A 72,089-nucleotide genomic window follows, 5' to 3' on the forward strand; every position below is an offset into this window, starting at 1 on the left:
TACAAAGCCAAGGTCATACAAGCTGCATGATATGAGGTAACAGAAGTTGTAAGATTAAGAAGATTTCGACCACAGGTCATGATATGAGCAAAAAGACTAAAGGGGGGAATACCCTAGACTTTGGATTTATTCACACAACAACTCCTTAAATGGCAAGAAGTGTATTAAGGTATTCACAAGAGCCATAAGTTACGAAAATGATAAGAGCATCAGTCAACATTCAAGGACGAATGTTCCAAAGGGGGGAATGATATTATGCCCCGCAATATTACGTCCTGTAGTATTATATTACGACGATGTTATGCTCTACAGTAATATGTTATGATGGTGTTACCCTCTGTAGTAATATATTACGATTGATGTTACGTCTTTCAGTATTAAGTTACGACAGTGTTGTACCCGACAGTATTACATTACTGTGATATTACGCTTCGTAGTAATAAGTTACGACTTGCACCCTGTAGTATTTTACATGGAGTTTGTCGTAAGGTAATTGACATCAGTCCAAGGAAAATATTATTTAGGGATTATAAGGATTATGTTATTTCACAAGTGATTAGTAAATTCATGAAGGTGAAAGGGGGAGCAAGTCTAAGAAAACGAATTTTGTCAAAGTTTGGCATTTTGGGACAAAATACGGCCCGAGCTAAAATAGTTGGTATTTATGGACTAGTGCCATACAAGGTACTACATGGATATGATAGAAAGTAAGTGGGAATAATTCTTAATTTTTCGGGTAATTGGTTAATTACCGAGTAGCGGGATATTACCTAGTTAATTAATTTATTATTTATTGGATAAGATTAAAAATACCCCAACCCACCTCCACGTGGCAACTTTTGCCTTAAACATATTGTGCCTATTACATTTAATAATAAGTGGCATGAATCCAAAATGAATCTTGAGAAGAAAGGGACGGTGGCAGTATCTAAGTCAAGGTAATATAAGAGTTATTTTTCTTTCCTTTCATTCACTTTTAGAATGATAAATCATCTACTAAGTAGGCCACTCCAAATTCATGCTCTTAATTTGTTTTCCACCTCTTTGGAATTTCTAATACATCTGCAAAAACTTATGAATGATTTTATCAAGTGAAAAGTTATTGGCATTAATGGACGCTGCTCAATTTTGGGGTCATTTTGTTTCTATGCATATCAACAGATTGACTATCTTACTAGTAGTATTCTCAAGACTAAAGCACTTATGGGTGAATATTTTTAAAAAACTCCAATTCCACCTTGTTTAGTATTAGTAGTCTCGAGTACCTAGGAGACATACTAGTTGGGTCTGGTAAAGGCAATGCAGTACAACGCAAACCTAATTTCCTTTCCCCAGATATGTTAAGGCTATCCCTTCTTTCTTTTGGCATGATCCATATGATACGAACGAAACGTGCAAATGCACAAATTCCATTAATGACTCTATTCATAGAAGTATTAGAGATATCTATGTTCTTGAATTTTCACGTGCCATAATATTTTATCATATGTTCATGGGTCTCAGAAAAATACGAAAGTTGAAAGGAGTTTACTTTATGATATCACTTAGAGGAAAAATGGTCTTACGACATTTTGAATGATTTTATTGACGTGCTTTTCATGCATTTCACTCATGTGCATTGACCCATGACAAGCTGGCATTATATACGTGTATATATGTAAATATATGTATATGGGATATGGAAAAAGGTTACGGCGTTATATACGCACCACCACCTAATCAGCTGGTATATGATGATGATGTTGCCCACAGTGGCGCTGAAATATGATTCAAATGGCGTTATATACGCATATATATATATATATATATATACTCAAACGGCGTTATATATGCATATATATGTATGTATATATATGTATATGGGATATGGGAAAGGTTATGGCGTTATATACGCACAACCACCTGATCAGCTAGTATACGATGATGATTTTGCCCATAGTGGCCGATATGATATGATGGGATGCCCTCAGAGATTGGTGATGTTATGAAACATGTACCTATGCACGACATGACATTCATACACATATACATGATGCTAAAAGTAATTTATGATTTACAAAGTCATTCAGACTTGCAGGTTGAGTCATGTACTCTATATTTCTTCCATGTTTCTTATGTACTTATTTATGTGCCTTATATGCTCGGTACATTATTTGTACTGACGTCCCTTTTTCCTGGGGATGTTGTGTTTCATGCCCATAGGTCCCAATAGAAAGGTCGAGAGCCCTCCAAGTAGGCTATCAGCTCAGTGGAAGATGTTAGTGCGCTCCATTTGCTTCGGAGTTGCTCATTTGGTTAGTATGATTTAAATGTGTATTGTTGGTATGGCGGGACTCTGTCCCGACTTTATGGAATTTATGTATTCTTAGATGCTTGTAGACATATATCGTGTACGTAAAAGATTGTACGGCCTTGTCGGCCTATGTTTTGACTTTATAAAGGATTATGTTGGCCTATTAGGCCTGAATGTCATGTGTATGTGATGATGTAATAAGGAAGATAGGTTACATTGGTACTCGGTCGAGTAAGGTACCGGGTGCCCGTCGCGGCCCATCAGTTTGGGTCGTGACAATGATGACCCTAATTTTCTTGTACAAGGTTCAGCACAGTGATGCCAGAGATGTGACTATTGGTGATGATGGGGTATTGATGATGTAGGGTCAGATTTGTGTACCCAATGTTGATGGGCTTCGAGATTTTATTCTAGAGGAGGCCCATAGCTAGCGGTATTCCATTCATCCGGGTGCCGCGAAGATGTATTAGTATTTGAGGCAGCACTACTGGTGGAGACGGATGAAGAAAGATATAGTTGGATTTGTAGCTCGGCGCCTCAACTGTCAGCAGGTGAAGTATGAGCACCAGAGACCGGGTGGGTTGCTTCAGTAGATAGAGATTCCGGAGTGGAAATGGGAGTGGATCACCATGGACTTTGTAGTTGGGATCCTACGGACTTTGACAAAGTTTGATGCTATTTGGGTGATTGTGGATCGGGTGACCAAGTCCGCTCATTTCATTCCTGTGTGTACTACTTATTCTTCGGAGCGGTTGGCGGAGATTTATATTCGGGAGATTGTTCGTCTACATGGTATTCTAGTGTCCATCATTTCAGATAGAGGTACTCAGTGCACATTATGGTTCTGGAGGGCCGTTCAGCATGAGTTGGGTAATCAAGTGGAGTTGAGTACAACATTTCACCTTCAGATGGACGGACAGTCTGAGCGCACTTTTCAGATTCTTGAGGATATGCTCCGTCCATGTGTTTTTGAGTTTGGAAGGTCTTGGGATTAGTTCTTGCCATTGGCGGAGTTTGCTTACAACAACAGCTATCAGTTCAGCATTCAGATGGCACTGTGTGAGGCTTTATATGGTAGGCGATGTAGATCCCCGGTGGTTTGGTTTGAGCCGGGTAAGGCTAGATTATTAGGCACAGACTTAGTTCAGGATGCTTTGTAGAAGATTAAGGTAATTCAGGATAGACCAGATAGAAGAGTTACGCAGACCGGAAGGTTCGTGATGTTTCCTATATGGTTGGAGAGCGGGTTCTGCTTTGGGTTTCGCCTATAAAGAGTATGAGATTTTGAAAGGAGGGAAAGTTGACTCCGAGATTTATTGGACCTTTTGAGATATTGAGGTGTGTTGGTAAGGTTGCTAATGAGCTTGCCTTACCTCCCTGCTTGGCCGGAGTTCATCCGATATTTCATATTTCGATGCTCCGTAGGTATCACGGTGATCCGTCGCACGTATTGGATTTCAGTTCAGTCCAGTTGGACAAGGATCTATCCTATGTTGAGGAGCCAGTGGCAATATTGGACATGCAGGTTAGAAAGCTGAGGTAAAAGAACATTGCATCCGTAAAGGTTCAGTGGCGGGGCCAGCCGGTCGAGGAGGCGACCTGGGAGACTGAGCAGGATATGCACAGCCGTTACCCTCATTTTTTCACTACTTCAGGTATGTCTCTATGCCCGTTCAAGGATGAACAAATGTTTAAGTGTAGGAGGATGTGACGACCTGACCGATCGTCTTAAGAATTAATACCCCGATCCCCTATTAACTGCTTTCCCCAAGTTTATTTCTGCAATTTTGATTTGCCGGGATGTTCGATTTTAAGTTTCGGAGAGTTTTGGGACACTTAGTTCCTAAATGAGAGCCTTAGTTTAGAAATTTGACCATAGTCGGAACAGTATGAAGATGGACTCGTAATGGAATTCTGATGTTTACGTTAGCTTCATTGGGTGATTTCGGGTTTAGGAGCGTGTTCGGATTGTGTTTTGGAGGTCCGCAGCTAATTTAGGTTTGAAATGCCGAACGATAAATTTTTGAAGTTTCTGGTTCGATAGTTAGATTTTGATCCGAGGGTCGGAATGGAATTTCGGATGTTGGAGTAGCTCTATAGTGTTGAATGTGATGTGTGTGCAAAATTTTAGGTCATTCGGATGAGGTTTGATAGACTTTTTGATCGAAAGCATATTTTTAGAGCTTTTGGAATTCATAGGCTTAAATCCGATGAAAAATAGGTGTTTTGATGTTTTTTTTAGCGTTCCAAAGGCTGGAACAAGTTTGAATGATGTTTTAAGATTTGTTGGCAGGGTTAGTTGAGGTCCCAGGGGCCTCGGGTGTGTTTCAGATGCTCAACGGGTCATTTAGGAACTTAGAGAAATTGCAGAAAAAAATTGCAGCAGCCCAGTTCTAGTTTTCTTCTTCGAGTTCGCGAGTGGGGTCTCGCGTTTGCAAAGAGGAGCTGGGGCTGGGGGAGGTTTAATGCTTCACGTTCACGAAGTTCCTCCCGCATTTGCGAAGCTGAGAGGTCTTATACCTACGCGTTCGCGATGTTGTTCCCACGTTTGCGACTAGGGTATCACATTTGCAATGAAGGAAAGCTGGACCAAGCAAAGTTGTGTTGCGCGAACGCGAGAGTCCTTCCGCGTTCGCGAAGAAGGAAATACCTGGGCAGAATATAAAATTTCAAAATTGAGAGTTTAGCCATTTTTATCAAAACTTAAGCTTGGGAGCTCGGATTTGAGCGAGATTTTGTGGGAGTTTTAGAGACATCAATTGGGTAACTATTCTTAGCTCCTTTTTGTTTGTAACCCATTAATCCAAACATGAATTCTTCGTTAAATTTTGGAATTTGTATGAAAATTTGGGGAAAGTTCATAGACCAAAAATTTAGTTTTGATTGGGGATTTGACATCAGATTTGGATAATTTTGGTATGGTTAGACTCGTGAGAGTATGAGGATTTTGAAAATATAAATTTTACCCGATTCCGAGATGTGGGCCCGAGGGGCATTTTGGTTATTTTACCTAATTTCGCGTTTTAGCTTAGAATTTGTTTGTAGAATCAGTTACTTGAAGTGTTATTTATGTTATGAAATTGAATTGAATAGATTTGGGCCATTTGTAGTCAAGTACTCATGGCAAGAGCGTGGTTTCAGGTTGATTTTGAGTCGGTTCGAGGTTAGTGGCTTGTCTAACCTTGTGTGGGGGACCATCCCCTTAGGATTCGGTATATTTGATATTTGAAATTCCTTTTACGTGAGGTGACGAGTGCGTACTTGAGCTAATTGTTGAAAATTCGGTTTTCTTTAAGTAATTTCAATTGTGTTCCTTTCCGTTTCATTTCACTTGCCATTTTAAACCTGCTGTTAGCTTAGAAAAAGCATGTCTAATTGACTTAACTATTTGTTTGCTTAAACTGCCATAATTGAATTATGTGAATCATGTTAGACTATAATTACCTATTTACTTGATACGGAATTGAGCTTAATTGAGTATTCTTATGCTGCTGCTGTGTGTTTTACTTTGAGACTACGGAACGACATTTTCCGGGAGATCCCCTGTACGTGTTTATGATTTGTACTGAGGTGCGGGATACTGAGAGATCCCTGGCACATATATTGAGGATACCAAGAGATCCCTAGCACATATTGAGGATACCGAGAGATCCTCGGGATCTCTAGCATATATTGAGGATACCGAGAGATCCTCGGGATACCAAGAGATCCCTAGCATATATTGAGGATACTGAGAGATCCTCGGGATACCAAGAGATCCCTAGAATATATTGAGGATACCGAGAGGTCCTCGGGATACCAAGAGATCCTTGGCATATATATTGAGGGTACTAAGAGATCCTCGTGATACTAAGAGATCCCCGGTTATTTCCTTGTGATTGTTTTTGCCTATGTTTTCAGTTATTGAATTCCTTGTTTTCCTGTATTAAATTCTTATCGTTAGTTTTCAACTATACTGCTTATCTTATACTGTCATGTCTTATATTCTTTATTTTATCTCAGTAGGTCCCTGACCTTTCTCGTCACTACCTGACCGAGGTTAGGCTTGACACTTACTAAGTACCGATGTGGTGTACTCATGCCCCTTCTGCGCATGTTTTCATGTGTCGATTCAGGTACTGCGACTCAGTCTTACCAATCGTGAGGCGAGGCGACTGCTCTAGAGACCTCGAGGTACAATTGCCGCTTCCGCAGACCGAGGAGTCTCTTTCTATTATATTTTTTAAACATTTACCCTTCTGTATTTCTTTCCCTTGTTAGATATTCTGGAGTTAGACATTGTAGATATCTAAACGCTTGTGGTTCCGTGACTTTCCGAGTTTTGGGATAATGTACTTGATTCTATGAATGTTGTGTTGTTTATGTCGAGCGACATTTTAACTATTGTTTTCATTCGGTTATTTTGGCTTTTGATTATTTCTTCCGCTAGTTTCGTTTATGTTTCGTATTTGTTAGGCTTACCTAGTCGTAGAGATTATGTGCCGTCACGACAGTTCACGGAGGGCGAACTGGGGTCGTGACAGAGTGTGTCTTTCTTCCTTGAACTGTAGGTTATTTCTTTTTATCTTTTTCCATGTATTCTTTTTCCTGCAAGAATTGTTAGAAAATTGCGAGAATAGGATATAAATTGGTCATGTTTAATATCTAACATATTATATTTTTTTATTAAAATATAAGAATAATTTATATCCATCATATTTTATCGCAACATGCCAAATTTGGACGAAAATTTATTTTATTTGACTTGCTTCCCCTCTCACCTTCACGAATGTGCCCATCACTTGTTTGAAATAGCATAATCCTTATAATCTCCAAATAATCTTTTCCTTGGACTGATGTCCATTACCTTATGACAAATTCAACGTATAATACTACAGGGTGCAACATCGTTGTAATTTAATACTGCGAAGCATAACATCATCACAATATAATACTGCAGGACGTAACATCATCATAATTTAATATTGAAGGATGTAATATTGACGTAATATTGCGGGGCGTAACATCATTCCCCCCTTTGGAGCATTCATCCTCGAATGTTGACTGATGATCTTATAATTTTTATAACTTATAGCTCTTGTGAATACCATAATCCTCTCCTTGCCATTTAGGCATTTGTTCTGTGAATAAATCCAAAGGTCAGGGCATTCCCTCTTTAGGCCCACGCTATGACTTGTGATTCAATTCCTTCCAATCTCGTAACTGTTGCTACTTTTTATCATGCCGCCTCTACGATACTAACCTTGTAAGTGTGCCTATGCGACTCTTCTCTCCTTTTTTCTCTAGCTTTTAGCCAATCTTTAGGCCTTACTTTGTAAGCATATATAAGGCTTAATAGGATGCCTTTCTGGGCATCTACAAGTTTACTGAAGTTCTTCGCTCGGTACTTTGTTGAACTTACGAATATTGCTATACTTTATTTCATAGACTCGATTATCCATTCGTATGACTTGACTACATCAAGGCAGGTCATACTCTACCATAATTCGTACATCAATTTATCGTTACTGAGGTATACCACAAAACTCCAGGTTATTTGTGTTGCTTATCATATAGGTATAAATCTCAGTCCTTTAATTCTTCTTCGTTATTTTTCATCTTAAGAATGATGGCCTAATCTCATATCATGCTTTGTAACTTGTATCTCTTCATTTTTGATTCACCTCAATATTGATCTACACTCTACCACTGATAACTTGAAACCTCTTACGTAGTCACTAGGGCTCATGTTGCATCGAGGATCATTTGATATGATTAGACTGATCCACCTGGGGCGATACCATGCTTCCATAACCGTATCTCACAGCATCCCAATGTGATTAACCTTGTGTGGGTATTTTCACCTTGTACAATTCATGAAATCCTCTTCAATTCATTACTCAATCGAAAGCCCAAACGTCATCCTTTATCTATCACAATCACACCCTCATTCTACTACCAGGGTAGCATTCCATCTCTTCTAAATGCTACTAGTCTTAGACTCCTTTGAGCTCATTCTGGCTATACAAAGCCTTCTATAACTTAAAGAACCCACCAGCTCTCTTATTTTCATGAGCTTAATCCCAAGGACTTATCCATTCTTGTCACCTTTTCCATTCACCTTTTCTTATTCTTACTTCTACTTTCCTAAACCCTTGTCTCTATACCATACTTTAGCTTGCAACCTTTCTTCAACTTTCTTGTACCATAGATTTTCTTGTGTTATTTTGGAACATCAAGCGAGACATCACATCGTCTCTAACTCCTCTTTACTTTCTTAACTAGATCTCTCGATATTTGAAAACCATAGGTTGGAAGATATGCCACTGAGGACACTGCTATCATTTCTGGACACTAAATCCCAGCGTTTCTAGCCTTTGTCCGAAGTATGGACAATTTACAACCTTCTGCATTTGAGTATCGCATACGTTGTTCACTTTTACGTTACTTAACTTAAAATCTTGCATCACATCTTGTATCCCTTTCATGACCTTCCTCCCCCATATGTATAATTCACATCCATAAGTTGAAGCTTTATTATAATACTTGCACCTCTAATGTATACATAATCCGGTGAGAGCTTCATAGTGACTTCTTATGAGGCTTGTATTCTTCTAATGCCCCTTTAGAATATGGCTATTGAACTATCTCTCTTGTACCTCAAAATTTAAGAGTTATCGTGCAATGTTCTCAATCACGAGGTCTATAATTTTCTGGGTCGAATAATCAGAATCCAGATTTACTTAGTTGATGTAACTCTTTAGTTTCCTTTTGCCTCTGACCAACCTTTATGTAGGCTTAAGCTATCTTCCGATCTGCGGCTCCTGATATTAGTTATTACTTTTGCGTTTCATGGACACTATGGAATATTCGGGAAAAAATCTTCTAACAATTCAATCCTTTGTCTAAGACCTGGACTCAATTCTTTCTTTTACTTATACCAGAGTCTTCTACGAATGTATGGTTGTCAATATATATGCTGCATGGTTAATATTCCGAAATCTTAAGTGCATTCATAATGTAACTTACTCTGGATCATTTATCGAATAATTCCTTTTGTTCCTTCTCAACTTTGCTTAAATGAGAGCAATTGCCTTTCTTGTTCATCCTGCCACTTGTTGCATGAATACTTGGCTTATCTTAGTGCCCACACATGCCGGAGTTTTTTTTCTTTTATGCAACTCATATGATTTTGATCATTACTTTTAGTTTCACTTCCCGCTCATTAGCCACGATAGGTGCCAGACCACTTTCTTATAGAGTGCGTACAATATTGTTGTGAGACTACTATTAGAAGACCATTTCTTCTTTGAGTTTCTATGTTTAGGTTGAAGCCTTCTTCCTTATTTCCTCAACTAGTCTTTCATTGTAGTACTTAGGGAGGACCCTCTGACTCTTGTAAAGTTGTGAGCTTGTTACGAACCTTTTGATGTCCTTCATTACCTATAATTATCCGTAGTTACTTACTTCTATGCTCTTGTGCTTGTAAGGTTGCTTCTGAACTGATATTTTGACTGTCTTCCCAGTGGTACTTTTTTTATCCCTATAACACTCATACGGTACCTTTAACTACCCCGAGTCCTATTTAAATATATCTCAAGTATTATAATAAAATTACTGTGAGGCTAAATTCTCCATGTTGGGGTTTACTACATTTATCTTGCATGAGCTACTGATTTGTCTGTAACTTCTTGTCTAGCCATGACTAGGATGTTCTTGAATCAACTACTAACTACTCGTCGATCCATTCTCATATCCATATTCCGCATAATCTCTCTTGGGTTATTTCCTTTGTCTAACTTACCTCTTGCACTGGCTCCTTATTTGTCAATAACCTTCCGGGCAGGAACCCTTACGTCCTTTTTCTGACATCGTGCTTACATAACGTTCTGGAATCATAGCAAATTTATATGATTCTGATAAGTGCAATCTCATCCTTTTCTAATTTTTATCGCATTCCTCCTTTATCATTCCATATTACTCCCCTTTAGGGGAGTACTAAGACTTGGAGCTACGATGACCTGCCTATAGATGTTTTTCCTCTCCATATTTGGTGTCCTTTTGCATCATCAATGACCCTTACTCGCCTTGCAGTAATCCTTATATACCAAGGATAACAAAATTCCTCACTCGCAATAGTGGCACTTAGTGTAACTAGCACATATAGTCCCTTATGCTTAACTTTTCTCACATTGCTTGCCTTAGGAAAGCATTTTCCTGGTTGACCATCCTCTGAATTCGTCATGGATCTTCTTCTATTGTCCATTCTATTAATGTCGGAACGCAATCTGAAATTCTCATGATCCTAACTATTATCAAATCAGTCAGTTCCAAATTCATGTTTAGTTTATCTTGTTCACCAGTCCATATTGATTTCCATTACTCAGGGGTTAGAGTCACGAACTTATTTCTTGAAATGAGGGTGTGACTGTATGGCCTATATTCTTTTGTTGTCTTAAGGTCCATCACCCCTCGTCTCTTTCTTCATTTGACAGATTTTGTAATACTGTCATCTTTTGATATACCATTATCTTCCTTGTATCATATCTTACACATAATACTTCATTAACTCTTTTCTTATTTTCCGCTAACATTTATGCCTTTCACCTTATTCTGAAACTTTCAACAAGATATTATTTCACTTTTATCTCTCCTTGCTTCATACATCGGCTCTTCGGGTTGCTCAACCCCCTCGCTCTACTAATGACGAGAGTTACACTAAGGTAATATTTCCGTTCCAGGCTTTCAGTCCCTATCTTCGGAATTTTTTTGATCACGCTAGTATTCTCATCTAATTGGAATATTCTAGAGTGCACCACTTGAGTGTCTCACCAAGAGATCTATTAGCACCTTTGTAATATCTTTCAGAAATGTCAGCTAATGCAAACCATCCATTCCTCATTTTTGGTTACTCTAACCCCAGCCGAATCCTGATATCCTGTCATTTTCTTAAAACATATCCGTTAGCTCTCATATAGCATGACTAAGATAGGTGTGGACGATTGTACGTACATCTATTACTGTTGAAGGTAATTAAAAATGCATATATATCTCTTCCTGAATGGTAAATAATGATAATCTTTATTAATTGCATACCTTGTACCCTTCTTCACCTTGCTTCCTTTACTTGCTGCAACATGTGTCTAACTTTCGATTCTGTTATTCCTTTTTACCGTAAGAGTGGATAAGTATTCTTTCGTAAAAGCTCCTTATCAAGAACCGTGCACCTTTTAGTACATGCATGATCTGCTAAGGACCTCGCATTTACTCATCATAAGCAAGATGCAAAATCGAGTTCCTCAAATTTAACACTTCCACAACTATATCTCTTATCAATCATCTTTCTGAACGTAGGCATCGTCTTATTACGAATAAAATAGAAGTTCAAAATTTGAATTCTTATAGGTGAGATCTACCACATGATCTAGAGTAAGAAGAAAGAGTGACAGTCCTAAATGCCATATAGCCTCCTGCTTATAAGTGTGGTGCATGACACACCCATAAACAAGACTCTACTAGACACGGCTTGTAGACTCCCTAGGACAGAACTGCTTTGATACCACTTTTATCACGACCCAAACTGATGGGCCGCGACCGACAATCGGTACCTTACTCAACCGAGTACCAACATAACATATCTTTTCGTATCATACTATCATAGATAACTAAGCCGGAGAGGCTACCGTGAAATAGGTGGAATACAACGTGTTATACAACCTTATACATAAGACATATGGGTCTCTAAGACCAAAATAACCACTTGTACATTGAACGTAGGCCGACAAAGCCATACAATCTTTTACGTACATGACATTTGTCTACAAGCCTCTAAGGATAAATAATTGTCATAAAGGTCGGGACAGAGCCCCGCCATACCAAACAATACAAATCTAAATCATACTGACCAAACAAGCAATTCAGGAGCAAATGGAGAGCACCAACATCTTCCGCTGAGCTTATCGCCTACTTGGAGGACTCTTGACTTGTCTATCGAGACTTGCAGGCATGAAACGCAACATACCCAGGCAAAAGGGACGTCAATACGAACAATGTACCGAGTATGTAAAGCACATAAATAAGTACGTAAATAACATGGAAGAAATATAGAGTAAATGACTCAACCTGTAAGTTTGGATAACTCTTTACATCCGAAAATACATTTAGTGTCATGCATATACATATGAATGTCATGAAATGCATAGGTACATGTGTTTATAATATCATCAAGCCTCTGAGGGCATCCCACCATATCATCTCGGCCATTGTGGGCAAAATCATCAACGTATACCAGCTGATCAGGTGGTGGTGCGTATATAATGCCATAACCTTTTCCATATCCCATATACATATATATACATATATATATTTACATATATAACGACATCTAGTCATGGGTCAATGTGAATGTATAAATGCATGAAATGCATATGCAATATGTTAATAAATCTCTCGATACGTCATAAGACCATTATGCCTCTAAATAACATCATGAAATAAACTTTATCAACTTATTGAGACCCATGAACAGATGATAGTATAATATGACACATGGGGAATCAACAAAATAAGCATATATATATATGTCACACCTCCTTTTTACCTACACCCCCGAGAATGGATGTATAAGGGAGTTTTTCCAATTAAAGGAGAATCAAAACGGGATTTATTGTTAAAAGATTTAGAGTCGCCACTTGGGAGTTTTATAGTTCCCCAAGTCACCGGTTTTAATCCCGAATCGAGCAAAAATTTGACTCTGTTTAACAGTCCGTGAACCAGAAATCCGAGTAAGGAATTCTGTTAACTCGGGAGAAGGTGTTAGGCATTCCCGAGTTTCGTGGTTCTAGCACGGCCGCTCAGCTGTTATAATCGGCTTAATTACCTGATTTCAAACAATTATGAACCTATGTGCAAATTTTAGCTTTTAACTGCTTTTATTCAATTTTTAATGAAGATTAAACGTCGTTTAAAACACGTCTTTGGATTGTGCCACATGAAATGCACCCGCAATCCTAAACATATTTTATTCAATGTTTTAAAATTTGATTTGGGTCACATGAAATGCACACCCGAGTTTAAGGAATGTAATTTTATATAGTGCGCCTAAAGCAACTACGCGTTTTTAAGTTTACGAGGGCCATGGAAAATTCATTAAATGGCTCACCTCGATTTCTAATGGATTAAAGTTAATTAAGTGAGGGCCATAATTGTTGGCTTGGCTAATATGGCACATCTCAAACCAATTGTAAGAGTCTAATTAATTAAGGAGAGCTTAAAGGAATTCTATTTATTCTAGGCTAATGTTCAAGCTAACTTAATAACTATTGGGCTTGTCTTAAATTGAAGCTAGGCGTTCAGCTGAAATGGCATTGGGCTGGCAGCTGGCCCGAATGAGTTGCAAGGCTTTGGAGAATCGGATATGGACTAAGGCCGGACTCGAGATTGAGTCTCCCAGCATGCGAAGGCATCAAAGTACTTGTGCACAATTCCTTTAATGCGGGGAAGGTCACTAGCAATCTCAAATGGCCTTGATTTCATTAAATGGGCCAATGCTGGGCCTAAGTTTTTTGAACCCGTCCTTATGCACAACGAATTAATTATAAATCCATCAAGACATTACATGAAGCATGAGATGGAATCAACACTTTACTTATGAATTCAAGTTATTCAAGTATAGGATAACTAATTAGCCATTCAGAAATTCCAACACCATTTCTAATCGAAATTGCCCATACATAACTGATTATAAAAAACCACCTGCCACTTATATCTCCAATTAATTAATGAACTCAAATTAAAATAGGCATGTTCCCAATACTATCAAAGTACCTGAACCTAACATACAGATCACTTGGGTCTCCCCAAGATACCCAATCACGGATTCATACTATTAATAAATGAATACAAAGAGGTCAATATTATTTGTGGAAAACAAGTTTGATCTAACACTATTAGGCGAACATATTTACTTAACAGACCCTAAGACTACTCCATATAGTCCCTAACAGGTAGCTCTAGCACAGATTGAATAAATGAACACCAAACAGAGTCCAATTACAAGTCCCAAAATAAATCTCAAAGGTTAATGGCATAACATTATTTTACACCTACTAGAACAGAAGACATGGCCTAACAAATCAAATGAAATGAACAACAGAGAAAGACATCTAGCAAGTAATAAGAATCCTCATTTCTTCATAACACTTGAAACCTCTTTACATGTCTAGAATCAAGATGTGTACCTGGAATTGAAGAAAGAAATAAGGAGAATAAGAAGTTAATCAACAACAGCAGTAGAGTCAGTCCAGAAATAACCAATGACACCAGCTTTTAGCCAAACTTTGAATCAACAGAAATATCAACTGATGCCCAGCAAATAAAAAAACAACCAAAATTTGAACCAAACTTTTGAAAACTAACCAAGTTCAAACCATTCTATCCCCTGATTGTTCAGAGAATTTTTTCAGAAGTGAGAGCCTTAAGAATTACAGAAACTTTCAATGGAACAGTAATTTTTGTTTTTCCAGTGTTTTTTTATTTTCTGTATTTTTCTATTTATTTGGGTCTGTATTTTTTAAAATCTTCCAATTCTTCCTTGAAAGGAAAGATAGAGATGCCTTTATAGGCAAGTAAAGTAGGGCAGACTTCAGATTGTGATTTTGCACTTTAGCCCTCTTTTAATTTTCATTTTTGCTCAGGAAACCTTAGTTCAAAAATCAGATTTACCAACTAGCCCCCACCCCAGCTTCCTAGAAGTTTCCTTGGGTTGTTACAAAAGATTCCCTCAACCAATTACCCCAAATTACCCCTCAGACCTCTGATATTTACTTCAAAAATCCAAACGGGTCAAATTGACCCAAGGATATAGATTTGCGATTTGCGAGATGGGTCAACAACAGACCAAAGCCCAATTCGTAAACAACCCTAAACTCTATGAGCTTCTGAGAGACAGAACCATCCAAGTACTTGAACAATTTTAAAACTAAGACCCTAAACTAAATTACTACTAACTGAAACAAAATAGAGGGAATTAACTGAACTGTTAGACGATTAACTAATTAAGAAAGGACCCTGAACTAATCATGCATGCATGACAAAACTTCGGAACAACTAAACAAAAACCCAGAAGAGGAAATGAAGCAGAAACACAAAAGGAAAGATAAACAACTAAACAAAACGGACAAAGAAGATACCTAACGCCAGCCAGAAGCCGATTTGACAAACTTTGCAGGGCTTTTCAAATTCCTGACCGGAATAGCCCTTAATCGTGTATTTTTATGTGAAAATACACGAATAAAGTCTGTTTCAGTCTTAAACCTTCAACACACCCGTTGATTTGGACTTTGGGATATTAGGGTTCTTCTTTTTAGACAAGATCCGAGACGTTTTGGGCAGATTTGAAGGAAATCGGTCCTGGATTTAGAAAGAGGGGAGTGGGGGGGGTCATGGGGTGTTATTTTGGTGGCGTTTGGAGGTGACGCCGCTGGTGGACGGTGGCGGAAATTGGGGCGGCTCCATTAGGGTTAGGCTTGGGTATTCTGGTGGGGTGTTGAGCAGAAGGGTTTTGAGGGGCGGTGGGACAGATTTGGACATATAAATACTCCCCAAGATTTAGTTCCGAGCCGTTCGATCAAGTGAAGATCAACGTCTCAGATCGACACTGATCGAAACCACGTCGTTTCGTTTGAGGGGGGATCCGGACCGGGTCAAGCGTGGGTTAGGCCGAGTATTGGGTGGCTTCATTTGGGCTCGGACGGTTGGACCGGATTTGAGCCCAAATTTGAACCTTCTTTACTTCCTTCCTTTTTCCAATTGATTTTTTCTTTCTTTTTCTTTTTTAACAAAAATCTTTTTCTTTTCCAAATTGAAATTAAAACTTAAATTGAATCCTAAACAAAATTATCCTACCATATTAAATTAATTAACCCTAATAATTGTTACTACCAATAAATAAAAATCAAATTAACGTGAAAAATTACCAAAATTCGACATTAAAATTAAAAGTGCAAAATAAACTATTTTTGTGATTTTTCCCATTTTTTATAAAATAATTGATTTGTCTATTAATCCTAGAAATGTAAAATTAAATCCTAAATGAAAATGCAACATATTTTTTGTATTTTATCATCAATTAAAATGCACAAACAAAATGCAAACAATTAACAGAAAATGCCACAAAATCCGACGAAATTGCAAACACTGACAGAAATTATTTTGTTTTGAATTTGTTGGAATAATACATATAGGGAAAAAATCATGTGCTCACAGCTGCCCCTCTTTGCCCGGAAACACGAAGAGTTTTCGTGCAAAGATAAGTGAGCGGATACGAGCGATTTTTTCCCGCTTGAATATTCCGTGGGAAGCATTTTGGAAAGATTTGGCCGCACCCTACTTTCGAGGTTTCCTACATATCCTTGGCTAAAAAGAAATCAGGTCAGTGTAGTTCGGAAAATTTTGGTAGATGGGACTACCACGAAACTGTGATTTCACTATTGTTGTTGCTGCTGCTACTGCTTGCTGAACCTCCTTATTACACCATGTCAAAATAAAACAAGAAGCTAGACTAGACTATGATCTATGGATTACACAAAGTACTATCTATATCTTCAAACTTGATCTTGTTCTTCTTGTTGCCTTGTTGTTCTCCATTCTTTCGGAGACGTCCGTTTGTTGCCACCTTGATTTGTAAACTGAGATGTTTTCCCCTTCTTCAGGTTGGCGCCTAACTGCTACACTTGATATGTATTCTCTGCTCTTAAGGCGGGCTCCTTACTTCAAAATGTGAATGTATTCCTATGCTATCCAGACGGGCTCCTGACTGCTGACTTGAAATGTATTCCCTGCTCTTCAGGCGGGCTCCTAACTGCTGCATTTGAAAGTATTGTATGCTCTTCAAGCGGGCTCCTGACTTTAATTTGAAATGTATTCCCTGCTCTCCAAGTGGGTTCCTGACTTCAAAATAAACAAAGCAAAGAATTTGAAAGCTAAACTTAAATTATACTCTCTTGTTCTCTAGGCGGGCTCCTGACTGCTGCATTTGAAATGTATTCCTTGCTCTCCAGGCGGGCTCCTGATTGCTAAACTTGAACTCCCTATTCTCCAGGCGGGCTCCTGACTGCTGCACTTGAAAGTATTCCTTGCTCTCCAGGCGGGCTCCTAACTTCTGACTTGAAATGTATTCCCTGCTCTCTAGGCGGGCTCCTGACTTCAACTTGAAATGTATTCCTTGCTCTCTAGGCGGGATCCTAACTTCAACAAAACAGACAAAAACAAAGAAAATTTTCTGCCCTAGTTTGGTGGTTGGGGACAGATGTGATTGCAAAATTAAATCATATTAACAAGTATGACTAATGATTTGAAAGCTAGGTCCTATTATTCAGGGGGGTCCTGACAACTCTTAACTAAACGACAATTTAAAATCTAAGTTATATCTTCTACATGTGTGACCTCTGCTAAATCTTGCTATCTAAGAGGATCTTTAAACTACTTCCCATTATCAGGAGGGTCCTGAAAATCAGAAGTCCAATTTTATCTTAAGAGGGACAACTTTTATGACTGAATTATACTACCCTACAACAGACTTTACGCTAAATGTTGTTATCTAATCAAAATCTTAAAGCTAAGTCCCATTATTCAGAAGGGTCCTGAAAACTCTTAATTGATTCTTATCTCAAGCATGCAAAGTTCTAAACCAACTTATGTTCCTTTGGGATACATTTATGCTAGATTATGCTATTTCTGAACATTAAACTAGGTCCCATTTTCCAGGAGGGTCCTGAAAATGAAAAAATCAAACTTGTTTGGTGATTGCCTTTCTCCACGGAGAATTCCTCTAAAACAAACGAACTTTTCTGCCCCTGCTTCAATCAAAGAAAATTTGTCAGTTTAAAATGGTGGCTAGCTGATGGCATTCTTGCTGAAGATCTTTCCGCTGCATTGTTTTGTTTTGACTGACTTCCCCAAACTGGCCTGGAACTGCTTTGACTTTCTGACTGACTTTCACACCCTATGACCTTCGACAAATCAAGTGTTCTATACCCATGCTGTTGTTTTGCCTCTGACCCCTTTATCTGAACCTTTCACCGATGAGACTTCCGGTGATTCCTTGTACCCTCCCCTTACATCGTGTTATCCTTAGTATGCTTCGACCACGATGTGCTTTGAAATTTGGAAGTTGGTATTGAATTTGACTTGCTTTGAACAAGACTGACATTGAAACATCTGACATTGAAACATCTTAGATAGATAAACCCAAAAGAAATGAAATGCGATGACTTTGCAGGTTAAGGATAAGAAGAATCCAAAACCAGATGGCTGCTACAAAAGGGAAAAAGCAAAAGAAACTTATCTAAGTAGAACAACTGGTACCATTGATCATGAAATGCATTTCGGATTAATCGGCCTAATCTGTCCAACCAATCAACTTTCAGTTGCCATACTTTGTTACCTCGAAATTTCCATGACCTGATTACTTCACCCAAACCTTGACATTGTTCGTCATGCGGTGCCTTGGAATAGCTTTCCCACCAACAGACCTTTCTCACTTGTTGACTTGTCAACTCACTTTCGCCTCAAGGTGCCCGTGAGTGTTTTCACCAATAAGACTCTCTCGTTTTAATTTCTCTCAACCCCCATCACCCTACGGTGCCTGTGAAGGTTTTCACCAATAAGACTCTCTCATTTTATTTCTCTCAACTCCCGTCGCCTTACGGTACCTGTGAAGATTTTCACCAATAAGACTCTCTCATTTTTATTTTTTCTGCTTGAACCAGAGTGTTGCGCCTGACATGAATTACATTTGCCTGCTTGACTTGGCATTTCTCAAAGACTGATCAGAAGGTCTTTCTTTGGACCATAATGTGGACTTTTGGACAGGGTTAAAAAGAAAGGGTAGAAAAGGCTCAAAACAATTCAAATGGGTTAGACTTACAATTATCGGAATCAGGTTTCTCACAACATCCAGAACTTCTACCCCAGTTCCTTGCTGGGGGACTTTTGGACTTTTATTTTGATGAGACCGAACCGTGAGGCTGCCTACGTATCCTTAAAAGGAATAAGGTCGAACGTAGTTCATGTCATAGAAATTACTTTGTTGTTGTAATTTTTCTTTTCTCTCTTTCTTTTCTTTCTCTCTCTTTTTTCTTCTGTTATTCTTCTTTCTTTTCTCTCTTTTTCTTTTCTTTCTTTTATCCTTTCTTTTCTTTTCTTTATCTTTCTTCTCTCTTTTCATTTTTCTTCTCCTTTTCCTTTCTTGTTTATTCTTTCTTTTTCTTTTTACTTACTTATCCTCCGCACTTACATTTCTGAATTGTGTCGTTGATCCCGAAAGAGGGGTATGAAAGAAAATAAATAAGGCTCAAAAGAGGTGACAAGGAATAAAGTGTTTAGATAGCAGAACAAAACGCCTTCGTCATTTCAATCTTCAAAATATTCCAAATACAAACAAGTACAATCAAAGAAAGAAATCATACATAGTATCTCTTGACTACATCAGAATTGATAGCCATTTCTACACATTTCCCTTCTATATCTGTCAAATATAACGTGCCATTGGACAACACTCTAGTTACAACAAATGGCCCCTGCCAGTTTGGGGCGAGCTTCCTTTTGCTTCAGCCTGATGAGGAAAGATACGTTTCAACACTAGTTGACCTACTTCGAACTTCCGTTGACGTACCTTTTTGTTATATGCTCTTGCCATTCTCTGTTGATACAATTGGCCATGACATACTGCTGCCAATCTTTTTTCATAAATCAGACTTAACTGCTCCAAGCGGGTTTTGACCCATTCAACATCATCAATTTCTGCCTCAGCAACAATTCGAAGGGATGAGATTTCAATTTCTGCAGGTATTACTGCCTCCGTGCCATACACCAACAAATAAGGAGTAGCCCCTACTGAAGTGCGAACAGTAGTGCGATAACCCAGCAACGCAAACAATAACTTTTCATGCCACTGCCTAGAACCTTCCACCATTTTTCGAAGTATCTTCTTTATATTCTTGTTGGATGCCTCGACTGCTCCATTCGCCTTAGGGCAATATGGAGTGGAATTGCGATGTATAATCTTAAACTGCTAACATGTCTCTGTCATCAAATGACTGTTGAGGTTAGTGCCATTATCCGTGATGATTACCTTCGGAATCCCAAACAAACAGATGATATTTGAATGCACAAAATCGACCACTGCTTTCTTGGTCACAGATTTGAAAGTTTTTGCTTCAACCCACTTGGTGAAATAATCAATGGCTACCAGAATAAACCTGTGTCCGTTTGATGCTGCTGGTTCGATTGGCCCAATGACATCCATGCCCCAAGCAACAAAAGGCCATGGTGCAGACATTGTATGTAATTCAGATGGTGGAGAATGAATCAAAACTCCATGCACTTGGCATTGATGACATTTATGCACAAAACTAATGCAATCCCGCTCCATAGTGAGCCAGTAATAACCTACTCGGAGAATCTTCTTTGCTAGAATGTACCCACTCATATATGGTCCACAAACTCCGGAGTGTACCTTAGTCATGATGACTGTGGCTTGGCTGACATCTATGCATCTTAGCAATCCAAGATCTAGAGTTCTTTTGTATAATACCCCTCCACTAAAGAAAAATCCAATTGCCAATCGTCGAATTGTTCTTTTCTGATCACCTGTGGCCTGTATCGGATACACCCCCATCCTGATGTATTCTTTGATATCATGGAACTATGGCACCCCATCAAGTTCATCTTGCATCATATTACAGTAAGCGTGTTGATCACGGACCTGAATCTGCAAAGGGTCCACATAAGCCTTATTTGGACGATGTAGCATTGACGCTAGAGTAGCCAAAGCATCAGCAACTTCATTATGGATCCCTGGGATATGCTTAAATTCTATCGACTGGAACCGTTGACAAAGGTCATGCAAACATTGTCTATACGGTATGAGTTTCAAATCCCGTGTTTCCCATTCTCCCTGAATTTGGTGCACTAGGAGGTCTGCGTTACCCAAGACCAAGACTTCCTAGACACCATATCCACAGCTAACCTCAAACCCAGAATGCAGGCCTCGTATTCAGCCATGTTGTGGGTACAGTAAAAACAAAGCTGAGCCGTAACAGGATAGTGCTGCCCTGTTTCATAAATAAGTACTGCTCTTATCCCCACACCCTTCATGTTTGCAGCCCCATCAAAGAAAAGTTTCCACCCCAGCTTCTCAACTTGCTCCAACTAATCTATGTGCATCACTTCTTTATCAAGGAAATAAGTTTTCAAAGGTTCGTAATCTTCATCAACCGAATTCTCGGCCAGGTGGTCCGCTAAGGCTTGTGCTTTCATTGCAGTTTGAGTTATGTAGACAATGTCAAACTCTGTGAGCAGGATCTGCCACTTTGAAAGCCTCCCTATGAGTATAGGCTTCTGAAATATATACTTCAATGGATCCAAGCGAGATATGAGGTTAGTAGTGTAAGATGACAAATAATGTTTCAACTTCTGCGCCACCCAAGTTAGGGTGCAACATGTCCTCTCAAGCTGAGTGTACTTAACCTCGTTCGGTGTGAATTTCTTGCTAAGATAATATATGGCTGCTCCTTCCTGCCAGTGATATCATGTTGACCTAGTACACAGCCGAATGAATTGTCCAATATCGTCAAATATAGAATCAAAGGTCGCCCTGGATCTGGCGGTAACAACACATGTGGATTTGACAAATACCCCTTTATCTTATCAAACACCTCCTGACATTCATCTGTCCACTTGACCGCAGCGTCTTTCTTTAATAGCTTGAAAATAGGCTTACAAGTTGTCGTGAGCTGAGAGATGAACCTACTGATATAATTCAATCTCCCCAGCAAACTCATCACCTCGGTCTTTTTCTTCGGAGGTGGTAATTCCTGGATGGCCTTGATTTTTGATGGGTCCAATTCAATACCCCGACAGCTGACTACGAACCCCAACAACTTTCCAGACGGCACCCCAAAAGCACACTTTGTAGGATTAAGCTTGAGATTGTACCTGCGAAGCCTTCGGAAGAACTTCTTCAGATCCCTGACATGGTCAGACTACTTTCTAGACTTCACGATCACATGATCCACGTACACCTCGATTTCTTGGTGTATCATATCATGGAATATTGTTGTCATTGCCCTCGTGTAGGTTGCCCCAGCATTTTTCAAACCGAATGGCATGACCCGATAGCAGTACGTTCCCCATGGTGTGATGAATGCCATCTTTTCAGCATCTTCCTCGTCCATTAAGACCTGATGATAACCCGCGTAACAATCCACAAAAGGACCAATCTCATGTTTGGCGCAATTGTCAATCAAGATATGGATGTTCGGCAATAGGAAATTGTCCTTTGGACTTGCCTTGTTGAGATCCCGTTAGTCAACACACACCCTGGTCTTGCCATCCTTCTTCGGTACATGCACAACATTGGCTAACCAGGTGGGATACCGGGTGACCTGAATGACTTTCGCATCGAACTGCTTGGTGACCTCTTTTATCTTTACACTCATATCTGTTTTGAACTTTCTCAGCTTCTATTTGATAGGAAGGAATGCCGGGTCAGTGGGCAATTTGTGAACCACTAAATCAGTGCTCAAACCCGGCATGTCGTCATAGGACCATGCAAAAAAGTCTTTGTATTCGAACAGTGCTTTAATTATCTCCTCCCTGAGTTGAGGTTCCAGATGGACACTTATTTTAGTTTTACGGACATTTTCTTGGTCCCCTAGATTAACTGCTTCTGTGTCATTCAAATTAGGTTTGGGCTTTTCCTCAAAATGACTTAGTTCCTTACTAATTTCTTTATAGGCCTCATCATCCTCAAATTCCAACTCGTCATCACACTCGATTTTTTGTATTATTATTTCAGAGTTAGATTGGATTTTAAAACTAGATCGAAAATTCCTCACGCATGTCATATCATTGATATCAGCATAAAAAGAACTGTACAAAAGAAGAAAACAAAAATAAAATTGGAAGAAATGAAGGAAAAGGAACAATTGCATTTCACTGAATATAAAGATAACAGGGTTTTAACACATCCAACTAGATAGAAGATAATATCTGAATTACAAACCCTGAAATAATCCAGACAACTAAAAGAAAATCAAAACCCACTACCAAGACTCCCTCCGGATAGTAAGAGGAGTAGCTTCCCAGTTGTTGACTTTTGCACGTGGTCCCATAAATTGCACATTTGCCTTGCTGGACCCTTCCCCAGCCGGAACCATATTAACCTCTGCGAATAACCTTTCTAACCCCTTCTCCAAGACTCCATCGACTCCACTCAGTGGTCCAGGGACCTTTAACAACAGTTGTTTTCTGGTACCCGACCTGACGAATGACCTAGACAGACGCGGGATTAGCTTTGGCAGTGCCCATGCTTTCTTTTTCATTTTTCTAGCTCTTTTCACATCTACAAAGGTAGGCTTGAACCCAAGACCAAAAGTATCCAGATTCTTTGGAAGAGAAACTGGCTGTACAAAACCTTGTAGAGATGCACCTAAACCCTTGCCCGGTACGAAACCATTTTCAACATTTCAACAGCTACCATAACTGATGTCGCAGCCATCTTTGGAGCTAGAACGCACTTTCCTTCCGGAATTTTCTCTACCAATACTGTGTCGGAACCCTGATAAACCCACAGCCCCTTGTCGTCGTCGACCTCTATGAACGGAACAATGGCATCATTGGGCACACACAAATATCATCACCGTGTACAATAATTTCCTGTCGATCCCATTCAAACTTTACCATTTGATGCAGAGTAGACGGGACTGCTTTGGCAGCATGGATCTAGGGTCGTCCCAATAATAGATTGTATGAAACAACCACATCGAGCACCTGGAATTCCATAGTAAATTCAACTGGCCCTACTGTGAGCTCAAGCACTATGTCCCTGACTGAATCCTTCCCTCCACCTTCGAATCCCCGAATGAAAATATTGTTCTTATGAATTCTTTGATCCTCCACTTGCAGCTTGTTCAATGTGGCTAGAGGACAGATGTTCGCGCTACACCCGTTGTCAACCAGTACTCGAGTAACCACGGAGTCTTCGCATATCACTGTCAGATAGAGGGCTCTATTGTGCTCGGTACCTTCCACGGGCAACTTAACAACAACAACAACAACGACCCAGTATAATCCCACAAGTGGGGTCTGGGGAGGGTAATATGTATGCAGACCTTACCCCTACCCCGAAAGGTAGAAAGGCTATTTCCAGGAGACCCTCGGCTCAAAAAGCAATAGGAAATGATATATTAGTACCATAAAAATGCGTATTAAAAATAACAACAATATATAAGAGATATGAAATATGAAATACAGAATACGAAATACGAAATACGAAATAGATGGCTGGTATAGTACAACTAGAAGGTAAAGCCCTGCATAAATAGACAACCAATGACATTCTTAGTCTAACTCCTAACTGGATAGTCTCACTCTATTGTGCTGTAGAAATATTCACACTCTCCCCTAACCTACAACCTTAATGCTCGACCTCCATAATTCCCTATCAAGGGTCATGTCCTCAGTAATCCTAAGTCGCGCCATGTCCTGTCTGATCACCTCTCCCCAATACTTCTTAGGTCTCCCTCTACCTCTCCGCGTGCCCACTACATCCAGTCGCTCACACCTCCTCACCGGTGCATCAGTGCTCCTCCTCTGAATGTGCCCGAACCATCTGAGTCTTACTTCCCGCATCTTATCCTCCATGGGGGCCACACCCACCTTCTCTCGAATATCTTCATTCCTAATCTTATCCATCCTTGTATGCCCGCACATCCAACCTCAACATCCTCATCTCTGCTACTTTTATCTTCTGGATGTGTGAGTTCTTTACCGGCCAACATTCAGTTCCATACAACATGGCAGGCCTAACCACTGCTCTATAAAACTTACCTTTTAGTAACGGTGGCACTTTCTTGTCACACAAGACTCCCGACGCTAACCTCCACTTCATCCACCCCACCCCTATACAGTGTGTGACATCCTCGTCAATCTCCTCGATCCCCTGAATAACCGATCCAAGGTACTTGAAACTACCTCTCTTGGGAATGACTTGAGAGTCAAGCCTCACTTCAACTCCCACTTCCGTTGGCTCAACTCCAAATTTGCACTCGAGGTATTCCACGGGCAACTCATCATCGGAAAAGGTGACTCGGTTTACCTCAAATATCTTGTTAGCTATCTTTTCCAAGTGGTTTACTGAGATTTTGTTAGGAACGTGAGCCTTGTTCAAGATCTTCATCAGAGCACGACGATGTTCGTCTGAATGGATCAATAATGACAAGAGCGAGATCTGAGCTAGTGTCTTCCTTAACTGTTCCACAATGGAATAGTCTTGCGCTTTCATCTTTCTCAGGAATTCTTCTGCTTCTTCCTCAGTTACTGCTTTCTTCACCAAGACTGGATTATCTTTTGAGGTCTTAGCTTTTCTCAACTCTTCGGGGGCAAAGCATCTCCCCGATCGAGTCAAACCATGAGTCTCACACACTTCTTCTTTAACCTCTTTCCCCTGGTAGGTTACTGTTATTCGTTTATAATTCCACGGGACCGCCTTGTTGTTGATCACTGGAAGCTGCGTTACTAGTTTTATAATAACAGGCTATGTGCGAGCACCCTTCATGATCACAACAGGTTTACTTGTAACCCCTGATACCACCACTTTAACTTTCTCTGGTTTCACTGCAACAGTGCTTGAAGACCCTTTCTCGGCTACCACAACTAGCTTATTGTCTCCCCCTTTCAACTGGACCACTGATTTCCCACTGGATGCCTTTTCCTTTGAACTGGTTTCACTGGAGCGGATCATCATCACCGTCTGCGAGGGTTTCTTAGCCTCCCCTCCCTTGTGTATCAACTCAATCATATGGGTCTCATGGTGAGCTGGTAGTAGACTCTGGTTGATATTTGGTGTTTCTAGGGCCTGAACCTCTATCCGATGAGTATCAATGAGCTCTTGTACAACTATTTTTAGTTTCCAGCATTTCTCTGTGTCATGGCCTAGGGCCCCTGAACAATACTCACAACTCACTAAGTGATCAAGATTTTTGGGAAGGGGATTCGGCATTTTGGCCTCAATCGGATTCAACATACCGAACTGTCTCAATCTGTGCAATAGGCTGGTATATGATTCTCCCAATGGAGTGAAAGTCTTCTGCTTCTGCAACCTTTCATTCTTAAAGGCTTGATTTGGTCGTAAACCTATTTCAGGTGGGTTTTTGTAGGCTTTTGGGGGTGGATGGGTATTTTGTGGAGCTTGGTAGGGACTCTGTGGAGGTGGCACACACCATTGCGCGTGAGCGGGAGGTTGGGTATAGGTTTGTGCGTGATAGACACAAAAATGGGGATCTGGCGGTGGGTAGTAGTATTGTGGTGGGCTATATGGAGTGTGGGGGTATGTTTGGGGATAAGGTCGAGGCTGGTTGTAGAATGGTGGAAGGTTCCTGGATCCACCCCAAGCTGCCGACTCGATCGTTGCAACATCCTCTTTCTTCTTCATTTCGAGCACACCCCCAGTACCGTTTTGAATGGCCTGAGTGGTTGCTTTGATTGTTGAATAACTCATAATCTTATTGGACTTGAGTCCCTCCTTAACCATGCCTCCCATTTCCACAACTTCATTAAAGGACTTGCCCACTGCTGACACCAAATGACCAAAATAAGTGGGCTTCAAAGCCTGCAAGAAATAATCAACCATCTCGCTTTCTTTCATCGGGGGATCAACCCCCCAACCCTCGCTACTTGGTCTCTCCAATGGAACCCATATTCTCGGAAACTCTCACCGGGCTTCTTCTCAATCTTTGTCAATGATAGACGATCTGGGATGATTTCGAGATTATATTGAAAATGACAGGCAAAGGCTTGGTCCAAATCGTCCCATGTGTACCACCTGCTATGATCTTGTCTAGTATACCATTCTAGCGTTGACCCACTCAAACTTTTGCTGAAATACACCATCAACAATCATCTCTTCCACCTGCTCCTCTCATCTTGCTACAGAACCCTCTTAAGTGTGCTACCGGGTCACCATGCCCATCGTACAGATCAAACTTGGGCATTTTGAACCTCGCTGACAACTAAACATCTTAGAACAAACATAAATCCTTATAGGCCACACTTACTTGGCCTACCAGCCCCCTCATATCTCGGAGCGATTGCTCTAAGCTTTTGATCTTTCTGATCATCTCTTTATGCTCAGGATTTCTGGGCAGTTTCTCGGTCTCTGCCGAGATATCAAGATGAGGATTGTAAGGATATGGTTCTGGAACATTGAAGGTGGGTTCAGGGGGATAGTACTGGTTATCATGAGCTTGGAACAGGGGTTCAGTGGAAGATCGGTATAATGTAGCAGATGGAGGTGCCACAAAAACAGGTGTAATCGATGGGGGAGGATACAGGACTTGTTTGGGTGGTGGAGCTTGAGAAGTATGGGAAGTGGTGCCTTGACATTGTTGGTAGAGGGGGAAGGCTGGAGATGAGTTCACCGTGGGAGGCTCCGGAGGTTGGGCTGATGGTGGGATATAAGCAGGATTGGCGGGATAAACCGGTGGTGGATGCCCTTTTGCCCAAGCTTGGTACATTTTAGCCATCTGTTGTGTTCAACTTATACATTTCTTCCCTCATTGCATTAACGTCCATTTCTTCCATCTTTTTCGATGGATTGACAATACTGGTATCCGGTTCCTAGTCGATCATATTCAGCTTGTCTTTCGATCGGGTGTTGTAGGAGTGAGTTGCCAGAATTCCAGTCAACTAACCACCTGCCTGGACTTAATACATCAAACAAACAACCTTGTTAGTGCTTAGGCTTTAATAGATTGGTAACCGCACATTGGGCATGAATGCACCTAAACAGTTAACCGTCTCTATTGTGTATTTGATTGGTTGCATGCGTCATCCCGACATTTTCCTTCTTTTAATTGCAAACATCCCCCTTTCTTTTCTTTTCTTTTCCTTTCCTTTCATTCCTGCCTCTGTTCTCTCTTTGTCTTTACTCTCTCCTATTTTTTATTTTCTCTCTTTTGTTTTTCCGCTCTTTTCTTCTTTTTACTCTCTTTTATTTGGTTACGGTCGAATCCTATGGAGATTGCCTACTTATCACGACCCTGCATGAATCAGACCAAGTGTAGTTCTTGTAGATAAGTGCAAAATTAAACATTTTTGGGATTTTCAGTTTTCATAAAATAAAATGACAAATGCTTCCATTACAAACTCAAAACTAACGAATTCCAAAAGACTAACAGATTTCGATGCAAAGATGAAATACAGACTCCAATAATAGACATTATATTCCAACGGAAGAAAATACAAACTCGAAAACAATTGGATGGACTCTAGCAGAAAGAAAAGTCAACATCACTGACAGACGCTTAACAAAAGGAAATGCAGACTCAAACGAAACAATCATGAATACATCAATGCTTCTAGTGCCCGCGGGACATCATTCGGTCATGCCGTGGGCCTATATGCAAGCTCCCTTTGAAGTCGATCAAAGTCGTTCATTATCTGTTTAACAAATGTCATTACTGCTGCAAAGAAGGTAGTGCGAGTCATATCCTCACAAATCTGGCACTTCATAACGATGTAGTTGGCAATGCTTCTAATTCTCTCTCTTATGGCGCCCTTTTCTTGTAACAAACGCCCAATTTGCTGGGCCCTAGCTTCCAAAGTTTGCTCAACCGCATGAGTTTGCTCCTGAAGTTGTTGCAAATCGATTTCTAATTGCGCCAATGCTGTATAACAATGTTCTCTTTCAACTTTGAAGTCTTTGGCCTGTTTGATCATTTTGTTTTCTGTGGCTATGACCCTTTTCTTCAACCCTGCGACCTCATCATCGTACCTTTCTCTCAATTGCATAACCAGGCATACCCGTTCGTCTGCATTCTTAGCCAATTGTTTTTGAGCCTTGGCTAGTTCACTTTCTGCTTTGTTCAAATCAAAACTGTAGTCACTCACTTTCTGCCTCAGGTTATCTAAGAGCTTTTCATCTTTGTCACTTTGGACTGGATTTTCTGCCGCTACTTTCAATTTCTGAATTTGAGCTCGAAGGGCTTCATTTTCTTTGGCTAGCCTTTTCTTTTCCCCTTCATCCACCGCCACTTGGAAGCTATTCTCGAATTGAAGTTCTCTGACTTGCTTTTCCAACTTGCTTATGGTAGCCCTGTACTCGTTTTCTTTGGTCAGCCAATCCCATTGTACCTGAGCTCCGTTGTTGAATTGCTGGACATGGGGTCTCTTTGCGGGCCTGTCAAGCTCATGTCGAACTCGGGATCTTTTCCATAACAAGCAATATAACTGGGCTCCACCTCTCCTCTGGATAGGTCTCGTACTTGCGTGTTAGGCCCTAAGAATCTGCACTGATGCCAAACCCGACGCACTTTTTCTTCTGGGAAGGCAGCTTTGGATTTAACTCAATAACTTGTTGACTCTAATCTTCATTGTGTGGGATGGTCTGGTACCGGCCCAACTGATGCAAGACTTTGTGCGGAGCATAAGGCTGGATACTCCGCAAACCCATCAACAACAAAAAACATACCTCAGCTGACATATTGATTACTTTGTTGGTCGGGAGCCATACGAATGTCCATTCGATCTTATTTGCGGTCAAAGATCTCAAATGAGCATGCCATGCTTCCGTACCATCTGGAAACTCATAACCTTCTACTCGCTTTTCATGTTTTTCGATGCACTCGAGGCCAATCATACTGCAATTCAAGTATCCCGGACGGTGGCAAAGGTGTTCTTCCATCCATATTTGTAACAGCATATTGCACCCTTCAAAGAACTTTGCTCCTTCTCGACAACGAGTAAGAGCTCGGTAAATTTCTGCCAAGATCAATGGCACTATAGTCCCATTAGCCTTTTTCACCATAAAGTCAGCTATCCCCACTAATCCCATCTCTATGTTCCCATCTTTTCTCGGGCAAACCAAAATACCCAGGAACGGCACTATGAAAGCTAATCCTCTCCGAGCTTCCCACTTGTCTTGATTCCCAGCATGAGTAAGACCAGTATCTGGTGTTTCGAAGCCACGTGGATTCCCGTATCGTCGGTACAGAAAGTAGAAAGTACAAAATCCTTTGGCCAAATTTTCATCTCGGACATCCCGACTAATGCTTAACAAGTCCAAAAAATTTGTGGGGGGTAACTGTTCTTGGTGCTACCGGGTATTGACTTCTGAGATTCCCTTCGAAACCGGCATAGCCTGCTATCTCTTCTAGCGTAGGAGTTAACTCGAAATCCGCAAAGTGGAACACATTATGTGTCGAGTCCCAAAACGGAGGCCTCAATCACGTCTTTTCTGGGCTTGACCTTCAAAAGCCCAATAAGACCGCCCAGTGCTTTTGTCCCAATTTTTCTGCTGTCTTCTCCCAAATCATGCCACGACATATGCATCTCCAAAGGGATCTCTTCACGGACTGAGAAAGGTTCATTTTGATTTGTTTTCATCCTGCACATTTATTAAGGTGATTTTAATTTAGAAGAAAACCATGACTCGTTTTGACTTAAGAGAAATGACCAATTCAAAAATTTCCATAAAACATCCGGTCTTGCCAACACGGCCTTTCAGCACTTCAAAAACAAAGATCTTAAGGCTGTGTCAGCTAACCGACCAAAACCTTTGAAAGTGACAAAAGTGGCTGTTCTTGCAAAAACAGTCTTCCGGCGCCCTTTTAAGGACATTCGGCTATTTCAGACAAGAATGGCATCACCCTAATTATTTTCAAATCAAAGTAAATTTTTTGGGCTCTTTTTTCAAAAAGGGGAAGTTGGACCCGATGGGGGTTGCCTACGTATCTCACACCCTGTGAGAATCAAACTGGAGTAGTTCAGGCAAACAAACTATTTTTTGAAAGAAAGACTTTTTTTTTCTTTTCATTTCATTGGCAAATAAAACTATTTTTGAAAATAACAACTATTCTGTCTTTTTTCATTTCATTGGTAAATAAAACAAACTATTTTGAAAACAAAACCTCTTTTTTTTTATGTTCTCGAAAATTCGGCAGAGTTTCGACACTATTTGGACATTGGTTTTTTTAGAACAGACGATTAACTCTTTTTACCCCTCATACTGCTATTTAATTTCCCAAATTCTCTCCTTTTATTCAAAAGCCGGTCAGCACGCAAATCCGAAGCAAATAAATGCACAAGTAGCAAGTAAGATGCATCAGGATGGTTTTTTGTTTCGGGTGCACCTGTCCTAGATAGACCCAACTCATGTGTTGAGTCTCCAAAGTCAAAATGCACATGATGCAAACAAACATTCCTACTAGGGATCCGGCATGAAGTTGTGTTTTGCTAGGTTTAAATCCTGGGTTTATTATTCTAGAACTGGCTTACCCGAACGGACAGCTCGAGCCGAGAGGGGGCAGCGTACCGGGAATACAGAATCTTCACCGGCTTTGCAACTTATCCGAACCTCGTTCTAAATTTGGAATATGACTCTAACAGAAAAGAAGTCACACGATGTGCATACTTCTTCATGATTTAGAAGACTCAGAGAGAAGAGAGATTTCGCAACAATTTATATACAGCTCACGGAATATCAAAGCGGTAAAAGCAATCAATTAGCACATTAAGCTCAAATCATGTAACAAAATCAGATAGTGGATAAAGCCAACTATAACAATTATTCTTAGCTCGAATTCTTGAACCCTGAACCAGTGATTCTGGGTTCGATCCCCAGCAGAGTCGCCAGAGCTGTCACACCTCCTTTTTACCTACACCCCCGAGAAGGGATATATAAGGGAGTTTTTCCAATTAAAGGACAATCAAAACGGGATTTATTGTTAAAATATTCAGAGTCGCCACTTGGGAGTTTCATGGTGCCCCAAGTCACCCGTTTTAATCCCGAATCGAGGAAAAATTTGACTCTGTTTAATAATCCGCGAACCAGAAATCCGAGTAAGGAATTCTGTTAACCCGGGAGAAGGTGTTAGGCATTCCCGAGTTATGTGGTTCTAGCACGGTCGCTCAACTATTATAATTGGCTTAATTATCTGATTTCAAACAATTATGAACCTCTGTGCAAATTTTAGCTTTTAACTGCTTTTATTCAATTTTTAAAGAAGACTAAACGTCTTTTAAAACACGTCTTTGGATTGCGCCACATGAAATGCACCCGCAATCCTAAACATATTTTATTCAATGTTTTAAGATTTGATTTGGGTCACATGAAATGCACACCCGAGTTTAAGGAAAGTAATTTTTATATAGCGTGCCTAAAGCAACTACACATTTTTAAGTTTACGAGGGCCAAGGAAAATTCATTAAATGGATCACCTCGATTTCTAAAGGATTAAAGTTAATTAAGTGAGGGTCGTAATTGTTGGCTTCGCTAATATGGCACATCTCAAACCAATTATAAGAGTCTAATTAATTAAGGATAGCTTAAAGGAATTCTAATTATTCTAGGCTAATGTTCAAGCTAACTTAATAACTATTGGGCTTGTGTTAAATTGAAGCGAGGCATTCAGCTGAAATGGCATTGGGCTGGTAGCTGGCCCGAATGAGTTGCAAGGCTTTGGAGAATCAGATATGGACTAAGGCCGGACTCGAGATCGAGTCTCCTAGCATGGGAAGGCATCAGAGTACTTGTGCACAATTCCTTTAATGTAGGGAAGGTCACTAGCAATCTCAAATGGCCTTAATTTCATTAATTGGGCCAACGCTAGGCCTAAGTTTTCTGAACCCGTCCTTATGAACAACGAATTAATTATAAATCCATCAAGACATTACATGAAGCATGAGATGGAATCAACTCTTTATTTATGGATTCAAGTTATTCAAGTACAAGATAACTAATTAGCCATTCAGAAATTCCAACACCATTTCTAATCGAAACTGCCCATGCATAACTGATTATAAAAAAGCACCTGCCACTTATATCTCCAATTAATTAATGAACTCAAATTGAAATAGGCATGTTCCCAATACTATCAAAGTACCTGAACCTAACATACAGATCACTTGGGTCTCCACAAGATACCCAATCACGGATTCATACTATTAACAAATCAATACAGAGAGGTCAATATTATTTGTGGAAAACAAGCTTTGATCTAACACTATTAGGCAAACATATTTACTTAACAGACCCTAAGACTATTCCATACAGTCCCTAACAGGTAGCTCTAGCACAGATTGAATAAATGAACACCAAACAGAGTCCAATTACAAGTCCCAAAATAAATCTCAAAGGTTCATGGCATAACATTATTTTACACCTACTAGAACAGAAGACATGGCCTAACAAATCAAATGAAACGAACAACAGAGAAAGACATCTAGCAAGTAATAAGAATCCTCATTTCTTCATAACACTTGAAACCTCTTTACATGTCTAGAATCAATATGTGTACCTGGAATTGAAGAAAGAAATAACGAGAATAAGAAGTTAATCAATAGCAGCAGTAGAGTCAGCCCAGAAATAACCAATGACACCAGCTTTTAACCAAACTTTGAATCAACAGAAATATCAACTGATGCCTAGGAAAAAAAACAACCAAAATTTGAAAAACAACCAAAATTTGAACCAAACTTTTGAAAACCAACCAAGTTCAAACCATTCTAGCCCCTGATTGTTCATAGATTGTTTTAGAATTGAGAGCCTCAAGAATTACAGAAACTTTCAATGGAACGGTAATTTTTGTTTTTCCAGCGGTTTTTTTTTTGATTTTCTGTATTTTTCTATTTCTTTGGGTCTGTATTTTTTAAACTCTTCCAATCCTTCCTTGAAAGGCAAGATAGAGATGCCTTTATAGGCAAGCAAAGTAGGGCAGACTTCAGATTGTGATTCTGCACTTTAGCCCTCTTTTAATTTTCATTTTTTGCTCAGGAAACCTTAGTTCAAAAATCAGATTTACCAACTAGCCCCCACCCCAGCTTCCTAGAAGTTTCCTTGGGTTGTTACAAAAGATTCCCTCAACCAATTACCCCAAATTACCCCTCAGACCTTTGATATTTACTTCAGAAATCCAAACGGGTCAAATTGACCCAAGGATATAGACCAAATTAAACGGGCTACATTTGCGAGATGGGTTAACAACAGACCAAAGCCCAATTCGTAAACAACTCTAAACTCTATGAGCTTATGAGAGACAGAACCATCCAAGTACTTGAACAATTTTAAAACTAAGACCCTAAACTAAATTACTACTAACTGACACAAAATAGAGGGAATAAACTGAACTGCTAGACGATTAACTAATTAAGAAAGGACCCTGAACTAATCATGCATGCATGACAAAACTTCGAAACAACTACACAAAAACCGAGAAGAGGAGATGAAGAAGAAACACAAAAGGAAAGATAAACAACTAAACAAAATGGACAAAAAAGATACCTAACGCCAGCTAGAAGCCGATTTGACAAACTTTGCAGGGCTTTTCAAATTCCTGACCGGAATAGCCCTTATTCGTGTATTTTCATGTGAAAATACGCGAATAATGTCTGTTGCAGTCTGAAACATTCAGCATACCCGTTGATTTGGACTTTGGGATTTTAGGGTTCTTCTCTTCAGACCAAAATCCGAGAAGTTCTGGGCAGATTCGAAGGAAATCGGTTCGAGATTTAGAAAGAGGGGAGTGGGGGGGTCATGGGGTGTTATTTTGGTGGCGTTTGGAGGTGGCGCCGCCGGTGGACAGTGGTGGAAATTGGGGCGGCTCCGTTAGGGTTAGGATTGAGTGTTCTGGTGGGGTTTTGAGCAGAAGGGTTTTGAGGGGGTGGGACAGATTTGAACATATAAATACTCCCCAAGCGTTAGTTCCGAGCCGTTCAATCAAGTGAATATCAACGAATCAGATCGACACTGATCGAAACGACGTCGTTTTGTTTGAGAGGGGATCCGGACCGGATCAGGCGTGGGTTGGGCTGGGTATTGGGTGGCTTCATTTGGGCTAGGACGGTTGGACCAGATTTGAGCCCAAATTTGAACCTTCTTTACTTCCTTCCTTTTTCCAATTCATTTTTTCTTTCTTTTTCTTTCTTTTTAACAAAAATCTTTTTCTTTTCCAAAATTGAAATTTAAACTTAAATTGAATCTTAAACCAAATTACCCTACCATATTAAATTAATTAACCTAAATAATTGTTACTACCAATAATTAAAAATCAAATTAAAGGGAAAAACTACCAAAATTCGACATTAAAATTAAAAGTGCAAAATAAACTATTTTTGTGATTTTCCCCATTTTTTATAAAATAATTGATTTATCTATTAATCCTAAAAATGTAAAATTAAATCCTAAATGCAAATGCAACATATTTTTTGTATTTTATCATCAATTAAAATGCACAAACAAAATACAAACAATTAACAGAAAATGCCATAAAATCCGACAAAATTGCAAACACTAACAAAAATTATTTTGTTTTGAATTTGTTGGAATAATACATATAGGTCAAAAATCACGTGCTCACAATATAGTATTTCTACGAATAGAGTCATTTATGAAAATTGCGCATTTGCTCGTTTCGTTTGTGCCGTATAGATCATGCCAAAAGAAAGAAGGGATAGCCTTAACATACCTGAACCAATTCTCTTAGAATTTGCAATTCACGCTTTACAAAATCAATCAATCAATGTTATCAATATTTTTTGTACGATTTGTTTTACTCTTTATAGAGCTCACGGTCAGCCATGGATTTGGTATGTTATCAATGTTTTGCAATTCACGTATTTGGTTTTGTAAGACATATGCACTTACATTGCCAAAATGTGAAGTAATGTGATAGTCTTATGCTAGTTGGATGACTAAGCCATCCCAATCCTTCCAAAGACGATATCTATGCAAGACTAAATGAGTCAAATAAATGGGATTGGGGTGCTGCCACCTAATTCCTTAGTTGGGGGGTTTAATCATTACCCAATAATCTCTTAAATATTTAGGTAATATCTCATTACCCAATAATTAACCAATTACCGACATAATTAAGAATTATCTCAAATTACATAAAATGATACTCACTTTTAATACATTTTATACACCTTATATCATGGTCATGTAGTACCTTGTATGGCACTAGTCCATAAATATCGCGTATTAACGTTCGGCTCCTATTTTATCCCAACATGCTAAATTTGGACGAAAATTCATTTTCTTTGACTTGCTTCCTCTCTCACTTTCACGAATTTACCCATCACCTGTTTGAAATAGCATAATCCTTATAATCTCCAAATAATTTTTTCCTTAGACTGATGTCCATTACCTTACGACAAATTCAACGTATAATAATACTGGGTGCAACATCGTCATAATTTAATACGGCGAAGTGTAACATCATCGTAGTATAATACTGCAGTACATAACATCATCATAATATAATACGGCAGGACGTAATATCGACGTAATATTGCGGGGCGTAACAGAATCGGACGGAAAATTAACAAAAATATTAAATCAATTTTCTTAAAATATTTCAACTACATTTTCGATTACATTAATCACAATTTAATGTTTCGACTGAATAACTCGGACATCAAAAAAATTATAAAATATTTAATTTTTTTGACCGAATCCATTGCAAACTTTGTTCTTTTTTTTGAAGGCATGATTTGTCAAGCAAGTTTTGACCGAAACGGTTGAAATATTTTTTAAAACCCTCAAACCCTTACTTTGTTCTCTTTTTTTTCTCTTCTTCTTGTCACGACCCAAAACCACCATCCGGTCATGATGATTCCTGAATCAGTTGCAAAGCAACCCAAGCATAACAATAACGATATGAGATAACAAATTACAAAATACTAAAAGCCAAAAAGCTAAATACCATAAATAAGACTGCACTAATACAATAAATCACCTAGAACTGGCAATACAAGTCTTACAATATGTAAAGATGTTGTTTGGACTTCAATGATAGCACAGAGAGACACCAAGGACTATGGATGGAGTGCAGCTCTACCTTGTCTCTCGTCAACTCAATAGAAATCTAGAAAAATCTCTCAGCTGGGTCCCACACTTGGTTCTGCATAATTAAGTGTAGAGTGTAATATGGATATAACCGACGCCATGTGCTCTCTATGTATCATGACTAACCTCGGAGAAGATGTTACAATCATCAATAATACTCACGTGATAAAATATGTACAAGTCATGAATACATACGAATATGTAGTAATAACACTAGAATATGTGTATAAAATGCAATTAAACTCATGGTGTACTTAGAGAAGATATGCACGAACATTAAACATGATAATAGTTCAACATAGAAAGGAGATATGACTAAAAAGGACAAGTCAAATCACTAAGAGAGAGACATAAAGAGAAGATATGACAGGAACAACATATAGAGAAGACATATATAAAGAGGCATGTATACAAGTACGTAGCCAGCATATAGAGAAGATATGCAGTAAAATCATGTATACATTGAAGGAATTTTCATATAGAAAAGATATAAAAAATCCCAAGACTGATTAGTTTTGATAACTTTGTGTATTTCATCAAGGAAAAACATAAGAGGAAGAACTTAGGGAGATGAATCCTTATCCATACACTGCATGAACAACTCACATGTCATAAAAACCGCACATACAACTCACGTGCCACAATTAACTCAACCCGCACGGACAACTCACGTGCCGTCAAACCAGACCATAACATAGAAAGTATGTATACAAGAATACATGTATATAGTGAATGAATATCGAATCAAGTACTCTTGGACTAATAAAATAAAATGCTAAAGTATATGCATGTGTGAAGTATACAATTACTGCTCAGATAAGGTGGATACACCATAAAATAACAATTTTTCACATATGAAGAGGAGATTAACCTAATACATAATCTCTACATGATTCACAATGTCATGTAGTATCACGACCCAGAATTCTAGCATCAGGATTGTGATGGCGCCTAACATTTCACTTGCTAGGGAAGCCAATGTTAGCTAATTACTTAACTAGTTTTAGCAAGTTAAATCAAAATATTAATAATAAGAAGCTGCAATAGTCTGAAATGGATGTGATAAATACAATGTAGTGTAGTCTAAGCATCACCCAAAAATCTGGAGTCACGACTACATGACCATCCAGAGTACTACAAACAAAGTCTGAATAAAACACAGATGTTTGAAATATGGTAAAGAGAAAAGACATAATGGAAGGGGACTTCAGGAGCTGCAAACTCCTATAGCTCTACCTCAACTCTCGTGCTGATAGTCGGTCCGGGCAAGATCTCTTTTACATACCGTCGGGACCAATAGTGTATCTGCACAAGAAGTGCATAAGTGTTGTAAGAGTACAACCGACCCCATGTACTCTATAACTATCGATTTTAACCTCAACGAACTAGTGACAAGCTTATGGCAAGTCACTCACAAATAACCCATACGAAATAGCAATAACAGAAACAAGAATAGAAATAAAATAGTAAACTCAAATGAATAGACCCGTAGGTCAACTACCAAAGGGCCCCAGAATAACATAATCTCAAATCTCAAATCACAATACCGAGAATAATCTGTACTTCCACAACAACTAGAATAGACCAAATCTGTTGTAGCACGCAACCCGATCCCACCATATCATCATATGTTCATATCATATTCCATCTATATCTCTTAATATCATATAATTTCAATACTGTTGCAGCGTGCAACTGATGGTAGACTATAATCTTGTATTTTAGTCGCTTATTGCACTCTAATTCAATGCACTTTACTTGTGTTGAGTTTTAATTGGTAGTGTTTTACACTTATTATGTGTTTTATGCCTTATAGGAGTGAATCCAAGTTATGCAGCTACTGTGGAGCTAATTTAAGCTATTTGAAACTTTAAAGTCTGAGTAAAATCCCAAAGGAATAAGCCAGATCATGTTCGGGGGACGAAGACCACATCTGGACATCAAAAATCAAGGAAGAAGCAAGATTATGAGGATTTTGCAGTGCCACAGCGCGTGGGGGGGGTGCATAGTGCATCTTGGCAATGTGTTTTTGCTGCCTGTTAAGTTTAGAAGGACCTCTGATAAGTGCCACTAATGCCCTACATGGTGCGTCACCCTATACGGCGCGCCAATATAATTTTCTTAGAGCTATTGTCCTATTTCGGCTAGGAAATGGTGATTTCATCTGGGCCCAACCCTACTTGGTATAAATACATGGAAAACCTTATTTTCTGGACTTTTGACATGTTTTTAACTTAAGGAAGCGAAGGAGGAGTTGGAAGAACACAAGCACAAGAATTTTGTGACGACCCGGCCAGTCGTCTCATGAGTTACCACTCCATTTACCCCATTTTTTATTCTTTATGCTTTGTTTATATGTGTTATGTGGTATTCGGTTGATCGGATCGAATCTGGAATGGTTTTGGTAAAGTTTGAGACACTTAGTCTCTTTTGAGGAATCTTACGTTGGAAAAATCAACCGGATATTGACTTATGTTTTGGAATTAGGAGCATGATCGGAATGCGTTTTGGAGGTTCAGAGTATATTTTAGGCTTGAATTGGCGAAGTTGATATTTTAGGCTTGAATTTAGGCTTGAATTGGTGAACTAATCGCCGATTAGTAGGCGAGATTTTGATATAGGGTTTGGAATGGAATTCCGAGAGTAGCAATAGTTTCGTTGAGTCATTTGGGATGTGTGTGCAAATATTCAGGTCATTCGGACGTGGTTTGGTTGGATTTTTGATCAAAAGCGAAATTCGGAAGATTTTAGAAAGTTTGGCCTGAATCTGATGTGTTTAGGTTGATTTGATGTTGTTTTAGGTGTTTTAAGGATTGGAACAAGTTTGAATGAGGTTTTGGGGTATGTTGGTGCCTTTGGTTAAGGTCCTGGGGGCCTCGGGTGAGTTTTGAATGGCCAATCGGACCATTTCATGCCTTGGAGAGTTGCAAATTTTGGAGTTCAGCTGTTGCAGAGTTTATACCCTTCGCGATTGCGTGGGGGATCTCGCGATTGTGTAGAGCTGTTGGGAGGGCAGTCCAGTTTGCTCAGTACGTTCGTGAAGCTGGGGATGTGATCGCATAAGGTAAAGGCATTGCTCATTGCAAACGTGTGGAGTGGGTCGTGTTCGCGTAGAGTTAAGGGACCAGTGGTCTTGGCATGAAGTTGTTCATTGCGAACGCGGTAGCTAGCCTGCGATCGTGCAGTGTTAGATACCTAAGCATCGTGTACGCATAGGATTTTACCCATTCGCATAGGGTTAATTTTGGGAGCTGAGAATTTGTGCTTCGCGATCGCAAAAGATGTCCGCGATCACGATGAAGGAATTTAGGCCAGGACAGAAGGTTTAAAAGGTCGTCTTGTCTGCGAATGTGTGGTTTATTTCTTCCATTGTTGGTTGTTATTTGAAGCTTTTTGAAGGGGATTGAAGAGGGATTCAAGGGGAATCACTTGGAGGTAAGATTCTTGGACTTAAAACTCGATTCTAATGTGAATTCCACCTAAATAATCATGGAAATTATGCCAAAAATTGAAGAACTAAGGCTTGGAAAGTTAGACCTTTGATTGAGGACTTGAAGGATCATTTGCGGTCAGATTTCAGAAAATTTTATATGTATGAACTCGTGGGGAGATAAGGAATCTATTGATGTAAAAATTAGCAAATTCCGAGACGTGGTCCCAGGGGTAAGGTTTTGGTAATTTCGGGATTTGTGTCGTATTTTGATATTTTTGCTTGGGCTTCGTTCCCTTAGCATATTTTGACGTCCTTGTTCTAATTTTGGATAGATTAGATGCGAGTGGAGGCCGATTTGAGGGGAAAAGGCATCGCGAGCTAAAGATTTGACCGGTTCGAGGTGAGTAATAATTGTTAATGATGTTCTGAGGGTATGAAACCCCGGACTTGCACATTGTGTGCTATATTGAGGTGACACACACACTTGATGATGTGAGGTCATGCATCATTGGGGATTGTGACTTGGTCCGTCCCAAATGACTATTTTACCGCGTATTTGACTGAAATCTATTTGCCATCATCATGATTTGGTTGAATGCCATATTTGGGCCTTGTGCCAACTATTTGAACCCTTCGGGAATTTTTACTGGTATTTTCCCACTGTTTTGACTTAATAGTTGAACTTAGTCATGTTATATTTAATTGTTTTCGTACTTAGCCATATTTACTCAGTTTTTAACACTTACATGATCTTTTAAATGATAATTGGGCTGAGAATCACTGTTTTACTGTTGCCCGAGGGGCTTGTGAGAATTTTTACTTAGTAAGGCTGAGGGCCTATGTTGTGAGGAAACATTTGATAATGATTATGAGGCCGAGGACCTGAGATATGTACGTCACAAGGTGGCTTGATTGATATGAGGTCGAGGGCCTAGTGATGATGCCACGAGGTTGCTTGATATTGCGCTTGGGCTGTAAGGGGCCCCTCTAGGAGTCTGTACACCCCCAGTGAGCGCGGGTACCCATTATGATGTGAGATTTAGCCCGAGGGGCTGGTATTGTTCTATGTGATTGCCCGTGGGGCTGGTATTTTTCTGAGATGTTGCCCGAGGGGAGGATTTGTTGATATTGTGCACGAGGGGCGAATCATTATGTGTTTATTTTCATAATTGACTATCAATTACCTGCTTAATTGTTGATAAAGGCTTTTCATGAAGTTAAATTGAGTTAAAGGATTTTTACCTATCTTTCACTGGTTTACTATTTTTAATGGTTTTACTGCTTCATTATAGCATGCTTTTAGCCTTACGTAATTTCTTGCTTTCAGTCTTTATTTATGATTATTACTCACTGATTTGAGTAGTCACTTTACTCCCTGCACCTTGTGTGCAGATTCAGGTGTATCTTGTCCCGCTTCCGAGTGCTGATCATTTCCGGCTGAGGCGGATCCGAGGAGTCTCTAAGTAGCTATTGGCGTTCGCAGGCCGGAGCTCTTCTCTATCTTAGTCCTTCATGTTCTTAGTTTCTGTATTAAACTCTGTAGTTATATTTGGAGTATTCCGTTTTGCTTGATGCTCATGACTATTGACACCCCGGTATCGGGCTGTTTTGGGTTGTTTTCCGCAAATTATGCTATTATCTATTAACTTTGGATTATCCTATCATGCTTTAGATTTATTTCTTATGGTTTATCCGTTAATAATTTGATATGGGAAGTGTCGGCTAGCCTTGTCTTTACAAGAGGTGCCATCACGACCCGGTCCGGGTTTAGGGTCGTGACAAGTTGGTATTAGAGCCTAGGTTACATAGGTCTCACGAGTCATGAGTAAGTTTAGTAGAGTCTCGTGGATCGTTATGGAGACGTCTGTATTTATCCTCGAACATTTAGGAAAACTTCATATTCTTGAAATTCTTGTCGTGCAAATTTGTTGATCCGAGTACTAAACTTCTGTTATTCTATTCTCTCACAGATTGTGAGGACACGCACTACTGGTCAGGATGGACGACTACTAGTACCACCAGTTGTGGCCCCCAGAGGCCGAGGATGCGGCCGTGGTCGTGGTAGGGGCAGAGCAGCAAGGGCAGCACCTGCAGATCCACCAGCTGCCCCAGTTCAGGATCAGGTTCCAATTATGGATGCTCCAGCAGCACCAGCTCAAGAACCAGTTATGCCTATTGTGATTCCGGGTCTTCAGGAGGCCGTGGCTCAGATTTTTTCAGTTTGGACTAGCCTAGCTCAGGCTGTTTCAGCCACTACAGCCGCAGCTACTTCTCTAGCCGGGGGAGGCAATCAAACTCTCACTTCTCGCACACTTGAGTAGGTCATGCAGGGCCTTCAGACATCGGGGGCACATCCAGCCCAGCCGGTTGCAGCTGCTCAGGACTATACAGTTCATGCCATGCCAGAGGACGAGCAACATAGGTTGGAGAGGTTTGGTAGACTTCATCCTCCGACCTTCAGTGGTGCAGAGGGAGAGGATACCCAGGGTTTCTGGGGTAAGTGTCGGAGGATGCTTCGTACAACGGGTATTCTGGAGACCAGCGGGGTCGCTTTCACTACTTATCAGTTTTCTGGAGCTGCCTTCATTTGGTGAGAGGCTTTTGAGAGGCGTAGGCCTGTTGGTGAAACACCCCTTACCTAACAACAGTTCTCCGTTCTCTTTCTAGAGAAGTATGTGCCGCAATCCCGCAGAGAGGAGCTACGTAGGGAGTTTGAGTGGTTGCGTCAGGGAGAGATGAATGTAACGCAGTACGAGATGAGGTTCTCCGAGTTAGCTCGTCATGCTATTTGGATGGTTTTGACAGATAGAGAGAGGATTAGGAGGTTTGTTGATGGCTTCACTTATTAGCTTCGTATTCTCATGACAAGGGATAGGGTGATTGGTGCTACCTTTGAGGAGGTTGTAGACATTGCTCGGGAGATTGAGTCTGTTTGTCACCAGGAGTGCAAGGAGAGGGAGGCCAAGAGGCCTTGAGGATTTGGTAGTTACTGTGGTACTTCTTCGAGATGTCAGTTTCAGCATGGTAGAGGCCGTCCATTCAAGCATGCTCAGCCAGCTCGCCCAGGTTATCGTGGGGCATCATCGGGTCATGGTTCTCACAGTTCTAATCAGGGCCAGTCATCACTTAGTGCCCTTCCAGCTCAGAGTTCGTCCCGTGCTTCATCAATTCAGGGCTCTTCTATACCGAGTGCATCTACTAGTCACTCCGGTGCGAGGGGTTCCTTTCAGTCTCGTTCTCCAGCACCTGAGAGTTTTTATGAGTGTGGTGAGATGGGGTATATGTGGAGGCAGTGATCTCGTCGTCTTGTGAGCTTATCTCAGCAGAGGCGTCAGTCATTGGCTTCAGCGCCAGTTACTTCACCACCACCCGCCCAACCAGCTAGGGGTGGAGTTCAGTCAGCTAGGGGTCGCCCTAGAGGGGGAGGTCGATCAGGTGGCAGTCAGGCCCGTTTCTATGCACTTCCAGGCAGACCCAATGCTATTGCTTCAGATGTTGTTATTACACGTATTGTTTCAGTCTGTAGACATGTGATTTTTGACCCTCCCCAAGATTTTTTATATTTTAGCATGTAAATATTTAATTTAGGTCTAATATCATTATTTCAACTAATTTTGACTCTTTCACTTTATTTTATTACAAGAAAATAAAAATTACAAAAATAATAGTTTCATTAATGTTTTGTAGTCATTTTTAATCTTGAAAAATACCAAAAATAGTTTTTATGGTCAGTCTTATTTTAATAGCTATTTTACTTAAGTATGATTAATTAATAAATGAGATCATATTTTTAGTCTCGTTTGCGGGAAAAGAATAACCTTGGGTTTGAGCAACCCATTTTTAGGCCTAATTTTGGACCTAGCCCATAATTCCTAGGCCCATACCCCTTAACCTAAAAACAAACCCCTATATATGCCTAGACCCTAGACCTACATAAAAAAACGAAAAAAGATCTAAGGAAAAAAGCTGGCAAGTGCCGCAATACAAGGACCCACCCTCTGAATCCCGTCTTCTTCATCCCTCTCCCGTCGATGTTTCTTCTTCTCCACCCTTTTCACTAACCTTCAATAGCATTCCACCATGCTGTTCACCGTCACGCCACCGCCAGCAACCAATCCAAACGGATCAGCGGCTTAGTTCCCTAACCTCCCATCAACACACACACATACAAGAACAAAAGAACACAAAAAAAAAACGAAACAAAGTGTGTAAAACACCAGAAAATCGAAATGAAACATAAGTTTCAGTCATCTTGTTTCTGATTTCTATTTCAGTTTTATTATGGAATTCGTTTGAGTTTTCGCTGTTTCGAGCTTGACTAAAACCATTATCCTCTCGAGATCTCGTTTGAGGTTGAGTCCATTTTTGGAGCTCGTTTGTGAGATCTGTTCGGAGGCAAGTATTGAAGTTTCGAGTTCGTCGAGGTCCGGTTCGACGAGGCGATGAGAAACAGATTGATTCACTGTTTTCAGTTCTTTAATCTGGTAATTATCAAGTACCCGTTATTTTCTACTATTAGTATTTTTGTCTCTGTTTTGGTTCTTGTGGAAGAACCGAGAAAGGAAGCTTCAGAAACTAGGCAAGATTTACTAAAGTTTTGGTGTATGTTCTTTCTTGGATTTTGGATGTAAAACTTAATTAGTATTTCAATCTCTGTTTTAAAAGTTCTTTGACTTCTGCTATAATGCAATTCAACAGTAAAAGTGGAATCTCTCAAATTTTTATTAATAGGAATTAAATGGACCCGGATAGAGTGTAATTATTGTTTGATTTGTTAATTATAAGTTAAATAGATTTTTCTTGTTAGTAGGAAATAAATCAATATTTATAAATACTAGTAGTTTGCTTTTTTGTTTGATTAATAATAAATTATCGTGACTACGGGTATGGTTTCCATGACGTGGTTGTGATACTTAATCTCAAAATTAGTGTTAAATAGGAATATTTGTAGTTCATGTAGTTGAATACTTTCCTCTTAATAAAATTGAGGCATGCCATACCAAACAAAATTTATAATCCATGGCCTTCATAAGATTAGATTCAAGAACTAACACTTATAGGAAAAAGTTTGAGATGTGTCATGCCAAACAAAATTCCTAAGTCCATGGCCCTCATAAAACTAGCTAGCTTTTATACGAAAATTGAGGTGCGTCATCAATTGAATTTTCCATGGCCCTCGCAAACGTTGTTATTAATTTGAACCTTCGTAGTTGCTTTATGTGCGTTCTTTAGATTGATTTTCTTTTAATTAATAAAATCCGGGGGTACATTTCATGTGGTCCGGTTCTAACTCCCAGCAAGGTTAAATAGAACGTATCGTGACTCACGGGTGCATTTCATGTAGCATGGCTTGCGATGTATTTTAAATAACCTTGAATTTTTCTTAAATAAATAAAAGCAGTTTAAAAGTTAAACAATGCACATAGGTTTAAAAGTGTTTTAAAATCAGATAAATAGGCCGATAATAACAGTTGAGCGATCGTGCTAAAACCACGGAACCTGGAATGCCTAACACCTTCTCCAGGGTTAATAGAATTCCTTACCCGGATTTCTTTGTTCGTGGACCGTAAAACAGAGTCAATCTTTCCTCGATTCGAGATTTAAACCGGTGACTTTGGATACCATAAATTATCCAAAGTGGCGACTTTGATTTCTTAAATAATCTTGTTTCGATTGTCACTTTAATTGGAAAAACTCCCTTATACCCTTCCGGGGGTGTGAAAAAGGAGGTGTGACAGCTCTAGCGACTCTGTTGGGGACATCCAACACAGAATCTCTAGTTCAGGGTTCAAGAATTCGAGCTTAGAATAATTATTATATTTGGCTTTATTTATTATCTGGTTTTATTTACATGCTTGGGCCTAATGTGCTAAATATTGCTTTTTACCGCTTTGATATTGTCGAACTGTATATAAATTGATACGAAACCCTCCTCTCTCTGAGTCTTCTAAATCATCTGGGAAGTGTGCACTTTGTGTGACTTCTCTTCTGTTAGAGTCATATTCCAATTTTAGAATGAGGTTCGGACAAGTTGCAAAGCCGGTGAAGCTTCTGTATTCCCGGTACGCTTCCCCCCCCCGGCTCGAGCTGTCCGTTCGGGTAAGCCAGGTCTAGAAAAAATAAACCTAGGATTTTAAACCTAGAATAACATAGCCTCATATCGGATCCCTAGTAGGAACGCTTGTTTGCATCACGTGCATTTGACTTAGGAGACTCAACACAGGGGTTGGGTCCGTCTAGGATAGATGTACTCAAAATAACAGATCATCTTGATGCATCCTAAGTGCTACATGTTGCATTTCTTCAAGGGTAAAAGGGTCATTTGGTAGACCAATGATAGTTGAGGGCAAATGAAAAAGAAAAAGAAAAGAAAAAAGAGAGGGTGAAGTGTGAAAATAAAACAAGTCGGGCCAGTTATGTTTTCTTTCACATTTTTGTTAAGAAAAAAAAACATGAAAAAATTTTAAGCTATTCATTTCAAAAATCCAAAAAGATTTTTTTTTGAGGTTCTTCTTCGAGAAATTAATGAAAAATGAATAAAATATATTCTTTTATTTTCACTAAAACTTTAGGATATTGTACATAGAAGAAAAAAGAAACATACTTTATCTTTTGTTTATCTTTAATGTTTCTTCCTTAGGTAATCAAAACTGAAATTCAAAAATATTTTTATCTTTTTCATTTATCATTTTGAAATCTTTCTTCAGGGATATCAAATGAAAATTCAAAATATTTTTTCTAGGTTATTCTTTAGATTTCCTTCCTAAAAAAAAGAATCAAAAAATAATTTTCTCATCTAGGGGTTTTCCTTAATAATTACCCATAGAGTATTTGTTTCAAAAAGGAAAAAAAGAAAAAAAATATATGATCGTTATGCTTAAGTTTAGAATAGGTTATAGAACATTAAGTCTATACAAAAAAAAGAGTTTTTCTTCTTTTATCTTTTCTTATAAGAATAGTCCTTAAGGCAAAATAGAAAGAAAAAGAGAATGTTAGTTTGTTTGCTTTATTTTCGATCTTCCAGAACTATGCAAAGATCTGATTCATGTGGCGTCACGATACGTAGGCAACCTACATAGGTTTCGATCGAATTATTTTTTATTTATTAAAAGAAAAAAAGGAAAAAGGGAAAAAAAAGAGAAAAAAGAGGTGAAATTATGGGACGTGAGAAATGAGAGGAAAAAAAGAGTGATAGTTAGAAAAAAAGAGGAAGTAAAATGAGCAAGCAAGTGCTAGAAAAGCAAAGAAAAGAGATGATTGAAATGAACAAATTGGGATGATGCCAATTGACCTTCGTACCTTCGAAGTCATTTTAGAGCCGATAACTGTGGCTAGATGCATTACACATAAAGTGAGATTATCTTATGTTAAATGCTTTAACGCTAACGTGATGGTCTCATTTTGTTATATTCATAGCAGAAAGGTGGTTGGTTTGTGATTTTTGAAGTGGTAACTCCTCTCTACAACATAAAGCCAAAAGGCAATGATAGATAAAACATGATTGAGTTGGTTGATACCGGTGCCCGAAAGCAGTTGGTTAAACAGGACATTGGGTTGGCTGATTAGGTAAGGATGTTAAGAAAACACATGACGGACATGTATCATGCTTGGATGAATGGGAAGGTACCACCCCCGCCACTACCTAGCTTCCTAGATACTACCCTTACCCAAACTCCGGTCATAGTGCCAGATGATCCCCCATACTCTCCAGATCCACCCGCTTATCACAGCTTTCCCAACCACCCTAGTAGCTCAATCACTCGTCCTCTAGTTACCTTTCCCCAAAATTGCCCTACTGTCATAGCCACTATCCCCAATAATAAAGACCCACTCAAATCACATGATGCCCAACATTACCCCGTAGAGGTTGCCCACAAGGTTCATGACTCATACAAGTAGAGCCCTCGGGGTGAGCCTCATACTGAAAATGAAAAGATCACAGGAAAAGAAGGGCGAGATGAGTTGTCCAGGAATCTAAAAAGCATAGAACAGTCCTTAAAGAACATGCAAGGGGTAGGAAACCAGGTTAGCATGTCTTACAAAGAATTGTGTATGTTCTCTGACGTTCGTCTGCCCGCGGGGTTTAAAGTGCCAAAGTTTAATTTGTATGATGGATGTGGAGACCCGGTAGCCCATTTGAGGGTTTATTGCAGTAAAATGAGAAGTTTTGGCGAGAAAGATAATTTGTTGATGACGTATTTTAGTAAGAGCTTGACAAGGGCAGCTTTGGAATGGCATAATTGTCAAGATGTCGGTAAGTGGCCTACATTGGGTGACATGGCTCAAGATTTTCTTCGACACTTTCAATACAAATTAAGCATTACCCCAGACCACTCCTCCCTATCTAAAATGGAAAAAGAGCCGGAGGAAAACTTTAGGTATTTGGGCTCAGATGGAGGAAGCAAGCTGCTCGAGTCAGCCCCCCGATTGGTAAAGAAGAAATGGTTGAGCTTTTCCTACAAGCTCAGAGGCCCACCTACTTCAGTCATTTGATTCCGACCTTGGGTAAACCTTTCAATGATGTGGTAAAAATGAGGGAGATGGTAGAAGAGGGAATCAGATCAGGCAAAATCATGAGTTATTCGGCATTGAATGATACTACGGAAGACATTCAGAACATCCCAGTAAGTTCGGGTGAAAGAAAGAAAAATAGAAAAGATGATCCGCTGGGCATTCCTACTCAACACTTTCAGTCTCGACATCGACCCAATGGATATCTTCGTGCACCAGATGATCCTCCCCAATGCTACTTCTCTCCGCAGAACCCCTAAAGTAGCACATCACTTTTCTAGTACCCTATCCACAATGCACCACCATATGCTCCACACCCACGAGGCCCGCGATGGCTCGCACCACTTCCCCAAATGTCTTACCCGCCCCCTCAAGCATATCAGCCACCTGCCCGTAAAAGTTTCCAACCGAAGCCAGAATACAAACTGAAAAGACTACTGAAAAAAGAAAGGGCTTTCACCCCTATTGGAGAATCATATGCCAGTTTGTTCCAAAAGTTGAGGCAATTGGACATGTTGAAGCCAATTCAGATAAAAATGCCAAACCCTCTGCCAAAGAAGTTTGATTTTTCTCAAAGATGCGCATATTGCTCCGATTCCCCGGGTCACAGTACAGAAAAGTGTTGGCATTTGAAAAATGCAATTCAGAAGCTTATTGATGCTGGTGACATGTCGTGCAAAATCCAGATGCAACAGACACTAGCCAAAGTCCATTGCCTGTTCGTAATGAGATGCGTATATGGTGAGTATGATTTGTTATGAAAAGGAATATGAGAGTTCTTCTAAGATGCACGGAAGTCCACGCGCTGCAAAGCTTTTAGCGCTGTCAGAGATTGATGTTAAGAACGAGCCGGCAAAGGGAACCCAAAAGCAATTTGTTAAGAACAATGTGATGAAGACATGTGAAGGTCCTAGTATTGTTGATGCAGAATTCAGTAGCTAAGATGTTGAGCTTGGTGATTGGAAAGATGCTCCTTTCTTGGTTAGCCAGGGAGGAGTATTAGTGGTTTATTTTGTTGTCATTTCTGTTGTCTGGTTTATTTCAGGGTTGTAATCCGGATATTGTCTTATGGCTCAAACCCTTCTATCCTTTTAGTTTGCCAGGTTTGTTTAGTCGTAGTAACTCATTTAGCGCTGTCTAGGTTGTTCCAGGGTTGTAACCCCATTTTAGTGCTTGTTTTGTTATTTAAACCCCTTCACTGTTTGTCTATTGCAATTTTCTATTTTCTATTATTTCTAGTCATTTCTGTTTAGTTCTCTTCTCCTTTTATAGTTCTCTTCATGCTGGTTCTGGTGACATGACATGCACGCATAATTCTAGGCCTGGTCTTAAAGGTTAGTTTAATCATGAAGCAATAAAACGAAGATGATCGGGACATTTGAAGGAAATAAGTAAAGGCATTTCGAGATCATTTGAAGCCCGAACTGTGTGAAACTAGGGCAGATAATTGGAAAAGTTAATGAGGTGACAAAAATTCATTAAAGAAGAGTGCATCCCAGATAGTTTGAAACAAACAACTTTGAATTCAAGTGCATCTCAAGTTACAAGATAAAGTCAAGAAAGTTGTCTCTGAATTGACGGAGGATATCCATTGTGAAGAGGGGATCACACAACGAGGGTTCTGTACTTGACAAGGCAATAAAAAAAAAGTGGAAAGCATATCGCCGATATCAATGTCAAAAATGTAAATGAAACGTTGTGCGTGCTATTCCTTTTTCATTTCAACTTGCATGTGTTGTACTTGGCATTTTCAAGGATTGGGAGGCCATCTTTCAGCTACCAAAACACTTATACCATTCGATGCCCTTTTTGAACCTGTACTGATTTCTTCGACCTTCTCTCTTTTGGAATCAAGTTAGAGTCATAAGAAAAAAGAAAAAAAGTTCATGTCCCCATAGGTTTATTTTAGATGTTCATTCCAAAGGGAAAAAGAAAAAAATAGAGAAAAATAGAAATAAAAAGAAGAAAAAAGGGAAAAAGAAAAAAAGAAAAAAGGGAAAAAAGAAAAGTAAAATAGTAACAAAAGTAGTTTTGTGAACTACCTTTGACCTGATTTTTGTCACCACATGGTACGTAGGCAGCCTAACGGTTCGGTCCCACCAATATAAAAATTCTAAAGTCCCCAGGCGAAGAAATTGGGGCAGAAGTTGCGATTTTGCAAAAGATCTGATTCCAAAAGTTGTAATTCTAAGCCCATTCAAGTTGTTTCGAGCCTTTATAATATCCTTTCTTTCTAACCGTGTCCAAAAGCCACATTACAGTCCAAAAGACCTCCCAGATAATCTTTGAGAGTGCCGAGTTAGCCATGCCAGGAGCACATGATATTTTTACCATGGTTGATGCCTTGCCATCTGCAGAATCAGAGGAAATAAGAAGAAAATAACAAAATGAGAGAGTCTTATTGGTGAAAACCTTTACAGGCACCACAAGGTGACGGTGAGTCGAGAGAAATAACAAAATGAGGAAACCCTTTAGGCACTACAAGTCGAATAAGGATCGGGAATCAGATTGGATAATCGGAGCGTTGAAGCCCAATTTCACGGCTTAGGGGGTATAACAAGAGTTGAACATCAGACTTTCTCGACAGATTAGGCCACTTAACCCAAAGGTGCATGCCATGGTCATTAGAGTTGGTATCCACATCTGATAGGTTTCTACTTGTAATTTCTTGTTAGAAATCACCCCTTTTCATTGTCCTTTACTCTAGTTCTTTTGTCTTGTTTACTTCCTCTTCCTGAGTCTGTTTGGTCAGAACAAGTAAGAAATTACTACAAAATTTTCCACCAGCTTTCCAATTGCACAAAAGTGGATCTGGTTGGCACATCAAAGTGTCATAAGTCAGGAAAGAACAACAAGCGCACTGAGTTGGTAACAATCAACGTGTTTTGATATTCATGTGAAATTCAAAGGATCGGTATACGTCAATTCATGAACAATGCAATAGATAGAGGGTGTTGGTTTGGAACAGATCAAAGGTATTTTCTGTGATAAGATTGACAAAGAAAGTGGTTAACCAGTGACAAGCAAGGTCTTCCAAGCGGAAATCAAAGTTATCATGGCAAGTGAAGGAGCAATAGACTTCAAGCCACGGTAAGTGTTTTAAGTCAGGAAAGAACAACATGCGCACTGAGTGGATGTCAATTGATGTACTTTGGGATTCATGTGAAACACAAAGGTTCAGTACATGTCAATGCAAGAGCACAATGCAACAGATGAATGGTATTGGGTTTGAACGGATCTGAGGTATTTTCCGTGATAAGGGTGACATAGAAAGTATTTAGTCAATAAACAAGCAAGTTCTTTCGAGTGGAAATCAAAGTTATCATGGGAAGTGAAGGAGCAAGTGCCCTCAAGGTCAAGGACAAAAACCAACCACCATATTTATAAACTCACAAATTCTCTTTGTTTGAAACAGGGACGAAAATTGTGTCCAAATCAAAGCTTGGAAGTTCGAGTTTTTTCAAGTGTCGTGCCCAAATTTTGTCAACACAAAGGCGGTTTGAGAAGGGGAAAGAAAAAGTTGTTCGATCTACATGAACCCTCCATGAGGAAAAGCGTGGTTCAGGGGCAAGGAATTTTGTTCGGTCTACAGAGATCCTCCAGGAAGAGAGCGGGGCTTAGGTAAGTTCGTTCTAGGCTTTTCAGGACCCTCCTGGATAATGGGACTTAATTTAAAATTTCAGGACCCTCTTGGATAATGGGACTTAATTTAGAATTTTCAGGACTCTCCTGGATAATGGGATTTAATTTAAAGTTCTCAGGGCCCGGATAATGGGATTTAGTTTTAAGTTTTTAAGACCTTCATAGACAATAAGATTTAGCGTAAGTTTTACCTTTAGGAAATAGAATTTAGCTTTGAAGTTGTCACTCATGAGATGTGATTTAATTTTAGATTTTCAGGACCCTCCTGGATAATGGGATTTAGCTTTTAAATTCTTAGATATTTTGGGTACTATGATTCGATTAACACTCACAGATGTTCCCGATATCAAGCTGGGGCAGAAAAATTTCTTTTGTTTTGTTTGTTTTATTATAATCAGGTTCACAGGTAGAAAATTCAGAAGAGTCAGTTCAAGTGTTGGAAATCAGGCGCCCACTTGCAGAATAGAGGGAAAACATCAAGTTTCAAAGGAGGTCAGCAATCAGGAGCCCACTTGAAGAACAAAGGGAAGCAGTTCAAGTTTCGAGGAAAAGCAACGCAAGTGTTGGTATTCAGGAGCCCACCTGGAGAACGAAGGGAAGCATCAATGTTCAAAGGAAGACAACAATTAGGAGCCCACCTGGAGAACGAAGGGAAACAACAATGATCAAAGGAAGGCAGCAATCAGGATCCCACCTGGAGAACAAAGGGAAGCTACAATGTTCAAAGGAAGACAACAATCAGGAGCCCACTTGTACAACAAAGGGAAGCAGCAAAGTTCAAAGGAAGACAACAATCAGGATCCCACCTGAAGAACAAAGGGAAGCAGCAAGGTTCAAAAGAAGTTTGGCAATCAGGAGCCCACCTGGAGAACAAGACAAGTTTCGGAGGAAAGGAAGATAATTCAAATGCTTGAAATCGAAGCCCATCCTGAGAACAAAGGGAAGGAAACAGTGGTCAAAGGAAGACGGTTCAGGTTCAGGAATCAGGCGCCTACCTGGAGAATAAGAGAATACACTTTAGAATACAATTCAAGTTAGCAACAAAAGAAGCTCGCGGCAAGAATGCGAGTCAACAGTCCGAGGTGATCAACAGAAGTTAGTCACAATAAAGAAAAAAAAGAGAAAGGCAAGAAGTTAATCCAAATACAGAAGTTGATAAAAGATGTGGGTTGCTGAAGACATGGCCGAGGTCACAAGCACTGCATGCCTAGTCTTGATCTGAAAAGCTGAAGAAGGATGAACTAGCACTTGCAACTAGCAAGCGTCAAGGTTCAAATCTAATGTCTGCATGAAGAACCACTCAAGACTCAAGATCAAGCTTCAGAAGACTTATATATAGGAATCTTGTAACTCGTAGTTGATAGGCTTAGCTAGTCTTTTTCATGTTTTAATTTTTGATGTAACAACAGGACCGCGGACCAGAATCTCGACGACACCTCAATCGGCTCTCCATCTCGGTATACTCCGTCATCTCACTCACCTCTGAACTACACGTGGCCTGATTCCTTTATAGCCAAGAATATGTAGGCAGCTCAAATACCAGGGCTCGATCATATTCCCCTTTTCTCTTAGTTTTGGTCTCCCTAAATAAGGGTCAGGTCAAATAACTTGTCTAGTCGTTCTTTGTCTGAAAATACTTCGCGTTTCCAGTCAAAGAGGGGCCGCTATAGACATGTGATTTTTGACCCTCCCCAAAATTTTTTATATTTTAGCATGTAAATATTTAATTTAGGCCTAATATCATTATTTCAACTAATTTTGACTCTTTCACTTTATTTTATTACAAGAAAATGATAATTACAAAAAAAAAATAGTTTCATTAATGTTTTGTAGTCATTTTTAATCTTGAAAAATACCAATAGTTTTGTTTTAACGGCCAGTCTTATTTTAATAGCTATTTTACTTAAGTAGGATTAATTAATAAATGAGATCGTATTTTTAGTCTCGTTTGCTGGGAAAGAATAAACTTGGGCTCGAGCAACCCATTTTTAGGCCTAATTTTGGACCTAGCCTATAATTCCCAAGCCCATAATTCATAGGCCCATACCCCTTAACCTTAAAACAAAAATCATATATAAGCCTAGACTCTAGTCCTACATAAAAAAACGAAAAAAGACCTAAGGAAAACAGCTGGCAAGCGCCGCAATACAAGGACCCACCCCCTGAATCACGTCTTCTTCATCCCCCTCCCGTCGACATTGCTTCTTCTCCACCCTTTTCACTGACCTTCAGATAGTAGTTCCACCATGCTTTTCACCGTCACGCCGCCGCCAACAACCAATCCAAATGGATCAGCGGCTTAGTTCCCTCACCTCCCATCAACACACACACTTACAAGAACAAAAAAACACAAAAAAAAAAACGAAACAGAGTGTAAAATACCAAAAAATCAAAATGAAACATAAGTTTCAGTCATCTTCTTTCCGATTTCTATTTCCGTTCTATTATGGAATTTGTTTAAGTTTTCGCTATATCGAGCTCGACTAAAACCATCATCCGCTCGAGGTCTCATTTGAGGTTGAGTCCATTTTTGGAGCTCGTTTGTGAGATCTGTTCGGAGGCAAGTATTGAAGTTTCGAGTTCGTCGAGGTCCGGTTCGTTGAGGCGACGGGAAACAGATTGATTCACTGTTTTCAGTTCTTTAATCTGGTAATTATCAAGTACCCGTTATTTTCTGCTATTAGTATTTTTGTCTCTGTTTTGGTTCTTGTGGAAGAAGCGAGAAAGGAAGCTTCAGAAACTAGGCAAGATTTACTAAAGTTTTGGTGTATGTTCTTTCTTGGATTTTGGATGTAAAACTTAATTAGTATTTCAATCTCTGTTGTAAAAGTTCTTTGACTTCTGCTGTAATGCAATTCAACAGTAAAAGTGGAATCTCTCAAATTTTTATTAATAGGAATTAAATGGACCCGGATAGAGTGTAATTATTGTTTGATTTGTTAATTATAAGTTAAATAGATTTTTCTTGTTAGTAGGAAATAAATCAATATTTATAAATACTAGTAGTTTGCTTTTTTGTTTGATTAATAATAAATTATCGTGACTACGGGTATGGTTTCCATGACGTGGTTGTGATACTTAATCTCAAAATTAGTGTTAAATAGGAATATTCGTAGTTCAATAAAATTGAGGTGTGTCATACCAAAGAAAATTTATAATCCATAACCCTCATAAGATAGATTCAAGAACTAACACTTTTAGGAAAAATTTTGAGGTGTGTCATGCCAAATAAAATTCCTAATTCCATGGCCCTCATAAAACTAGCTAGCTTTTATAGAAAAATCGAGGTGCGCTATCAATTGAATTGTTCTTGGCTCTCGCAAACATTGTTATTAAATTTAACCTTCGTAGTTGCTTTAGACGCATTCTTTAGATTGATTTTCTTTAATTACTAAAATCCGGGGGTACATTTCATGTGGCCCGGTTCTAACTCCCAATAAGGTTAAATAGAACGTATCCTGACTCACGAGTGCATTTCATGTAGCGTGGCTTGCGATGTGTTTTAAATAACCTTGGATTTTCCTTAAATAAATAAAAGCGTTTTAAAAGTTAAACAATGCACATAGGTTTAAAATTGTTTTGAAATCAGATAAATAGGCCAATAATAATAGTTGAGTGACCGTGCTAAATTCACGGAACCTGGGAAGCCTAACACCTTCTCCTGGGTTAACCAAATTCCTTACCCGGATTTCTTTGTTCGCGGACTATAAAACAAAGTCAATCTTTCCTCGATTCGGGATTTAAACTGGTGACTTAGGACACCATAAATTATCCCAAGTGGCACCTCTGATTTCTTAAATAATCCCGTTTTGATTGTCACTTTAATTGGAAAAACTCCCTTATACCCTTCCCAGGATATGAAAAGGAGGTGTGACACAGTCTGCCACAGAGATGCCTCTGTATTATTTGATCCCGGTTCCACCTTATCATATATGTCATCATACTTTGCTCGTTATTTGGGTATGCCCAGTGAGTTTCTTACTTCACCTGTTCATGTATCTACCTCGGTGGGCAATACTATTATTGTAGACTGTGTGTATCGGTCATATGTGGTGACTATTGGGGGTCTGGAGACCCGTGTGGATCTATTATTATTGTGTATGGTGGATTTTAACGTCATTTTGGGCATGGATTGGCTATCTCTGTGTCGTGCTATTCTGGACTGTCATGCTAAGACAATCACATTGGTTATACCAGGTGTGTCACGGATTGAGTGACGAGGTGTGACTGATTATGTTCCTAGTAGAGTGATTTCATTCTTGAAAGCCCAACGTATGGTTGGTAAGGGTTGTCTTTCATATTTAACCTTTATGAGGGAGGTTAGTGCTAAGACTCCCAGTATTCATTCTTGTAGCCTTTCCTATAGACCTGCCGGTCATGCCACCAGACATGGATGTTGATTTTGGTATTGACACGGTGTCGGGCACTCAGCTCATTTCTATTCTGCCGTATTATATGGCACCAGCGGAGTTGAATAACCTAAAGGAGTAGCTTCAGGAACTCCTTGATAAAGATTTCATTCAGCCTAGTGTGTCACCTTGGGGTGCGCCGGTTCTATTTATGAAGAAGAAGGATGGCACTATGAGGATGTGCATTGATTATATACAATTGAACAAGGTAACAATTAAGAACAAGTATCCTTTGCCTCACATTGTTGATTTATTCGACCAGCTTCAGGGAGCGAGAGTGTTCTCCAAGATTGATTTGTGTTCTAGTTATCACCAGTTGAAGATCATGGACTCGGATATTCTTAAGACAGCTTTCAGGACCCGATATAGTCATTATGAGTTCTTGGTGATGTCTTTTGGGCTGACCAATGCCCAGCAGCGTTCATGCATTTGATGAACAGTGTGTTCCTTCTTATCTTGACTCGTTTGTCATAGACTTCATTGATGATATTTGGTATATTCGCGTAGTAAGGAGGAGACACAGAGCATTTGAGAGTTGTGTTGCAGATATTGAGAGAGGAGAAGCTTTATGCAAAATTCTCTAAGTGTGAGTTTTGGCTCAGTTTAGTGGCTTTCTTGGGGCACGTGGTGTCAAGCGAGGGTATTCATGTTGATTTGAAGAAGATAGAGGCGGTTCAGAGTTGGCCAAGACCGTCCTCAGCCACAGAGATTTGTAGTTTTCTTGGTTTGGTAGGTTATTATCGCCGATTTGTTCAGGGATTCTCATCTATCGCATTGCCCTTGACCATGTTGACTCAGAAGGGTGCTTCATTTGTATGGTCGTACGAGTGTAAAAAGAGCTTTCAGAAGCTCAAGACAGTTTTGACCACAACTCTAGTGTTAGTTCTGCCATCAGCTTCAGGTTCATATACCGTGTATTATGATGCTTTGAGAGTTGGTATTGGTTGTGTATTGGTGTAGGAGGGTAGAGTTATTGCTTATACTTCTCGTCAGTTGAAGCCCTATAAGAAGAACTACCCCGTTTATGATAGAGTTGGTTGCCATAGTTCACGCGTTAAAAATTTGGAGGCATTACTTGTACGGTGTGTCTTGTGAGGTGATTACTAATCATCGTAGCCTCCAGCACTTGTTCAAACAGAAGAATCTCAATTTGAGGCAGCGGAGGTGGTTGGAGTTACTTAAGGATTATGATATCACTATATTCTAGTTGGGGAGAGACCTCTTGCAGTTGATGTTCAGACCTTGGCCAATCGGTTCATGAGGTTAGATATTTTGGAGCCCAATCAGGTATTGGCTTGTGTGGTTTCTCGGTCTTCCTTATATGATTGCATCAGAGAGTGCTAGTATGATGATCTACATTTGCTTGTCCTTAAGGACAGAATTCAGCATGATAATGCCAGAGATGTGACCATTGGTGATGATAGGGTGTTGAAGATGCAGGGCCGGATTTGTGTTCCCAATGTGGAAGGGCTTCAGGAGTTGATTATGGAGGAGGCCCATAGCCTGTTGTATTCCATTCATCCGGGTGCTGTGAAGATGTATTAGGATTTTAGGCAGCACTATTGGTGGAGAAGAATGAAGAAAGACATTGTGGGATTTGTAACTTGGTGTCTCAATTGTTAGTAGGTGAAATATGAGCATCAAAGACCGGGTGGCTTGCTTCAGCAGATGGATATTCCGAGTGGAAGTGGGATAAGATCACTATGGACTTTGTTGTTGGACTTCCACGAACTTTGAGAAAGTTCGATTCTATTTGGGTGATTGTGGATCGGCTAACCAAGTCCGTGCACTTTATTCTTGTGTGTACTACTTATTCTTTAGAGCAGTTGGCAGAGATCTATATCCGGGAGATTGTTCGGTTGCATGGTGTCCAAGTTTCCATCATTTCAGATAGGGGCACTCAGTTTACTTTGCAATTTTGGAGGTCTGTGCAGCGAGAGTTGGGTACTCAAATTGAGTTGAGCACAACTTTTCACCCTCAGACGGACGGACAGTCCGAGCGCACCATTCAAATATTGGAGGACATGTTGCTTGCTTGTGTCATTGATTTTGGAGGGTCAGGGGATCAGTTTCTACCGCTTGCAGAGTTTTCTTATAACAACAGCTACCAGTCGAGTATTCAGGTGGCCCCGTATGAGGCTTTATATGGGAGGCAATGTAGATCTCTAGTTGGTTGGTTCGAGCCCGGCGAAGCTAGGCTATTGGGGACAGACTTGGTGCAGGATGCATTAGAAAAGGTGAAGGTGATTCAGGAGAGGCTTTGTACAACGCAGTCGAGGCAAAAGAGTTATGCTGATAGGAAGGTTCAAGATGTGTCCTACGTGGTTGGTGAAAAGGTTCTTTTGAGGGTTTCACCCATGAAGGGTGTTATGAGATTTGGGAAGAAAGGAAAATTGAGTCCTCGATTCATTGGGCCTTTTGAGATGCTTCAGATGATTGGGGAGGTGGCTTATGAGCTTGCTTTGCCACCCAGCTTGTCGAGTTTGCATCTGGCATTTCATGTTTCTATGCTCCGAAAGTATATTGGGGATCCGTCTCATGTTTTGGATTTCAGCACAATTCAGTTGGATGGTGATTTGACTTATGATGTGGAGCCAGTAGCTATTTTGGGTTGTCATGTTCGAATGTTGAGGTCAAAGGATATAGCTTCAATGAAAGTGCAGTGGAGATGTCGGCCCTTGGAGGAGGCTACTTGGGAGTCCGAGCGGGAGATGCAAAGCAGATATCCTCACCTTTTTAAGGCTTCTGGTATGTTTCTTGACTTGTTCGGGGACGAATGTTTGTTTAAGTTGGGGAGGATGTGACGACCCAGCCAGCCGTCTCATGAGTTACCGCTTCGTTTTCCCCATTTCTGCTTCTTTATGCTTTGTTTATCCGTGTTATGTGGTATCGGGTTGGTCGGATCAAATCCGGAATGATTTTGGTAAAGTTTGAGACACTTAGTCTCTTTTGAGGAAGCTTAAGTTGAAAAAGTCAACCGGATGTTGACTTATGTATTAGAGGGTTTGGATGTGAGTTTCGATGTTTCGCATAGCTTCGGGAGGTGATTTGAGACTTAGGAGCGTGGTCGAAATGAGTTTTAGAGGTTCAGAGTATATTTAGACTTGAATTGGCGAAGTTGATATTTTGGCGATTTGCGATTGGTAGGCAAGATTTTGATATAGGGGTCAGAATGTAATTCTGAGAGTTGCGTAGTTCTGTTGAGTCATTTGGGATGTGCGTGCAAAATTCCATGTCATTCGGACGTGGTTTGGTTGGGTTTTTTGATCTAAAGTGGAATTTGGGAGATTTTAGAAAGTTTGGCTTGAATCCGATGTGTTTAGGTTGATTTGATGTTGTTTGAGGTGTTTTGAAGATTGAAACAAGCTTGAATGAGGTTTTGGGGTATGTTGGTGCCTTTAGTTGAGGTCCCGGGGGCCTCTGGTGAGTTTCAGATGGTCAATCGGACCATTTCATGCCTTGGAGAGTTGTAGATTTTGGAGTTTAGCTATTGCAGAGTTTTTACCCTTCGCGATCGCGTAGAGGTCTCGCGATCGCGTAGAGCTATTGGGAGCGCAGTCCAGTTTGCTCAGTGCGCTCGCGAATCTGGGGATGCGATCACATAAGGTAAAGGCATTGTTCATCGCGAACACGTGGAGTGGGTCGCACTGGCGTAGAGTTAAGTGGAACAGGGGTCTTGGCTTGAAGTTGTTCATTGCGAACGCGGTAGCCAGCCCGCGATCATGTAGTGGTAGTTACCTAAGCATCGGGTTTTCATGGGATTTTACGTGTTTGCATAGGGTTAATTTTGGGAGATGAGAATTTGTGCTTCGCGATAGCCAAGGATGTCTCGTGATTGTGATGAAGGAATTTAGGCCTGGACAGAAGGTTTAAAAGGTTGTCTTGTCCGTGAATGTGGGGTTTATTTCTTCCTTTTTAGTGGTTTTTGGAGCTTTTTGAAGGGGATTGAAGAGTGATTCAAGGGGAATCACTTGGAGGTAAGATTCTTGGACTTAAAACTCGATTCTAATGTGAATTCCACCTAAATAATCATGGAAATTAAACCAAAAATTAAAGAACTAGGGCTTGGAAAGTTACACCTTTGATTGAGATTTGAAGGACCATTTGAGGTCAGATTTCACAATTTTTGATATGTATGAACTCGTGGGCAGATAAGGAATCTATTGATGTAAAAATTAGCGAATTCTGAGATGTGGGCCCGGGGGTCAGGTTTGGTAATTTCGGGATTTGTGTCGTATTTTGATTATTTTTTGACTGGGCTTCGTTTCCTTAGCATATTTTGGCGTCCTCGTTCTTATTTTGGATAGATTCGACGCGAGGGGTGGCCGATTCGAGGGGCAAAGGCATCGCGAGCTAGAGATTTGACCGGTTCGAGGTGAGTAATGTTTGTAAATGATGTTCTGAGGGTATGAAACCCCGAACTTGCACATCGTGTGCTATATTGAGGTGACACACACGCCTGATGACGAGTGTAGGGTCATGCACCATTGCGGATTGTGACTTGGTCCGTCCAAAATGACTATTTTACCGCGTATTTGACTGAAATCTATTTGCTATCATCATGATTTGGGATGAATGCCATATTTGGGCAGGTGCCAACTATTTCAACCCTTTGGGGATTTTTACTAGTATTTCCCCACTGTTTTAACTTTATACTTGAACTCAGTCATGTTATATTTCACTGTTTTCGTACTTAGCCATGTTTACTCTATTTTTAGTACTTACATGATCTTTTAAATGATAATTGGGACGAGAATCACTATTTTACTATTGTCGAGGGGCTTGTGAGGATTTTGACTGAGTAAGGCTGAGGGCCTAGGTTGTGAGGAAACATTTTATATTGATTAGGAGGCCGAGGGCCAGAGATATGTACGCCACATTGTGGCTTGATTGATATGAGGCGGATGGCCTAGTGATGATGCCACAAGGTGGCTTGATATTGCTCTTGGGCCGTAAGGGCCCCTCTAGGAGTCTGTACACCTCCACTGAGCACGGGTGCCCATTGTGATGTGTGATTGAGCCCGAGGGGCTGGTATTGTTCTATGATATTGAGCCCGAGGGGCTGGTATTGTTCTGAGATGTTGCCCGAGGGGCGGATTTGTTGATACTGTGCCCGAGGGGCGAACCTTTATGTGTTTATATTCATAATTGACTGTCAATTACCTGTTTAATTGTTGAAAAAGGATTTCCTTGAAGTTAAATTGAGTTAAAGGATTTTTACCTACCTTTCACCGGTTTACTGTTTTTAATGGTTTTACTGCTTCATTATAGCATGCTTTTGTGCCTTACGTGATTTCCTGCTTTCAGTCTTTATTTGTGATTATTACTCACCGAGTTGGAGTACTCAGTCTTCTCCCTGCCTCCTGTGTGCAAATTCAGGCGTATCTGGTCCCGCTCCCGAGTGCTGATCATTTCCGGCTTAGGCGAATCCGAGGAGTCTCTAGGTAGATGTTGGCGTTCGCAGCCCGTAGCTCTTCCCTATATTAGACCTTCAAGTTCTTAGTTTCTGTATTAAACTCTGTAGTTATATTTGGAGTATTTCGTTTAGCTAGACGCTCATGAGTAGTGACACCCCGGTATCAGTCTGTGTTGGGTTATTTTCCGCGAATTATGCTATTATCTGTTAACTTTGGATTATCTTATCATGCTTTAGATTTATTTCTTATGGTTTAACTGTTAATAATTGGATATGGGAAGTGTCAGCTGGCCTTGTCTTCACAAGAGGCACCATCACCACCGGGTCCGGGTTTAGGGTCGTGACAGATTTTATCTTTCCTTCCTCACTCAAGACATAAGTTTGGATTGGATTTATATTTTCTTATGCTTTGATTTTATTTGTGATGAATTACTCCACGTCTATGAAGTAGTTCCCTTTAGGGTTTGATGGATTTGGTGTATGATGATTTGTTGTGGATAATAACTCTAATTTTATATATTAAAGTGTTTTGGATGATTTAATTATTGCATATATATTCACTTGTTCATGTAATCGAGAGAGGCATAACTTGTGATATCTTTGCATTATATTGTTGGTTGAGGTCATTAATTCTTCTAAGTAATCAAGAGAAGATAGTTGAATCATTGATTAAACATAGTTAGGAGATTAATCGAAAGAGGTTTTCCTAAAGACCAATCCACTATGCATTCTTGTATATCTTCATAGTGCTTAATTTGGTTCATCTCGTGAGGTTGAGACTTAATCTAGAGAGGATTTTCTGCTAAACGTTTGAACTAAAAATTGAGAGAATTCGAGAGACTCACTTGAACACTAGAAGTGAATTAACTAGCTTTAGATCCCGAACAATTATCTTGCATCAATCCTATCAAAACCCTATCTTCTCCCACTGATAACCTTCGTTTCTTATTCTTGTTTCGATACTCATTATTCAATATCTTTAGATTCTTAGTTAATTTTAGTATTAATCATATAAATCATAATTGTTGATCCTTATAGATAGCAATCATACTAGAAACTACGAGAATACTATTTAATCCAATCCCCGTGGATACAATATTATACTATACTATTTTTGATTAGCGAGAAATATTTAAGTCTTTGTTTTGCACTCGTCATATCATATCATCATATGTTCATATCATATTCCGTCTTAATCCTTTGGGCTTTTACTCAGACTTTAAAGCTCTAAATAGCTCTAATTATCTCCACAACATCTACATAACTCAGAATCACTCCCACAAGGCATAAAACATACAATAAATGTAAAACACCACTAATTAAAGCTAAATTCAAGTAAAGTACAGTGAATTAGAGTCCAACAAGCGACTAAAATACGGGATTATAGCCTACCTTCAACACCCCACACTTAAACCATTGCTCGTCCTCGAGCAATCAGACTACACTTCATATAGACACGACCTTTTTAAACAACTCTCCTAACTCATCAGCCCAGGAATAATTAAAATAGATTAAGCACAATATTGTAACATCCTTGCCTCAAGATTTGAATTAAAAGCACTACATAATTTTAACAACCAGCTCACTTACTCTAACACAGAGGTCAACGACATTACCTTTCCTTCATGAATCAAGTGCCCTCACACAACAAAATTTAAGAACAATTAGGAACTCAAGATAGAAAGAATTTGCTCTCTTAGAAACAATCCGACTTTTATATCTCAAATTTTTATTTTTTAAAACACAGGCAAAAATCACCAAAATTTCTCTTAGATTCTCATGAATTTGATGTTAAATCTTATATATAATCAAGTAATATAATTGAAAATAGATCAAAATCACTTACTCAATGATTGTAGATGAAAATACCCTCTCCAAATCACCTCCTACCAAGTTTAGGATTCTAAAATGAGAGAAATGAGATGAAATCCCGTCTTCCCAGCCCTTTTATTCAAGCTCAAATGTCGCAATTAGGAAAATTGCGAGCCCTCACAAATACGAAGGACTCGCAATTGTGGCACTTGATAAACTTAAGGAACGTCTCGAATGTGACATTGAATTTGCATTTGCAAAGTCTACTCCTCTCGCAAATGTGGCAACATGATTGCAATTGCGAACCTACCCAGTCCCAGCCTTTCTCCGCAATTGTGAGTGAGGTATCGCAATTGCGATAATTGGAGCACCAGCAGACCAGCAACCCAAAATGGGTTCAATCCAATATGAAACTCACCCGAGCCCTCGGGATCCAAACCAAACATCCACACAGGTCTTAAAACATCAAACGAACTTGCTCGCACAATCAAAACACCACAATAACATCTAGACCTACGAATCGGACATCAAAATGCATGAAATTCAAAAGAAAACTCAAGAATCTCTAGAATCACAACCAAGCATCTGAATCCTATTAAATCAAATTTGAATTGCACCAAATTTTGCATACAACTTTTAAATAACAAAACAAACCTATTCTATGTCCCCAAAAAACTAAAATTTGAACCCGATATCCATAAAGTCAAACCTAGGAAATTGTCAACCTTTAAATTGCTAACTTTCAGCAAAACAAGTCAAATCAACCAAGGATCCTCTGAATTCAATTTTGGGTATACGCCCAAGTCTAAAATAACAATACGGACCCACCAGAATCACCAAAATATTGATCCGGTGTCTTTACCCAAAATGTTGATCATCATCAACTCTAGTCTCATTTTAGTCAAAATTCTTATTTTCTTCAAAATTTCATAGAAAAGCTTTTCGAAAAGCGATACGGACCACACATGCAAACCAAGAAATATCAAATGAAGCTACGAAAGATCTCGAAATACGAAAATATGATATAGTATTCAAAACGACCTATCAAGTCATCACACGTAGTTGTACAACATGTAAAGCATAATAGTAAGAATGACAATATTCAATACAAGGCATACTATCGCCTAATAACTACCTCGAGCATGAATAAAACTTGGTGCACACACATGTGCTCGACCCCTCGATGTATGCCACGCTTAGCACATAGGCAATACCAGTAACTCATGCAACTAGTGTTTCAATCATGTTTAGGCAAGACACTTACCTTAAATAAGCTAATTCAATACTCCAAAAATGCCTTCCCACACGAATCAGCCTCCAAACGGCTGGAATCCAGCAAAAAACCCAATAACATCAAATAAGGGCAAAGGAAAACACCTCAAACAATAAAACTTCAATCTTTTTACAAATACATAAAGTCAACCAAAAAGTCAACTCAGGCATGCACCTCAAAACCCGACAAAACCCACAAATCCCGAACACCCATTTTGATATGAGTCTGAATATACAAGTTTCTTTTAAAACTGACTCCAAATCGTAGTTCAAATTTCAAATATTCATTCTCCAAAATTATAACACAAAAAACCCCAAATTCCAATTAAAAAATTCATAATCTATGTGTAAAGACCCATGGGAAAATAAGATATATCAACCAAATTGAGTAAAAATCACTTACCCTCAGAAGTGTGGTGAAAATCGCCTAAAATAGGTCAAACCCTCGATTTAACACCACTATCCAGTGATCACCCCATTTGCGTGCAAAATGATAGCTTTTGCGATCTCACTCCTGCAGAAAATGGCTTGCATCTATGAGTTCACTAATTTCGCGAACTCTCCGCTTCTTCCAAACAATTCCCTGCTTTTGTGGAGCTGTGCTTGCATAAAAGCCTTGCAGGTATGCTCCCGCTTCTACGCCCAAAACTTCGCACCAGCACACTCCTTGTCCTAGGACCATAGTCTGCTTTTGCGGTTACTTGTCCGTGCTTGCGGGCTGGTACATGCGCGCCTAATCTCGCACATGCAAAGACATCAGACGTGAGACTGCCAACCTAACTAAAAATGGTCCGAAATCCCATCTGAAATTCACTCGGAGGCTCCCTAGGACCCCGTCTAATCATGCCAACAAGTTGTGATGACCCAAAAGGTCATCACTTGTTTTAGAAATAAATTCTATGTTCCGAGGCCTTAAAAATCTCTTTATGTCTCACCTCAATTTTTGTTCATAGTCTGGGCGCATATCCGGAAAGCCATTACGTGAAAATCCGTAAAAATGATAAATTTTACTTTTAAAATGAATTTAAGTTGACTTCGGTCAATATTTTGGATAAATGGATCCGGACACGTGATTTGACGGTCCCAGAGGATCTGTAGGAAAATATGGGACTTGGGAGTATGCCCGGAATCGAATTCCGAGGTCCCATGCCCGAGAAATGAATTTTTAAAGAAAATTATTTTCCTGAATATATATGAGTTTTTGGAAATGAAATATGTTTGGAATTTGATTGTATCGGGCTTGTATTTTGGTTCCGAAGCTCGGTACAGGTCTTATATATAATTTAAGTCGAGCCTGTAAAATTGGGTAAGAAACATAAGTCGTTTGATGTGATTCGGACCCGTAGTTGTGAAATTTGATACTTTGGAAGTTTTGAGATTTTTCCTTGACTTCTATGCTAAATTCGTTGTTTAAGATGTTATTTTGGCGATTTGATCACACGAGTAAGTCCATAGGATGTTTTTGAGGTTGTGTACATGTTTGGTTTGGAGCCCCGAGGGCTCTGGTGAGTTTCGGATAGGCGTGAGAGTGTTTTTGGGCTTAGAAATCTAGTGTGTCTGCTATTTTCTGGTGTCCAGACTTTTACTCTATGTGAACGCGTGGTAACCCACGCGAACGCACTGAACAAATGGGGAGGGGGCTGGTACACACCATGCGAACGCACTAACAGGGACGCGAACGTGGAGCTTTGGGTATGTTGCTCTATGCGAACGCGTCTAAGTCCACGTGAACGCACTGCCTAAGGGGGAGCAGGGTAATGGGTTGGCCAAAACACTGTGCGAACGCAGACAATGGCTCGTGAATGCATACACCAGGGGGGATTAAGCCTATGCGAACGCGGCCAAAGGCACGCGAACGCATAGAGTACCTGTCCAGTCTTTTTAAAAATAGTAACAAAACGTGTTTTCTCCAAAATTTCATAACTCTTTCATTGAAACTCGAACTTGGGCGATTTTTGAAGAGGTAATCACCACAAAACCATAGGTATGTGTTATTAGACTAGTTTTCTTCAATTTTCATTAACACCAATTAGATGTTTAGGCCTAAATCTTATTCTTTAAGGGTTGAAAATTGGGGATATGGGTAGAGTTAGGGCTTTTTGAATAATTTGAATTTAGACCTCATTTTGGGTTCGGATTCCTGAACTAATTACATATTTGGGCTCATGGGCTCGTGGGTGATCGGGTTTTGATCCGAACCTCGAGTTTCAACCAAGCGGCCCCGAGGTCGATTTTTGACTTTTTTGGGGAAAATGATAGAAAACCTATAATTAAGCAGTGGGTATGAATTCTTTAGCATTTATTGATGTTGTTAAATTAATTTGGTCTAGATACAAGTAATTTGGAGGCGATTTTTAAAGGAAAAGTGGTGTTTGAGGCTTGAATTGTGTTCATGACATCGAGGTAAGTGTTTGGTCTAACCTTAGCTTGAGGGATTAGGAGTTGTGTCCTATTTGTTTGTGCTAGTTATTGAGTACGATGTATAGGAATGGTGACAAGTATCTATACGTTGGTGTCAAGCATGACCGTGAGTCTTATATTATGATTAATGTGACTCTGTTTGTATTGTTCATGCTTTATGTGATGATTTCTATTGTTGAGCAAGGCTTGTGGAAGTAATATTTGTATTTGAACATTGAAGAGCGTTGGGTCAAGTTGTAAAGTGATATGCGGAAGTATAATTAGCAATTGAACCTTATAGAGCATTGGATCAAATTGTGAATTGAGTTATGAAGTAAAGGTAAAAAAAAGAGGATTATGATATTGTCTCCCTTTCCGGGTTGTTGTTGTTTAATGTTGTCTCTGTTGCCGGGATGTTATTGTTGATATTATTTCCCTTGCCGGGATATGACTATTGTACTATTGTTACCTTGCCAGGATTTAATTGTAAATTTATTGATTTCCTTGCCCTTATTGCTTTTTGATTGTTGTTTGGGTGAGGAAGAGTGTTAAAGCACGAAGGGTGATGTCGTGCATTGTTTTGGCGAGAGAGTGTTAAAACACGAAGGGTGATGTGGTATATGATATTTGTGAGAGAGTGTTAAAGCACGAAGGGTGATGTCGCGCCGCACGATGTACCATTCTGTGCCTTTATATGAGTGATAATGCATGAATATGCATTCCGTGTCAAAATTATGTGAGGTAAAAGCACAAAGGGTGATGTCGTGCCACTTATATTGATTTTATGGTGAAGATGAGAGTAGAATCACGAAGGGTGATGCCGTGCACTTTTCCTTGATTTTCCTGATTCTTGCTGATAATTGAGTTAGGGTGTTCTTTACGTTTATTTACTGATTTCCTGTTATTACTTGATTTTACTGTGATGTTATTGATTCCCTTGCCCAAATTACTTTGTGATTGTTTCTTGGGTGAGGAAGAGTGTAAAACACGAAGGGTGATGCCGTGCATGATATTTGTGAGATAGTGTTAAAGCACGAAGAATGATGTCGTGCATGTTATTTGTGAGAGAGTGTTAAAGCACGAAGGGTAATGTCGTGCACATGTTTTTGATTTCTTGATATTTATTGATAACTGTGTTATGGTTTCTCTACATTTAATTGTTGGTTTTCTGTTGATACTTGTTGTACCCCACAACATGATTCCCCCTTCCTATCTTCAATTGAACTGTGGTGATCCTTATATTTACTTGTTCTTCTTCTATTATTATTCGATGTTCCCGCAACATGTTTCTCCCTCCTATCCTTAACTGTACATTTCTGCTTTTATTTTCCGTTGTATAGGATTTAACTATGCAGGTTTGTTTGGTGGTCTGGTCCTAGCCTCATCACTACTTCATTGAGGTTAGGCTGGGCACTTACTAGCACATGGGGTCAGTTGTGTTGATACTACACTCTGCATTATGTGCAGATCCCAGTGCAGCAGCTTTTGAACCTTAGCTTTGGGTTGCTGCCTTCAGTCCATTCGGAGATCCGAGGAAGTCCTGTAGGCATCCGCAGGCCTTGGCATCCCCTTCTATCCTTTTATTCTGTTTCTTTTATGTATTTCAGAGATAGTGTTGTAATAACTCTTTCAGACCTTTATTTGTAGTATTCCTAGACAATCTATGAAATTGTGACACCAGCCTTGGGTAGATTACGTATGGATTGGTATTGGCATCTTTATTAATATATTATGTTTCAATCTTTCGCTTTTAATTTCCACCATTTAAATAATGTTGGCTCTTAATTGTTAAAGGATTAAACATGGGAAAAAGGTAAATAATTCAAATGGTTGGTTTGCCTAGCTTTCACTAGTAGGCGCCATCACGACTCCCAAGGGTGGGAAATCCAGGTCGTGACAAGTTGGTATCAGAGCTCTAGGTTACTTAGGTCTCACAATTCATGAACAAGCTTAGTAGAGTCTGAGGAATCGATTCGGAGATGTCTATACTTATTCCCTAGAGGCTACAGAGTTAGGAAAAGTTTCACTTCTATTCTTCTCTGTCGTGTGATTTGTTCTCTTACTGCTAAATAGAAACCTCTACTCTTGTCTTTTCATGAATGGCGAGGTCACGTATTGCTTCTTCATCCGAACAGCAGCACAGACCGGTGATAGATCAGCTACGTCTTTGGAGTCTTAGTGGAGGTTGGATAGGTTTCACCAAGCTCTTCACCACCACTTACAGTGGTGCAACTTCTGAGGATCCCTAGGTTATTAAGATGGTTGTCATGAGGTTCTCAGGAAAATGGGGATTGTGGAGACCAATGGGGTCGACTTTGCTACTTTTTGCTTGTCTGGATCGACTAAGACTTGGTGGATAGATTATTGTTTGGCTAGACCAGTTGGGTCACCAGCTTTTTCTTGGGATCAGTTTTCTCAAAAATTTCTGGAGAAGTTTCTTCTTGCCACTCAGAGAGAGATCTACCAGAGGTAGTTTGAGTGTCTCCAGCAGGGTTCTATGACTATTACTCAGTATGAGATTAGGTTTATTGATTTGGCTCGTCATGCTCTTCTTATACTTCACATTGAGAAAGAGAGTGAGGAGGTTCATTGAGGGACTCGTTCAGGCCGCTCAGCCAGCTAGAGGTGGAGGTAGAGGTGTTAGAAATGGAGATAGAGGTGTTAGAGGTAGAGGTCAGGCCGCTAGAGGTGGAGGCCAGCCAGCAGTAGGTCATCCCAGAGATGTAGTACAAAGTGGTAGGGCCCAGCCCCGATGTTATGCTCTTCTAGCCAGGCCTGAGGCTGAGACTTCCGATGCAGTTATCACAGGTACTGTTCTGGTTTGTAATAGAGATGCTTCAGTCTTATTTGATCCAGGGTCTACATACTCCTATATGTCATCTTATTTTGCACCATATCTGGTCATGCCTAGTGATTCTTTGAGTGCTCTTGTATATGTGTCTACACCGGTGGGTGATTCTATTGTGGTAGATCGTGTCCATCATTCATGTATAGTTGTTATTGGGGTTCTTGCGACTCGTGTAGATTTGTTACTTTTGGACATGGTTGATTTTGATGTCATATTGGGGATGGACTAGTTATCACCTTACCACACTATCTTGGACTGTCATGCCAAGACACTAACCTTAGCCTTGCCAGGGTTGCCTCGTTTAGAGTGGAGAGGGACTCCTAGTCATTCTAACTGTAGTGTTATCTCATAAATGAAGGCTCGGCGTATGGTCGAGAAGGGGTGTTTGACTTATTCGGCATATGTTCGTGATTCGAGTGCCGAGGTTCCTTCTATTGATTCTGTGCCTGTTGTTCGTGAGTTTTCTGAGGTATTTCTTTCATACATGCCGGGTATGCCACCCGATAGGGATATTGAATTCTGCATTGATTTGGCTCCGGGCACTCAGTCCGTTTCTATTCCACCGTATAGTATGGCCCCGCCTGAGTTGAAAGAATTGAAGGAGCAGTTGCAAGATATACTTGATAAAGTATTCATTAGACCTAGTGTCTCACCTTAGGGTGTGCCAGTGTTGTTTGTTAAGAAGAAGGACGGATCGATGAGGATGTGTATAGACTACCGGCAATTGAACAAGGTTACAATCAAGAATAAATATCCATTGTCGAGGATTGATGATTTGTTTGATTAGCTTCAGGGTGCCAAGGTATTTTCAAAGATTAACTTGAGATCTGGCTACCATCAGTTGAGGATTAGGGCATTCGATGTCCGTAAGACAGCTTTCCGCATTTGGTACGGGCATTATGAGTTCTCGGTGATATCATTTGGGTTGACCAATACCGTAACAGCTTTTATGGATTTGATGAAATGAGTGTTCAGGCCTTACTTGGATTTATTCGTGATACTCTTCATTGATGACATTTTGATTTATTCCCGCAGTCGGGCGGTGCATGAGCAGTATTTGAGAGTTGGTCTTCAGACTTTGAGAGATAGTCAGTTGTATGCTAAGTTTTCGAAGTGCGAGTATTGGTTGGGGCCATTTGCTTTATTGGGTCATGTTGTTTCAGTAGAG

The sequence above is a fragment of the Nicotiana tabacum genome, chromosome 5 (genome assembly GCF_000715075.1).
Source record: "Nicotiana tabacum cultivar K326 chromosome 5, ASM71507v2, whole genome shotgun sequence".
Taxonomy (NCBI): domain Eukaryota; kingdom Viridiplantae; phylum Streptophyta; class Magnoliopsida; order Solanales; family Solanaceae; genus Nicotiana; species Nicotiana tabacum.